This window comes from Lathyrus oleraceus, chromosome 3 (genome assembly GCF_024323335.1).
Source record: "Lathyrus oleraceus cultivar Zhongwan6 chromosome 3, CAAS_Psat_ZW6_1.0, whole genome shotgun sequence".
In the NCBI taxonomy this organism is placed as follows: domain Eukaryota; kingdom Viridiplantae; phylum Streptophyta; class Magnoliopsida; order Fabales; family Fabaceae; genus Lathyrus; species Lathyrus oleraceus.
Window position 1 is genome coordinate 30,985,037 of NC_066581.1, and position 72,089 is coordinate 31,057,125.

The window sequence follows — 72,089 nt, forward strand, 5'->3', positions numbered from 1 at the left end:
TCTGAGCAAAACCATGTCGAAGTTCCTCTTATACAGCACATCGTCTTTGTTCAAGAAGAAACTGCCTGCCAATCTTCTCAAAGTTTTTCTGTCATTGTTGGATGCCCCTGCAGGGTACTCTTGATTCTTCAGAAAGCACTTGATGTCGTGATACCAGGGCTTGTCATCGACTACCAGTTCAGCAGCAAACACATACGCGGCCCTATCAAGGCGCATAACATCGATCCTAGGAGCATGGTTCCACCGAACCACCTTGATCATGGAGGATAGAGTAGCAAGAGCATCAGCCATCTGGTTCTCATCACGAGGTACATGATACAGCTTTACTGTTGTGAAGAAAGTCAACAGTCTTCTCGTGTAATCTCTGTAGGGGACCAGAGTAGGCTGGAGAGTGTTCCAATCACCATTTACTTGATTGATCACTAGAGTTGAATCTCCGAAGATGTCCAGAGTCTTGATTCTCAAATCAATGGCTTGCTCAATACCCAAGATACAAGCCTCGTACTCAGCTTCATTATTGGTGCACTCGAAAGTCAGACGAGCGGTGAAAGGCATGTGGGCACCTTTCGGAGTAGTAATGACAGCGCCAATTCCACTTCCTTTGGCATTGACGGCCCCATCAAACAACAAAGTCCACTTTTCGTCTGGATCAGATCCCTCCCCAACAACTGGCTCTTCGCAGTCTTTCATCTTGAGGAACATGATGTCTTCATCTGGAAAATCAAACTTCATCGGCTCATAGTCTTCAATCGGTTGTTGAGCAAGATAGTCTGACAGAATACTCCCCTTGATGGCTTTCTGGGATGTATACTGGATATCATACTCTGTCAGTACCATTTGCCAACGAGCAACCCTTCCGGTGAGAGTTGGCTTCTCGAATATATACTTGACTGGATCCACCTTGGAGATCAGTAAGGTTGTGTGAGTTAGCATGTATTGTCTCAATCACTTAGCAGCCCATGCAAGTGCACAACATGTCTTCTCAAGCATTGAGTATCTCGACTCGCAATCTGTGAACTTCTTACTCAAGTAGTAGATGGCATGTTCTTTCCTACCTGTCTCGTCGTGTTGACCGAGAACACAACCCATAGAATTGTCAAGTACTGTCAAGTACATAATCAGCGGTCTCCCTGAGACTGGAGGCATAAGGATAGGAGGATTCTGCAAATACTCTTTTATCTTCTCGAAAGCCCTTTGACAATCATCGTTCCACCTGATAGCCTGATCTTTCCTCAGCAACTTGAAAATTGGCTCACACGTGGTTGAATGACCCTTTCCTCTTGCTTTAACAGCCTGGCAAGTTCTTCAGGGAGTTCACAGTCTCCATCACCCTCTTCTTCAGCTTGGAAGATCGGATTTTCGAAGTCGAAGCGAGCCATAGCAGAACTGTTATCAATAGGATCCGGTGATGTGCATCTGCATGAGTGATGGTATGTGCTTATGTGTGTGAACAGTGAGTGAAAACTAAACAAAACATTGCCAAATATTTTTATTCTTTTGAAATTTTGAAAACTGTAAAAATAGAGAAACAGTGAACAAGATTTTGAATGCAAAAGACGTCCTTCATTTATGATAAACAATGCAGGTATTCACATAGATGAGCCCTACGATGAGTCATTGCGCCCTGGGCGGAACGCAAGACTTGGACATGCATGAATATACAAAGAAAAATTACTCCTCTAGAAGAGTGACTTGGACAATTTCCTCGGAATACCAATTGTTGATGACTTCACCAGGGATCCTCGGACGCACCCAGTTGTCGATGTCGCAATCACTATCCCCATCTTCTTCGTTGACCGCAGAGACCTCACTGGGAATCACAAAATTAACAGGAATAACATCTGCGAATTCATCAGTAGCATCTTCAAACCCTTCTTCCTCAACCCCTTCCACAAACTCTTGGACAGACAAATCTTCAACCTGGAGGATACCTTTGTCGAGCAAGGCCTGGATACCCTGTTGTAGCTTCAAACAACCTCCACTCTGAGTGGCACAATCCAAATAACCCTTCCCACAACCGGGGAAAACATCGGCCTTCAGCAAGCATCCTTTGATATCCAACAATGGAGTCTTCAACTTCAACACATCCTTAATGGACTTGGCTTTTCCCTCTATCATATTAACATTCGCACCACCATGTTGGGGCATGGGATTGTTAACGACATTCGGAGCCGGTGCAAGGTCGATGGCCTTTGAATCTGTGAGGTCTTGAACTACGTGCTTAAAAGCTTTGCAGTTCTCAATATTGTGGCCAGGTGCCCCGGAGTGGAAACTACACCTAGCATTGGCATCGTAACCCACCGGAAGTCTACCAACAGGAGGAGCCAGAGTGCGTAACTGCACAAGTTGTAGCTGTTGAAGACTAGCAAGCAGTTGAGCGCACGACATTGGAAGAGTGTCGAAACGCCGGTCCATCATCCTCTGCCTATGTTGATAGGCTGGTCTGTTACCTGGTTGTTGTTGTTGTTGATACTGAGTTTGCTGACATTGTGGTTGTTGTTGTTGGTATTGATTCTGTTGATGCTGTGGTTGTTGTTGTTGTAGTGGTGCTGCAGCTGGAATGGTCACAGCCGCAACATACGGTCGCTGATGATAGTTTTGAAAATTATTCCTCCTGTTTTGATATGAAGACACAGAATTCACACCCCCTTCCCTCTGCTTCGGTCCTCCCATAAATGGCTTCTTTACTCCTGATGAAGATCCACCTCCATTGTGGCTCTTGTAGGTCTTCAGGTAATTCTCTACCCTCTTCTCCAATAGAGACCACATCCGCAAAGTTGGAGGCATTGCACGCCACCAGACGCTCTAGGTAAGGTCCAGGCAACGTATTCATGAACATGTTGGCCATTTCCTTTTCCAACATGGGAGGTTGAACACGGGAAGCTGTCTCCCTCCAGCGTTGAGCGTATTCCCTGAAGCACTCATTGCTTTTAAGAGACAGGTTCTGGAGTTGAGTTCTGTCCGGGGCCATGTTTGCATTATACTGGTATTGCTTCACAAAAGCTTCCGCCAAATCCCTCCAGCAACGGATATGGGCTCTATCCAACCTCATGTACCATTCCAGGGATGCCCCAGCTAGGCTGTCCTGGAAGAAGTACATGAGTAGCTTCTCGTCATCAGAGTATGCAACCATCTTTCGGAAGTATGCTTGCACATGGGTCTTCGGGCAAGAGCTACCGTTGTACTTGTCAAAGATTGGGACTTTGAACTTTGGTGGGACCCTCACGCCTGGGACCAATCCCAAGTCAGAAACATCTACCCCCAGAGGGTTTTGTCCTTCTACCGCCTTCAGCCTCTCCTCTAATCTCCTGAACATGGGATCCATACCATGGCCCAAACCAAAGTCTTCTGGCAGCAAGAACTGATCATCTTGATCATCGTGAATGGGTTGTTGATCAAGGTTGTTATGTGGGATCGGGACAGGCCCCGGTCCATTAACCTCTGCAATTGGAGGATCAGTCACGACCTCTGGTTGAGTAGTTGCGGGATTCCTCTGTATCATTTGCCTAATCTCCTGCTGTCCCTGAGCTACTCCCTGAACCACATCCATGAATTGGTTCATGCGGACCCTCATCTCGGCAAGTTCTGCTTGTAGACCCTCCATTGCTTTCTGCTGGTTTCTGCGGGTACCGTACCGGTGAATTCCTGAATCAGCTATCCTGCTAATGGAACACCCCACAAAATGAGAACACCGCGACAGTACCTGTTATACAAGACATGCTATGGATATGCAAATGTAATGACATGTTTATCAATTCCAAAAGGTATTCTAACCCTTTGATTCCAGTCTCTCGTCAGATAAAAAGTGTAAGAAAAACCCCGACCAGAATCAAGAAGAAGATGTAAACCCCTTAGAAATGGATAAACATGTGTTAAATGATATGAATGCAGAATGATGTGATGCAATGCAGTGACATGGAAATCAGGACTGCTGTATCTGCTTGAACATCTGTCGGGTTGCACTGTCTGAGGAGAAAACCCACTGAAGAATATAATATAAGATCAAAACTCTGCTCCAGAAAACCGGGTTGGTTGGAGGTTAAGGTTCCCTGAATTTAGCCCGCCCCTCACTGGTAGGTTCTAAGAACAGAAGTTTGTCAGCTTCATCCCTTCAGTCGAGAATAATACGTTTACCACTGAAGGTTTGGCATTATTACGGGATAAAAGACCTCCACTGACTCCCCTCAACAGGATATCCTGAAGCAAGTTCCCAGTCTCGGGGTCCTCGGATTGAGCAGCGAGAATGCGCCCACCAGAGCTAACATAAACGCGTCTCGGAGGAGAGGCCTCGACTGAGTTCTCGGGAAATGGTCACCAGAGTCGACGATTTCTAAAGGAATATCTGTCGTTATGGAACACCCATAGGACAAAATATATCCAATAGAAACCTCGTCTGGAATGTGGGTCTCATGAACAACTTAACGTAGCAACATACCACGCAAGCCTCATGACTATCCACTCTAAAACCTATGTGTACACTCAAGCCTGGGTAGTGGGCTTATCTCTTATAGAACAGTCCCAACCCAACAAACAAACAACCCACAGATACAACAAACCTATGTACATGAATGCAATAAGATAAAGCAGGTAAATACGGAAAGTAAACGACTGTACAAAAGCATAAACACCCAACAAACAAGAAATCTACAAAAGCTAGGAGGGACTCGCTTAGGGAAACCAGGTCCCCAGCAGAGTCGCCAGCTGTCGCAACCCGAAAAAATACAGTGGTGCGAAAAAAACAACCGGCGAGAAAGAGATGACAGAAGAGTCGCCATCGTGCGTTATTTATCCCAAAGGAGGGAAAGGAAACGCTCGAAGTAAACCTGGAGAAAGGAAAGGAAAAGACAAGGTCTCGCAACCAAATCTTGGGTTCGGGAGTCGATTATGCAAAGGGAAGGTATTAGCACCCCTACGCATCCGTAGTACTCTACGGGATCCACTCTTGTTGTTTCTTGTCTAAAGGGTGTGTGTTTATCTAATGTACTATTTACTAAAAAGAAAAGGGTCAAAGAAAATGACTCGCACGGATGTCGCATCCACTGCATACGTATTTCATCTGAATATGAGAATCAGAGTCTTCGTAGCTCGGTTACCTATGGGTTAAGGATAAGTGTGCTCGCTAAGACGTCGCGTCTTATGCCTACGTATCTCATCGGGAATGAGAATCAGAGCAAAACGTAGTTCATCTAACTACGGGAGTAGGGGTCTCGATTGCAACTAGGGCAAGAGAAAGGGAATGTCCCGATCGCAACGAGGGCGAGAGAAAGGATCGCAACGAGGGCGAAAGCAAACAAGGATTAGTTGTTAGTCGTTAGTCAAACTCGGCAAGACATCGCATCTTGTGCCTACGTATCTCATCTGAACATGAGAATCAGAGTTGCCGTAGTTCGGCTCACGCACGCCAAAACACACGTACAAAAAGGCAAACATGGAACCCGAACGCCAATCGCTGGACTTACATCAGCTTCCGAACCAAACATACTCACACTGGAAACCAGATGCCACTTGATGGACTTATACCGGACTCCAAGCACACAACAAGAGGATACAGAATGCCAATGGCTGGGCTTACATCCGTCTCCTACACACGCAAGAACAAACAAGCAACAAGTTACTAAGGAGTCGGGAACTCGAGCCTAGCAACTGTCAAGCAAACACACACAAAAAGAAAAAAGGGTGAAAAACAAAAAGGGTGAAAAACAAAAAGGGTGCCCGGAGAGATCTCGTGCGACCTCCTGCCTACGTACCTCATCTGGTATGAGGATCAGGGCAACGTAGTTCCCCTACATAGGGGTTGCCATCTGAACATGGACTTGCAAAGGAGGACACCAGTTGTGTCAAAGGAGAGTGGGGGATGTGTTCACGTCCTAGCAGTAGGTGTCGCAGCTCGCTGAATCGAGTCTTAGGCAGTTACCTCTTTGCAATAGAACGGACTACATGCCACAAGATCGGAGACGCTCGGAAAGGTCTAGAAGTGGGGAAGCTCTGCCCTAGAGTTGTCATGCAATATGTACTTAGGTGTTTAGGATTTACAAATGGGAATATCTACCTAATGTTATCATACAAAAGGATATGGGAATCCTACCTATGTTGTCATACAAAAGGATATGGGAATCCTACCTATGTTATCATACAAAGGGTTCTATCTAATGGGTGCTACCTAATCGGAACAGGAATCGACGAGTGGAGCAAGGAGAAGTGTTAGGGATAAGGGTAGATGGCGATGCATGAAGCAATCGACTTACAAGGTTGATGGCGATGCATAAAGCAATCGACTTACAGAAGGGTGGATGAATACGTGCTGGTTCTGTTAGGTTTTGAAAAATGATTACTCGACGTTGGAACGAGGTTTTGATCTTGTTTTGAAATGGTTATCGAATGTTCATTTTAATTCTTGTATTAACAGATGAATAAGGAATGAAGGAATAAATATTATACATTTCATGGGAGAGGGATACATTTGTTATGAATGAGGATTCAAAGTATTGGAATAATTAAATCAGGTCCAAACAATAAATAATGCAATGTATGAGTGTAAGTGCAAAGGAACCGGCTCATTGTAAGAAAGTCCAAGAGTAAGCTATGTGAGGTTGATGGCGATGCTTAAAAAGCAATCGACTTACAAGGGTGTGGAAAAATGGGCTCGACATTGAATCGAGAAAATATGATTTTTATGATTTTAAAAATGGTTTTGGATGAATGATGAAATTAAAAGAAAATAAATTTGCATTATTAACAAATGAAACTATGAGTATAATAAAGGCATAAACATAAAAAGAAATGAAAATGCTAAAAGAAAATAGCTAAAAGAAAATAAAATAGCTAAAAGAAAATAAAATAGCTAAAAGAAAATAAAATAGCTAAAAGAAATGCTACACATGAGTATTGAACCCTCTCCACTAAAGATTATGAAACTACCTTCTCTCCACTAGGCCATTTATCATTAGTTATTATCTTAATGCTATTTTAGATATGTAAACCAAGATATATTAGACATTAGAATAAAAACTAAGATAAAAATAAAAGTATGTTGGACTACCAAAAAAGAAAATGAAAAATCAAACCCAGCCGCCTGGCTGTTGGGTTATCAATGGGGAATAAGTTGGAAATAGAAAAAACAATTATTACCTAATATCCTAGGAATTCTAAGCAACACCTTTAATGTTTTTTAAAAAACCTATTCTGTTTGAAATGAAATAAAAAAAGAAAAATTGGAACAGTAGCAGACTCGTTCTCTCCCTCACTCTCTCCTCAATCTCACAAACTCTCTCAAGCTCAAAGAAATCTCTCCCTCATCGCTCTCTCAATCACGTTCCCAATCTCACAATGCTCTCTCAATCTCTCCATCATTCGCTCGTCCTCAACCTTTCTCAATCACTCCGTCCTCAATCGCTCTCGCGTACCACACAATCTCTCTCATCTAAAATGCAAGGATCCATGGTTTTAAGGAGAAACAAAAAAGAAAGAGGCTCACCTTCGGCGAAAACGACGGAGACGATGAAGTTTAAAACTCACTCCTCCGCTTCTTCAATCCAGGTTTGATTTTGGGATTTAGAGTTTTTTGAGATTCTTTTCCGCCTCAATTTTTCGTTTTCGAATCGTAGTCCCCTCTTACTGATTCACCCTTTTTATTTATGCCTCCTGATTTAGGGTTTCAAAGGTGCATTTGGTGTTTCACTGGAGCATCCTGCAAAATACCTTTTTGATTGTTCAGACTCGGATGGGCTTGTTTAATGCTAAAACCGGAAACGGTATTCTGAACCCACTCTTTCTTCTTCATTTTTGTCTCTATGCCAAATTGGGATATTCTTGAATTACTGCCTTTGCTAATTACCTTATTCTTTTTACTGCAGTGACTTTTTTGTGAAAACTCAAGAGCAGTTTCGGTTGAGGTTCAATGGCTTTGGAGGTTTGGCTTGGCTTCAATTTGCTTCTGCAACAGGGTTTCAAAACAGGTTCAACAACATGATTTCCACTGATGATGGATTGCATTTGCCAATTTATTTCATGTTTCTTTGGACTGAACAACTTGACTGCTTTCATTAAGAACCTCATTGTAGCTATTATGCCTTGGCTTGATGATGAACATGGATGCTGCAGGATGCAAGACTGATGTGGTTTTGCAGTCAGGTGGAATTGGGTTGGTAACATGTTGCAGGTTGTACTTTTAATATGCTCATTATAGCAATTGCAATTTGGATTGATGATTGGCTTGTTGTTCAACTGGATCATGGAAAGGTAACAAGAAAACTTATATACAACCTGTCTAAATCAAACTTTATTAAAGTCCCTCTGCATTGTTTGCTTGTGATGTCAATTGCTATTAACGTTTAGGTCAAGTAGCAGATGGTCAAAGCATAACAGGGACTTGTAAACTACAAATGGTTGGCCTATTTATGTTGAGCCAAAACCCTGCTTCCAATTGCCCCATTGGTTTGTAGTTCATATCTCTGTTGCAGCTTGGAATGGTTTTTCTTTTTCTTGGTCTTATGTAGCATATGCATTTTTCTGACCTTGCATTACATTGTCTTGCTAGGTTCACAAAGTATTCTAATTGACTGCAGTAAGTGAATGGTCTTATTGGTCCTGCAGTACATTACATCTCTGGCATGGTCTGCTTCATGAAGTAGCAGGATATGGTCTTGATTTGGCACAGTTGGCATGTGATGCTGAATCCTGGTAGTGAGCAGCAAGTATGTTGTAGCAGACCTTGCAAAGCGCAGGTTGCAGCAGATGGATGTACACACCATGGTAAGTTTTTGAATGCCAGTTGATGTACGATGCTTTGTTTGTCACTTATATATCGTGTGGTGTTGGATTTGTAGACCAATTAATGGTATGCTGCTCAAGGCTCCAACTTGGCCAATGTTTCTACACTAATTTCTGCAACATGTATGATATTTGTGAGTTGTTAGATTCGATCTTGGCTTTGTGTTGTTCTTACCTTAGTTTTGCTTCATGTTATGCATAACTGAATTTGTCATATATGTTGCATGACAGAAGTTTGTATTCAGTAGCTTGCATCAATGTGGTTCATGGTTTGGTAGGGGTTTCCCTTGGTTCTGAATCCTCTTGCTTGCAGGTTTATAACAAGGCCTGAGGTACATGGTTGTAGCTAGTCATTGCATGCTGTAGGATTGTTGAGTGGGCTGCTGCATTGACAGAGCAAGAACTGCTGCACAATAAGTTACCATGTAGTGCATTCATGCTCCCAATTGTAGCTTGCCGTGTTGCATTGCTTCTTGCAAGTTGTCTTGGTCTTGGAACTGGTTAGAAGGTGAGTATAATTGGTATTTCAATTCAAGCTTCAGGTTGTCATGCAACCAGTGGTTTCAAGCTATTATCCTGCTGTGTCCTTCCATGGTGATGCAATTGTGTGCTTTTGCAGATAAGTTCTGGCTTCCTGATGTTTGCCTTGTGACTGGATGTGTTGCAACAGGACATTTAGTCTGGTTTAGAGAGACATTAGTGCCTTGGTCATTTGGTGAAGGTTGGCCCTTTAGCAAACCCTTGAGCAATGTTATCTTAATCGAATGGATCCTTGCACAACAACCTGTTGATTTATGGTGCACTGGTTTTGCAGGCGGCAGCTACCACTTGGAGGCATAAACGTGGCTTTGCAGGAATTCATTGACAGAATGTTGTAGCAGTAGGGCAGGCAAATCCTATATTTCCATTGACTTGATCTTGCACTTTCATGGTTTGATGTACTGTTTTAGGTTAAAGCCAAGAGTGATAAGTAACGAACAAATGTTGGGCTGTTAGAGGACCCCTTGGAAATGGATTAGGGACAGACCAAGGCAAACGGTCATTTGTTCCAAAATGCCAAAATGACAAGGTGTGCAAAGTCACTTACTTGTAATGGAAGTAATCAAGAAAATGGCATCACCAAGTGAAGCTTGGACGGAGAATCAAGGCAGATTGGGTTAGGTTAGGTTCTTGATGGTCAACAATGGGGAGGTTGACTTTGGTCAAAGTTGACCAAAAAGACAACTGTTGACCAAAGTCAACAATAGGTCAAAACTTCATTTTTTGGTATTTTCTTTGTAAATGGACAATGTATTGATGATCATGGTGAAATTTAGGGTTTAATGGATTTGGGTTGACTTTGGTCAAAGTTGACCAAAAAGTCAACTGTTGACCAAAGTCAACAATTGGTCAAAAGTGTCAATTTTTGTATTTTTCTTGTATGGAATCATATGTACTGGTTTAAACATGGATGAAATAGATTGAAATGGATTAACAAATGGTTTGAAGTTGGTTTCCAAATTGTTTTGTCTTATGACTTGAATGTTTGACTTTTGAAAAATAACTTGACTGATAATGTACATGAACAAGGCCATGAAATGAGACCATAAGGTTAGGGTTTTGACATAGTATCCATGAACCAATAACATGACTAGCAAGTGGCTTGAAACACAAGAAGCTTGGTTGTTTGGATGACCAAGACCATATGAGTATTAACAATCACATGAACCACACCATGACTTTGGACCAAGACCAATCCTCATATAAAACCAAAGTAAGGTTAGGCCAAGCATGCTAAACAAAAATAAAAACATAAAAAATTCAGGACCAAAATCGGGGTATGACAGTTGTGACATATGATGTGACATCTCTGGTTTGCTACCAGTGTGAATGCACTCAAGTTTGGATTCATTGAACCCAATGCCAGACTTGTCTCCTACTATTTGTCAAGTCTGGAGAATTTTGTCTAAGGTATCACATCCATTGTTTAGCATTCTATTTAGAATTCAAGAACACTGCTTCAGTCTTTAACTTAGAGATGGTTTCCAAATGTTTTTCCTTCTCATTCTCCAGTTGTGCTATTACTTTCTTCTGACATTCAACTTGTTGACCCACTTCTTCACTTCTGTGACACAACTTTCTGTAGGTAGTGGCTAACTCATCAAAGGTCACTTCATCATCACTTGAGTCTTCATCAGAACCCCATCTTCCAGTCAAGGCAGTCACAAGATTTGCAGATTCTTCTATTTCACTTTCATCAGACCAAGTAGCAGCAAGACTCTTCTTCTGTTTCTTGAGGTAGGTTCCACGTTCAGTTCTAATGTGTCCATACCCATCACATTCATGGCACTGAACTCCTTTTCCTTCTTTGGACTTTTCATCTGATCTTGTTCTTCTTCCAGCATTATTGGATTTACTAATGTTAGATGAGATGTTCTTTACATTAGCCTTAGACCTTACATCCATCTTTTTCAGAAGTCTGTTGAATTGTCTTCCCAGTAATGCTACATCATTTGCCAGATCTTCATCAATATCTTGACCACTTTCTTCCTCTTTCTCCTCAGTGTTTGACATGAAGGCTATGCTTTTGACTTTCTTTTCAGATCCATCACACATTCCCATCTCAAATGTTTAGAGGGATCTAATTAGCTCATCAACTCTCATATTGTAAATGTCTTGAGACTCTTCTATGGCTGTCTTTTTCATGGCAAATCTCTTAGGAAGTGACCCGAGTATTTTCCTCACTAGTTTTTCATCTGACATCTTCTCACCCAGGGCTCCTGAGGCATTCACAATTTCAAGGATATTCATATGAAATTCATGAATGTTTTCATCTTCTTTCATCCTTAAATTTTCAAACTTGGTAGTGAGCAGCTGCAGTCTAGACATCTTCCTCTAGAGGTGCCTTCATGAGTGGTTTTGAGAATGTTCCAAGCATCTTTAGCCACCTCACAGTTGTTTACCAATCTGAAGATGTTCTTATCTACTCCATTGGATATAGCATTCAATGCTTTAGAGTTCCCAAGGGCTAGATCATGCTCTTCCTTGGTCCATTGTTCCTCAGCCTTCTTATCAGTTGTAGCTTCTCCATCCTTAGTAATAATTAGATGTTCCCAGCCTCTTAAAACAGCCTTTCAAGCCTTATTATTCAATATTTTAGAAAGGCTACCATTCGAGGTTTCCAGTAGTCATACTTGGATCCATCCAAAATAGGTGGTATGTGAATAGATCCTCCGTCTCTATCCATATTACCAGAAAGTAACGTCCCTTGATCTCACCCAGAACCAGAGCAGGATGCCTGCTCTAATACCAATTGAAATTCTGGTATCAGATATGAGATGTCGAAGGTAATGTCACGACACTAATATCTGAACAATACAAATAGGATAAAAGATAAAGAACAGTAATGCAAGAGACACAAGCAATTATTAACCCAGTTCGGTGCAAACTCACCTATGTCTGGGGGCTATCAAGCCAGGAAGGAAATCCACTAAACAAAATCAGTTCAAAGACTCTCAGTAAACAACTTCAAGTTACAGTATTTTCACCTAATCTCTACCCGTATGACTTCTACCTAAGAACTCTTAGATATGAGATCCTACTCACTCCCCCTCAATTACAGTAGTGATATAAAACAAGAATTACAATGAAAAGAAGACACTCTTCAAAGACACATACTTGATCTTGCTTAATAGCTTCAATCAAGTAAACACACACTCATGCTTAAAAGCTTAGAAAGGACAAATTACAACTCAAAAATCAGTCCAATTCAATCATCTTTGGATGAATGAATGGCTTACAATACACACGACCACACAAGACTCAAACCCTTATTCTCTCTCAATATTTCGTTCGTTATTTCTTGTGTATAAAACCAGGTTTTCCATGTCCTTTATATAGAAGCATTTGGCTGGGCTTGGACATCATAAAACCCTAAAACTATTTTCCATTCATATCTTCTCATGACAGCTATTTATATCTCGTTGGAAAATAAGTAAATCTGGTTGTAATTACTGATTGATAGCGCGTCTAATCATCTCTTCAATCATACATAGATTAGCATTAAAAACGCAATACATAATACATAACATTCAGACTGAATGTTCTGTATACAGATGTCATGACATCGGATCTGACATCTCAATAAAATCCTACATAATCATATTTTAAACATCCTACAGGTACATGTTATCTTATGTCAAGACAACACTTGTGACAACTTGTGAACATTCTAGGTTTTACCAAAATTACTGCCAACACATAGAACCAACACATACAATATGGTCCAAATGGACAAAGTGAAAATTGCATTAATATAAACAATTAAAATGGTATGAATAATGGCAAATGAATAAAGACTAAAATTAAATGACATTAAAGTAAATGGCTTGAAATTAAAAGTTAGTTGTTAATGAGTTAGAAGTTAGTATTGTTTTGCTTTTGCTTTTCATTTTTTAAGTCATTATTTGGAGAACACTCAACCCGCTTATCACAAGCATGGATCCTTGAGCCAAGACATCTTCCAAAGGAAGGAAAAAAGGCCACGTTTCCACACAATACCATGAAAGAGGGGAGACTTACAATCTCACTAACTAGAATGCTATTCCTTTTGTATCACAAATTTAGCGCTATGTTAAGCAATCGTAATTGGACTTATGTAGAAGTCACAACTATTTGAGGTCGGGCAATAGAATTTTGGTGTTAATGCATGTTAGAGACATACTATAATGGACTATGCTCATGAAACATACCACACACAAAGAATATGCAAAAGAGATGGCCTAATCTCATCCATACTTATGTTGATTTTTCAATCAACTAGCCTTAGGACTTTGAGATATCATAGGCCAAATGAGATGAATGCATAAATAATGGGAATGAGATGAAGAGGGAGGGGAATGGATCAAAACTCAAATTGGTCAAAGGAGGACTTTTACCAAATTAATATCATTCATTCATTTTGAGAGATGGAATGTATATTCCATCAATCCCCTAAATCCAATGATATTAACTTGACAAAGTCAAATCAACTTTGACCAAGGCCTAACAACAAGAGTCAAACTCAAATAAGTCATCACAAAAGGTCAACACAATTAATTGGCATTTATTTAAATTAAAAAGACTAAAATAATACATTTAAATTAAATATGGTTTGTCAAATTCCTAAAACCTCATCAAAATACCAAAGAAATAGCCATGAGATTTATCATAGGTCAAACAAGGTCAAAGGACCTTGGAGAAAAAAATTCAGAATTTTTAAAGACTTAAAAGTATTTTTAAATAATTAAAAACAAACACAAAATCAATTAAATCATGAAAAATATTAATAATGATCCAAAAAATAATTTTAATTCAGAATATGAAAGAGGACATTATTTTAAATTTTTTGGTGAAACTCTAATATTTTTTGGATCAATATTAAAATTAATATGAATTAATGAAAATAAAACAATTTAAATGAAATTCAAATAATCAGAAAAAACGTGGACCACTTGATCTCCCTCATTAATTGAGGTGGCAGATCAAGTGGCCATCAACGCGCTTTCCACCATAGTAACGAGTCAATGCGTAACACAAATGGTAATTACAAGCAACGCGTGAGATTAAAACATTTCAAGTGAGATCAATGGCTCAGAACCTGTCCAGCACAGCACCGGCGCTGGACCTCCGGTCACCTTCTCAGGTGAGGTCCACCGGACTGGTTCACTCATCACCATCAAGAAAATGAAAAAAGAGGACATGTTCTGAAAGATAAAATGGTGTAAATCACGAATATCACCTCAATTTTAACTAACTCCACATATATAGAAAGATATGAGGAGTTGAATTTTGAGGTGTATCAACTGAGTTGCTTCGATTTGACCTCTAAGCAACTCAATCTTCTTGCCTACATTGGTAGGACTTCAAACAACCAAAGATCCAAGAGAATTGAGTAGAATTGAGTGAGAATCGAAGAGATGAAGTTTTCTGAAAATTACCTTCAATGCTATGCAATTCTTGATGTTGCTTGCTCCAAACACGATCTGATCACACTTGAGAAGCTAGCAGGAAGTGATTAGAGAGGTTGCAAGGCTTTGGATCCTGGAGTTTTTGAATCTCCAACAGTTGAGATTCAAACTCAAATTTCAAATTGAAATTTCTCAGGTTTTCCTTTAGAATGAGAGGGTTTCAATGGGGGGCAAAGCTGGCACGTAAAGTCTTCTTTAAATGAGCTTAGAAGCCTTCTATTTATAGCCAAAGAGAATGATATTTGCACACTTCACAATCTGTCCAAAATTGGCAATATGGATGGCACAAGTGCATGGGTATGTACAGGCCCATGATGCAATGCATAAAGGTCCAAAAAAGATTCCAATTGAAGTATGAATGAAGCTTGAATGGCAAGGCATTGTGAACTGAAGTTTGTGCAATTGATTCTTTCCAATGATGAAGCCATGTTAAAGCCATGCACAAACCTAACAATCTTTGTCCAAAATGCATGAACTTGGGTTCTTTGGAAAGCTTGGATCAAGTGGAAAAAGTTTGATGTTCAACACTTTTTCATTTGGAGCTTGGAACATGGAGAATTTTAAGGTGGAAGTTTGGAAATTTCAACATGTTGAAAATTTTTCTAAGTGTCAAGCCATATACCTCAATATTCCACCTTACTTAACTTTTTATGTGAGCTTCAAATGAGAAACGTGTCTTCATCAAAGTTGTAGCTCTTTCAAAGGCCTTCAAAATGGTCACCAATTTAATGTCATTTGGATTTAGAATGATAGAGTTATGCATTTTTGAAGCTTGGAAAAATCACTTGTTCAATGGTATAGGTGAAAAATGACCTATAATGTAACCTCATATCACATGCTCATAAAAGTTGAATCAGCTCCCACTCCAAACATGAAATTTGAAGTAGACATCTTTAATTTAATTTTGAAACTTGTAAATATTTCATATCATAAAAAATGAGCAAGTTATGGCCTTTGGAAGTTGACTTTCAAATTAGGGTTTATACAAAATGGCCTATAATGTTTCATCATAGAAAATGATTTTCCAAGCAAAACTAGCTCTAGGTATCAACATGAAAGTAGTTTGTAATATCATTTAGAGTAACTTTTCTCTTGGAATCATTTTCATATGGTGAAAATCGTAGGAGATAGGGTCTAGGGAGACCCAGTTTTGATCAGATGAACTCATCTGGCCAACCACCATCAACCAACTTGCTAACCTTCAATTCTTTTGACTTTTTTGGCTCATGGTAGATCATATATGCATAAGATGATGAATTTTGAAGTGTCCCTTTAGAAATTTGATCAATTGGTGAGATAGCTTGTTGGAGAAGTTACTCAAGATACCCAATCAAACTAGGGTTTCCAAGGAAAATCAACCTCAAACTCTTGAAGAAAACTTGATCAATATAACATGGAGGAATCAATGGAACTCATATATGATGCTCATAACCATTCTTGGATCAATTCATGGTTGTAATCTTTGTCATGAGGGTCTCAAACCCTAGATATGAACTTGATAGATCAATGGAGACCATGCCCTACCTACAAAGAGTTAGGCAAATGCAAAGACATATTTTTGTATTTTGGTTAGTAAAATGATGAAATACAAGTATGATACAATCACATAGTGCTTGGTGATCTCTCCCAAAACAAACCCAATGAAAGAGGGGTGAGGAGGATGCCAAGGTATGATCCCAATGCTAATGCTTATGATGAAATTGCATGAGGGATCTTAGGGTCAAAATTGGGGTCTTACGAGATGCAATGGCTATGATGAATGTGTTGAATCGGTGAATTAGGGTCAAAATCGGGGTGTGACACTAAGGAACTAAACTTCAAGGTTAAGTTATCGTTGTTAAATGTGATAGTCAAAGTTCTATACACCTATCGAAGAATTCATCCTATCATGAGCGAACCAAACACATCGATGTGAGGATGTATTTCGTCAGAGGGGTAATAGAGCATGGAGAAGTCCAAGTGCTGAAGACATTACCAAGTTGTGAGTTTTTCCACTATATGGAGTTGATAAAGCTGAATGAAGAAAGCTAGTTTGTTAACGTGATATTATAGAGTTTGTTCCAAGGTGGAGATTTGTGAGATATTAGATCGAACTCTAGTATGGTCAGAGGGTATCTTCTTGGTTCAATAATTTGACAAAACCTTAGCATGTTGTCGAAGTCTGTTCACATGTTGTTGTCAAAGTATGCTAGTATATTATAGTAAAGAAAATGGGAAAATCAATAAGCAACAGAAAACCACACATATAGACTCAATAACACATGCAATGACTCTACTAATAGTACTAAAAAACTAAAAACAGATAAAATCCTAAAGTCGTGAAAGAAACTAAGAATAATGAATCTAACTAGAAAGCAATAAAGTTCCTCTCCCACACTTAAACCAAACATTGTCCTCAATGTTTTGATAAAAGTGAGAAAAGGAAAGAGAAAACCCGTGCGTAGTGCTCAGTAACGACCATGACCTCAAGCTTCCTGATCAGAGCGAGAGATGTCAATAAATACCTCTTCAGAGTAGGATTCTCTTTCGGATGAACTTCTAGATGCGGTAGCCATGAATGCAACATTTTCCTGTTCCTCTTCAGAGTCTGATTCTGAGGCGTCAGGTTCAGAGTCATCCCAGGTTTCCATGAGTCCCTTCTTAGTTTTGAAGGAGTTTTTCTTGAATCCTTATTTTCTGGAACTATATTTCTTAAGCTTTGGACATTCATTTATGTAGTGTCATGGTTCTTTACATTCATAGCAGGTTACTTCTTTATTTGGTTTGCTTTTGGAAGTTGACTCTGAACGATCTCCCTTCTGTCTGGGTCTTCTGAAGTTGTTGTTCCTTTTTCTCCAAAGTTGTTTAACTCTTCTGGTTAGAAGAGATAACTCTTCTTCATCATCAGAATCATCCTTTTCAGAATCGTCGTTGTCTTCTTCTTCTTCAGCTTGAAAGGCTTTGTTTCTTTTTGGCTTTTGTCTTTCTGATTTGGACTTCAGAGCCACTGATTTACTTTTCTTTTGAGGTTCATCTTCCTCTAGCTCTATCTCGTGACTCCCGAGGGAGCTTATTAGTTCTTCCAAGCTTATGTTATTTAGATCCTTGGATAGTTTTAAGGCAGTAACCATAGGTTTCCATTTTTTTTGGCAAACTTCTAATAATCTTTTTGACGTGATCTGCAGTTGTGTATCCTTTGTCCAGAACCTTGAGTCCTCCAACTAAAATTTGGAATCTAGAAAACATTACCTCTACAGCTTCATCATCCTCCATTCTGAAGGCTTCATATTTTTGGATTATGTCCAGAGCCTTAGTCTCTTTGACTTGATTATTGCCATCGTGAGTCATCTTCAGGGAATCAAATATTTCTTTAGTTGTTTCCTTGTTGGTGATCTTTTCATATTCATTGTAGGATATTGCATTCAACAGAATCGTTTTGGCTTTGTGGTGATTTTTGAAGTCACGCTTCTGATCATCACTCATTTTGTTTCTTGCAATAACAATACCAAAAGCAGATACAGGTGGTTCATAACCATTTGTGACAATGTCCCATAAGTCAGCGTCATAGCCTAAGAATAAGCTTTTGATTCTGTCCTTCCAAAAATCAAATTTCTCTCCATCGAATACTGGAGGTTTAGCCTTGTAGCTATCTCTTTCATTGGTGTTGGCCATGATGTTTTTCTCACGCTGAATATCTCTACACTGTTAAGTGTTTGATTTGAAAATCAATAGCAAAGTCGAAGCTCTAATACCAATTGAAGGTAGAGAAATACAAGAAAGTGGGAGGGGGTGTTGAATTGTTTTCATTGACAATAAAAACTTATGGAAACACCACACAAATCAAAGTCAAAACAAACAACACATAAGTTTATCCTAGTTCGCTTGAAATTCAAAGCTACTCCAGTCCACCCGACCAAGGTGATTTTGCCTTCAATAAGGACTTAATCTAATAATCTAGAAAGATCACAACAAACGTATAAGAGTACACTGATCTCTTAGTCCTCTCAAGTCTACAAACTTCACAAGTCACTTGAAGAAATTTACAACAACTATTTTAGAATTACAAGAAGGTGTTTAGTGCTTCTAGATAAGCAATATGAGCACAGTAAGAACAAAGATCAAGATCACACTTAGAGCAACAACCCGTGTGATAACGTGTGACAAGAATTTTGTGTATGACTTGATTTTGATGTGCAGAATTCTTGTGTTATAGCTTCGTATTTTGGTATAATGATAGTTGGGCCTTTTTATAGTGCTTGGAGATGATACCGTTAAATGGAGCATTGATGCTGATATCTTTCCAATGGTGGGACTTAAATGACATTTATTTTATTGTCCTTTCCATAGCAATTTAGGAGAATATTCAATTTTCTCTATATAGAGATTCATACCATATTTGGAATACTTTGTTGTTAAATCTTGATCTTATATGTTGGGCGTGAATCAGAGTGTGCGAAATTCAGATACTTCTCTTAGATCTTGTATTCTTCAGATAGTTTCCTGATGTGTTTTCTTCAGATGTAAGGATCATCAGAGTATTCATGTGTGGGATCCTTCAGATGCAGAATTTCAAAGTCTGTAGATGTCAGATGTCGTGGACATCGTTGTCTTCAGTGTCAGAGCGAGTACCTTTGACTCTAAGTCAGCTGTTATGGACTTTTGTGACGTTAGATGTTGTTTCATCATATTCATTTATTGTTAGAGTCCTGCACACTTAGAGAATTTTATTAGGGTACCAAAATGTTTCATCCTTTGTTATCATCAAAACTTAGAGATAAATTGCAGAACCAAAATCTTGTTCTAACAATTTGCTATTCTGTAACACTTGTAATCTTGTTTCAAAATGAAGGTAAAAAATATAAGTTTATAACCAATTTCATTGTTCTCTTCTTGTTTTCTTATTTTCTACCCTTGTGGGTTTCTTACCGGTCAAGAAACCAATTATACTTTGTAATTTCGGCATAGTTTTTACAACAAAACCGATTATTTGTCTTCCTCCAAAAACAATTAATCAAATCGGATAAAAAAAATGAAAATTGAGTGCACACTATTTTTATCCCCGAGTAGTCGAAAACAAGGTGTACATTTTGTCTAAATCGGTTACTCGTCTTCCACAAATATGATTTTAATAAATAAATGGATTAAAAAAGAATATTGGATGCACACTCTTTTTATCCTCGAATAATCGAAAACTTGGCGTACACATTATTTAAATCGATTATTCATCTTCCAAAAACAACTTCCACCAATCAAACATACTTTTCCGCCTTAGCACTGTGTAAAAATATTTTCTTAAATAAATAATGTTTTTCCATTCCGACGCGACAAATAAATACCGCTTCATTTCGCCCATGCGCGACGTACAAACAACGTTTAAGCGCTCGAATGTGACTTAAACATCTTTCGCTTAAAACTACCAACCCACAAATATTTGCTACCTTGAACTACATAGATTTGAGTTCTCCATCGCATCTAGGGATACTTATGAGCCAGATTCAACGTCTCGTTAAGCACCCTAATAAAACAATATTTTTTAGTCCTTTTTTCATTTTTTGTAAATATCTCGCAATAATTAGAAAGAAATTCAAAAATAAATTATGCTAACACTCATATTCAAAAACTATTAAACGGTTCATGTTGGTTACAATGAATGTGCGGAGTGTTAATACCTTCCCCGCGCATAATTGACTTTCGAACTTGAATTTGATTGCGATGAACATATTTTTATTCTCCAAGGGTTTTATCGACGTTTCTCTTAAAAAAATAAACTTTGGTGGCAACTTCATTGAATTTCGAGCATTTACTCGCTCCGGTATATTTCACGTCGCGACAGATCCCGATGGATACCAACATCCACTAAAAAAGTATATATACAAAACGATCTTTCACTCAAAGCACTTCACCATTACGGTCCTTGTGCTTTAGGACTATGAAAAATATGTTCTCTCACCTAAAGAATATCATCCTTAGAGGTTTCGTAGTCGAGGGACTATGTACATTCTGGTGACTTAGGTCGAATTCAAACTCTGACTTAACATAGCCTAACGCGATTTAAGCCATCCATGTGGCAGGACCAAGCTAGGTCAACTTAAATGGACAAAGACGAGCAGGTTGTCCCAAGATTAATATATCTAACTTCTTGCTTATACTTTTCAACACTCGAACAAAACATTCAAAGGACTCAGAGCATACATGGTCATATATATAAACTAGCAACCATGACATTAGAAAGACATATACTTTCCATATGATTTATATTCATACAAATGTTTGTGACTCTGATTAGCTCCGTACTAAAAAAAGTTATTTAATTAGTGTATACAACGAATACATTTAAATTAGTATTTAGTTCTTCCTATAGATCTTATGATAGAATCGTCTCTGATAATTTAGAGGCCCGATTCAAATTTAAAAAATAAAACCTAATAAAATAGAACATAAAATTAAGATTGTAAATAACATTAAAAACTATAAAAAAAATTATGTATAATATTTTATATAGAATTGAGTATATTCAAATTGATAAAAAAAAAGTTCATTGAATGGTTAATGCAAGGTTACCAATCAAGTGTTTAATTTAATGAACAACACACAATTCATATTGAAAAATATGAGAAAAACTCTAAACATCTCACAATTACTACTAGATCAATTATAACTGTGTCAACTCATATTAATAAAAATAAATAAATTTAAAATTTAAAAATATTCTTAAAATTTTGATACATGTGTTAAGAATCTCAATATTATATAACTTTATAAATAATATCTCATGCTAGACTAACCCAAACTAGGTTTCTCAAAATTATTTTAAATCTAATAATTTAACTAACTAACTACTTTAGTGTTTGTTTAAATTGTAATGATTTAACTAAAAATAATACTAAATTTATTGACTTTTTAATATATTATTTTAAAATAAAATTTAATAATATATCTTTCTATAAATAAAAACAATATTACATAAAATAATAGATTATAGTTCATAATAAATTTAAAATTTCTTTAAAAAATTAAAACATAAAATAACATATTGTATTCCATAATAAAAGTTTTATAATGAATCGAAGCTTTCTTTAAAAAAAAAATGAAAGAATAAGTAAGGGCTGATAGTAGAAGCCTCCCATTGTCGGTAGAAGATAAGGTGCAGTTATATCGCATGCTTCTTAGATTTTCTATTTTTTAAAATAAAAAATATATATGATTGATGAAAAAATATTAAAAAAATATTTTATAACATAAAATATTTTATATACTGTAAATCACTTATTTTATTTGTAATTAATTAATCACTTTCACAAATTCATTAATCAATAAAATATATATATTAAAATAAATAATAATATATTAATCAATCTTCTAAACTCTATTAACAAATTTTATTTTACTTTTTAGAGAACTTTTTATATTTAAAAACTTATTAATTAAATTATAAAATTCATTAATCAATTTTACGTGCCATTAATCAAAATTAATTTACCACATCAAGATACTCAATAATCAAATTAGGAATAATATTGACAAATTTATTATATTAAATTAATCAACTTTATTTTCAACTTAAAATTACTTTTTAATGTCAAAACATATTATTCAAACTATAAATTGAATTAACCAAGTTTTAAACACTATTAATCAAAATTATTTTAAAAAGAGAAAAATATATTTAAAAAATTAAAATTAAATGTTATCCTTATTATATTTGTGAATAATGAAATGAAGAAATTGATGTCAAAATAGTTTTTTTTTATAATATTAATGTGAAACAATTTATATATAGATAAACACAACCAATGTGTAAGTGACACAGACAAAACACAAACACTGATTTTTTCTTTCCAATAGCATGACATGTCTTCATCACCACTATTATTCACTGTGCGGAGGTTCCAACCAGAGTTGGTGCTTCCGGCTACACCCACTCCTCGTGAAATTAAACTACTATCAGACATAGATGATCAACAAGGCTTACGTTTTAATATTCCTGCCATATTTATCTATAGCCACGAATCATCAATGGCTGGAAAAGAACCGGTTGAAGTTCTTAGAAATTCACTGTCACAAACACTTGTTTATTACTATCCACTTGCGGGAAGGATTAAAGAGGGTGATGGACGCAAGTTGATGGTTGATTGTACTGGCGAAGGTGTCATGTTCATTGGAGCTGAAGCTGATGTAACACTAGATCAATTGGGTGACTCTCTCCACCCACCATTCCCTTGCTTCCAAGAACTTCTCTACGATGTTCCAGGCTCTGAACTAGTTATTGACCGTCCCATTCGACTCATACAGGTTTAATTATCAAGTTATTATGCAGCATAAAATTGCCAAATATTTTTTTTTTTTTGGAATCAACCCGCTCACTCATCCGATAGGATGTCTCTGCACATCTATTAATTAATTATTAACTGAACAAGACTTAATAAAATTAAAATTACCATTTATTTAACTTTTCCTATTTCACCACTTATTTTACATAAATTTGTGAACCCCTGTCCTTTTGTTACTTTTGTTACTCTATAAAATAAATGATTAATGACTAGCATCATTTAATGAGATTTTCTAACTAATTATAAAAATATATTGAAATAAGAGATTAATAATATATATATTGTGACTAATAAAATAATTAAAGCGGATAATGATATAATTATATATTTATTTAAATCATATATATAATATATATATATATATATATATATATATATATATATATATATATATATAATAATAATAATAATAATAATAATTACAGGTGACACGTCTCAATTGTGGTGGTTTTATAGTGGCAATGAATTGGAACCATACCAGTGGTGATGGAATTGGTCTGAAACAATTCATGAATGCATGGGCAGAAATTGCTCGAGGAGCACATCAACCTTCCATTCAACCTGTGTGGCATAGGGAGCTTCTCATGGCAAGAGCCCCACCACGAATTACATGCAACCACCGTGAATACGAACAAATACTTCCACCGAATACGATCAAGGAAGAAGACATTACTACCATAGTCCATCAATCTTTCTTCTTTAAACTTTCAGACATAGCTAGAATTCGTCTCATGATTCCATTTCACCTTAGTCAATGTACCGCATTCGATCTTATCACTGCATGTTTTTGGTACTGTCGCACAAAAGCCTTACGGTTAGAGCCAGAAGAAGAAGTAAGAATGATGGTCATTGTCAATGCACGTTCGAGGCTTATTGCTAAACATTCTTCATTTGTCGGGTATTACGGTAATTGTTTTGCATTCCCTGCGGCTGTCACCACGGCAGGGAAACTTTGTGGAAACTCACTAGGTTATGCATTAGAGTTGATAAGAAAATCAAAAGATGAAGTTACAGAGGAATACATGCAGTCTGTAGCAGATTTTATGGTTATTAAAGAAAGGTGTTTATTTACAACTGTAAATTCTTGTATTATTTCAGATTTGACTCGAGCTAAATTTAGAGAAGTGAATTTTGGATGGGGTGAAGGGGTGTATGGTGGAGTTGCACAAGGTGGGGCCGGACCTTTTCCAGGCGTAACTTTTATTGTTCCACATAAGAATGCAAAAGGAGAAGAATGTTTGATGTTACCAATTTGTTTGTCCTATGAAGTTATGAAGAGGTTTGAAAAAGAGTTAGATGACATACTTGGTAGCCAAAATCACCCTACCACTAGTGTTTCTAATTTTGTCAAATCTACCTTATAATGGGTGTTTTTCTTTTAAAGGTGGTTTCTTGAGGGTGGAGCTCAACGGTATTTTATTGCTTTGAATTTTTTTTTGCATTGCTTGATTTTTGGTTGGTTTTATATGTTTTTTTTCTAGCGTTTTATTTTTGTGCTTTTTTCTGTGTTATTTATTAGTTTTTGTGGTATTCGCTTGATAATTTTTATTTTTAATAAAAAATAATATATTAATATCAAAGTGAAAAATATTGAAATATAAATAAAAATAACGTGCCTACAAGACTAGGAAGGATAAAAATAAAAAAAAAATCAACAAAAAGAAAACTCCACAATTAGTTGAATAATAAAGGAAAACAAAAAAAACAAAAAAAAGGGTTCCATAAGCTAAAGAACGACCCCTTATGATTCAAGTTAGAGAGTTGTTACCATCACCACCATCAATAAATCAAAATTCATCTTGAGAACAACAAAAAACACAAACCAAAAACATGCCTCAGGAGCAAGGCAAACACTAGATCCACTATTGGTTAATAGAGAAGATATTGTTCTGAAGCCAGTATGAAAACGTGCATGAGTTCACTACTGGTCTACTTAAATATCATTTTTAGGCCAAAAAATACCCTTCTCTTTCACCTCTTTCACAGTTTTTATAACACCACTAAAGATTATATCATTACGGGCTCTCCATATGGTCTAGACTACATCATGCTTGATCATAACAAAATGACTCTTATACTTGGCTACCACATAAAGAAAGGAAATACTAAAAAATAAGTATGTGGTCACAAGGAAGAACCACCTACCAACCCAACCATTAGAAGATTGTATACCATAAAAATACTGCTAACTCATAAGTAACAAAAATATGAGAAGTCGACTCAATTGAATCCCCACAAAAAGGGAAAGATAGTTAATCACCCTTTTAATCCAATTTCTCTCTATAGGAAAATCTATCTTGAAGAGGCTTCTAGGAGAATACTATTACTTTAGGGGAACCACGTTGTTTCATTTTAGGGGAAAAATCAAGTTCTCGGTTATAGGAGATGGAGAAGAATCAACAAACTGAACATGATAGATAGAGATAATGGAGAAAAAACCATCTCTTGCATGCTTCCAACTCCACTTATCTCTATCCTGAGAGAGAATAACACCTTTGAGCAGAGAGAATATTTTCAAACACATGTACCTCTCTAAGAAAGAAAGGTCTCCTCCACATATGATCGCAAATCAGATCCCCATTTTCCACCTGATCGATCTCTTTTACAACCCCATTAAGTTTTTAGTTTTTTATGAATGTGACAAGAATATTTTACTAATTACTTATTGAAGAAGAAATATTATAAAGATTTATTTATAATCCATAAATATGTTGACGCAGAAATTTTCGAAAAGGTTAGTGATGTTGAATCAACGAAAGAAGCATGAGAAATTCTGGAAAAATCATTTGGAGGCGCAAAAAGGTGAAACAAATTAGGTTACAAACTCACAAAAGAACGTATGAATTTATTTAGATGGAAGACAATGAAAGCATAACCGATTTTTTCACTAGGGTTACGAAACTGGTGAATCAAATCAAGGTATGTGGAGAAGTGTTGACATCAAGATCAGTTGTTTCAAATATCTTGAGTTTATTGGCTCCAAAGTTCGACCATGGGGTAGTAGCCATAGAAAAGTTGAAAGAATTATCAACATTTACAAAGGAAGAGCTTCAAGGGATGCTTGAATCTCATGAACAAAGAATGGCTGAAAGAGCTGCAGACAAGTCGAAGAGTGATGTGGCTTTACAGGAACAATCAGCAAGAGAAACTAAAGGTAAAGGGAAGTGGTTCGACAATAGAGGTATATGAGCCTACAACACTTCGACTGGTCAAAATCAGCAAGAAAGAGGTTGGTATAATTAGAGAAAGCTCTCATACCAAAGACACCAAAGAGGTGGTGTTGCAGGTAGAGGAAGAGGCAGTGGTTGAAAACCTGACAAAAGTCGTTTTCAATGTTTCAATTGTCATAAGTATGGTTACTACTCTAGTGATTGTCCTAAAAAACAAAATAATCAAGATAATGATGCAAAATATATGTTTCTCTCTCCTAAAAAGTAAAACCCTAAAACCTCTCAATTCCTCTCTTCATCATCTTCTTCGATTCTTCCTACAGGTTACTTTCTTTGTTCGTCCCCGTCTCAATATTGTAGTACTATGTGTCGCCGCCACCGTACTCCGTCCTAAAGTCTCCATACTATGTCTTGTAGCCGCCTTACTTCATATCCATAAGTAATTTTTCATGTGATCAATTTTATTTTCTAATACTTATTTTAGTGGATGAATTTAGGTTTACTTATTTGAAAAAAGAATTTATGTTGTGACATATTTGAATGGATTCCTTCCTTAGAGCTATGTTTCATGTTTTGACCAATATTTGTCTATTCTATGTAGCAAAACTAAAAAATTTGAGGGAGAAAAACTTAATATAGAGGTGTAACAAGGTGTGTTTTAGTTATACTTTAGTCTTAGTCTGTTTGATGTAGTGATTTTGTTTGGTATTGAAAGGTAGTGGTAATATGCAGTGTTAGCGGCTTTTTCTGTGTCATGTTTTGTGTCAGTAAAGAGATGTTTGATGAAAACTTATGCTTCACATACAAGGAACTAATTTTCTTAACCTTTTTTTATTGAAATTTATTACAATATTATTTAAAGTATATTATTTTTATAATTCATGTTTTGCGTGTTTTATTGTTTTAGTCCTGTTACATTATATTATCCTACAAAAGCATGCAACACAATTCTAAATAAGAAAAATTTCACATCATAAAAATTTTCACTGAAATAACTGGTCAATTACTTACACAGTTTGAAGATTTGGTAAGGAACATATACTGAATGAGGATCCATCAAAGAGTTCTTCATTATCATAAAAAACTCATCTGAAAATACATGCATCGTGTAAGCCCATTTTAATCAGAAATTTGAATTATGTGGTTAAAGAAGAGTCAAAAACATAAATTTGTTCTTCTAACAAACATCAAACCATAGTTAAAGAAAAGTGTTGGGGGACAATAATATATACTGTAATATATACCATAGTTTTGAACAAAAAAAACCTACATATTTATACTAGCCCTCAGTGTGTCTCCTGTTCCAATGAAGTCCATTTCATATTTTTCCTTCTTGGTCCGTCTATCTTGCGGTGAGATCTCTAATGAATTATCCCACTGCAAAAGAGAAGGAAATGAAGAGTCAAGAACTAATACAGGACTCGGTTGTTGTAACTCAGTTATTTATCAGACATCTGCAGTAGCTCTTACCCTTCCCTAGATTGGTCGTTCACCTTATTTAACCTAATTAAACAAATCTCATTAATTAATTAATTCACATCCAATACAATTAATTAAATTAATAAAAATTAATAAATTTCCAATTTAACAAACCTTTGTGTTAGTGTTTGTGAAGAGACTACAAAAAAAACTTAAACTAGTGAGGTAATTTAGCTGGGTGAAATTCACCTCACAAAAAAAATGAGTGTTGCTGAGTGTCAATCATCTCAGAATGTTGTTTTCAAAATTCAAAATTTGAACGATATCACCCGTCAATTCAATACAGCTTTTGATAGAGTAGTGTCAGAATGGTTGCGAAGTGAAAAACACTCATCAAAAGAAATGCATGAATAACTATATTGCAGCAGGGGTTTCTTGGCTCTCAAAAGCTTGGAAATGAATGCAGTAGCTTCCTCTATTTATAGGGAATGTGTTTGGATCCAAATACGTTTGGAATCGAGCTGAATTCGTGCAAAACAAATTTGATCTGAATGTGAGAAAAGTGTGACTTATAATCCTTTAAAACTCAGCCAAATGATGCGTTTTAAGGATCAATTAACTTCTGGAGACTTGGTTAAATATGTTTAGGTCCAAAACACATGCTAATTTGGCTTGGAATTGAGATTAGTGAGTTTCAAAATTCTGGCAAATGGTGATTTTATTAGTTCCAAGACATCATGTTCAACTCGATGGGGCATCTTCCTAAGGAGGCTTTTTGGTCCCATTCTTTTTCCAATGTGTTAACATCATAACAAATATTAAAATATGCCAACAAAGGTTGCATTTGGATGCTTGAGCACAAAGTTATGGAATGTTGATGTTGACACAAAAAACTTATCATGTAACTTCGAAAAATTCAAGTGTTCAATGGCTGAAAAGGACTTGTAATGTCTTAGTGAATTCCATGGCCTTCCAAGCACAATTTGACCTTGATCATTGAATAAACCTTGTAGAGGGCATCACAAATGATATTGCACAAAAAGAATTAGCCTCCAATGTTAAAAATTGAAGAAGTCGTAATCCTTGGAAGTTGAGAAAAAGTCACTTGAAAATAGGTCAAATTTCACTAAGTCCACAAATGACCTATAATGTCTTCAAACTTTTGATGATTCTCCAAGCATAATTGGCTATTTTCATGTAAATATAAGTTGTAGAGGATGTTTAGAAGAGTCATATGCAAAAATAAGAATTCAAAATTGTTGAGAATTGAAGGAGTTGTGGTCCTTGGGACTTTGACTTTCAAATGTTGACTTTTTTGGTCAAACCATTTGGAACAAACTTGTGCACTTGGACTTTTCTTGCACTCCAAATCACTACATGATCATACAAACTCAAAATAAGGTTTCATTTAATGTATCTTGATTAGAATGCGCAAAGCTTGAGGTAACTTGTTGAAGAAGGCATGAAAATAAACACATGAACTTTTGACTTTTCTTGAGAAGTAAGCAACAAAACTATGATGTATTCTTGACCAAAAATGAGATTGAAACGTACTTTAGAACCTTAGAGATCATGCTTTGAGAGATAGTCCCTTGAGAATAAATGGTTGACCATACTTTGACTTGGGGAATCAATACAAAGCCTAACTGAGGAGCCATTCTTAATACTCTTGCTGAGAAGCCTTACCTTGCACAATAAACTTAAAGGAAACACGACACATTTTTGATATTTTTATTAGTAGTTAGATAAGCAATGAAAATATAAACACAAAGGTAAAACACTAACCAAAGAGGTGCTTGATGACCTCTGCACAAGGCAAACCCCAAGATGAAAATGGGGAGGACAAAGATGTGATCTTGTTTGTATGCAAGGATACAAATGACATGTGGGATCTAATGATTACAAATTAGGGTATGACAATAGCTTTCACGTACCATTTATTTTGAAAACCAAATTCCTTAAAGGTTCTTTCATGTTTTGATGCGGATACTAACATCAAGTAAGTTGAATTCCAACGCGTCTCAACATCTAGAGAAACAAAACCTTTATAATCCATGCTCTCCTCATCAATACATGCCTTCAATTTAGAAAGCCTCACGGGAGAAGATTTATCATACTAAACAACATAACGAACTCTATAAACAGAACTATCAATGTCTTTCAAAACTTCTTTCACAATTAAATTAAATACGTGTGTGCAACACCTCATATGAAAATGGTTTCCACTCATAACTAAACTATTCTTAGACAAAATACTTCTCTTGAGACGTTCAACTCAAACATCATTAGATGAAGCATTATCAACCGTCAAACTAAGCACGCGATTTAAATCCTAATTGTTCAAACACATCTCCATTGTTTCCCAAATAGCATCCCCTGTATGACTTGTGACTTGACAAAAATTTAAAATCTCATTCTATGAGGGCCATTTATTGTCAATGAAATGGACCGTCATACACATATAGCTCAACTTTTGCCATTCTTGATACTCTTGTTGAGAAGCCTTACCTTGCGCAATAAACTTAAAGGAAACAAGACACATTTTTTCTATTTTTATTAGTGGTTAGATAAGCAATGAAAATATAAAGACAAAGGTAAAACACTAATCAAATAGATGCTTGATGATCTCTGTACAAGGCAAACCCCAAGATGAAAAGGGGGAGAACAAAGATGTGATCTTGTTTGTATGCAAGGATACAAATGATATGTGGGATCTTAGGATTACAAATTAGGGTATGAAAATAGCTTTCACATACCATTTATTTTGAAAACCGAATTCTTCAAAGGTTCTTTCAAGTTTTGATGCGGATACTAACATCAAGTAAGTTAAATTCCAACGAGTCACAACACTAGAGAAACTAAACCTTTATAGTCCATGCTCTCCTCATCAATGCATGCCTTGAATTTAGCAAGCCTTGCGGGAGAAGATCTAGCATACCAAACAGCATGACGAACTCTATAAACAGAATTATCAATGTCTTTCAAATCTTCTTTCACAATTAAATTCAATACATATGTGCAACACCTCATATGAAAATAGTTTCCACTCACAACTAAACTATTCTTAGACAAAAGACTTCTCTTGAGATGTTCAACTCAAACATCATTAGATGAATCATTATCAACCGTCAAACAAAGCACGCAATTTAAATCCTAATTGTTCAAACACATTTTCATTGTTTTCCAAATAGCATCCCCTGTATGACTTGTGACTTGACAAAAAGTTAAAATCTTATTCTATAAGGGCCAATTATTGTCAATGAAATGGACCGTCACACACATATAGCTCAACTTTTGAAAAGAAGTCCACATATCAGTGGTGAGACAAACTCTTCGACAATTCAGAGAGAGAAAGTTTTTGAAAATCATTCTTTTTGTGTCCCATAGTTTCAAGACATCACGTGTCAATGTTGTACGCGAACATATTAGAAATCTTGGTGAAACGTGACTCATAAATTTATGAAAAGACTCATGTTCGACCTTCCGAAAAGGAAACTCCATGTTTATGAACATCTTAACCATTTCTCTTCGAATAGCTTATTGGTCAAACTTGGAAATCAAGGGAGAGTCAACATGTTCTTCAGCATTTGTCATAAAAGATGATGTCTTGTGCCTCTTGTAAACGAGACATCTCAATAAATGAATGCATGGAACTAGTTCCATTATCATACTTAATTTTTGTGCCACAATATTTACACGAAGCTTTTTTTTTCTTCTGACGATACAATGAAAAGATTCCAAGCCTCTGAATGATTCTTCCGCTTCTTAGTGTGAGGAGGTGACATTTCATTAAAGACGGTAGGTGGAGGTGTTGAAACCGTATTATTGAATGTTGCATACGTTGGCAAGTAATTAACATTAGTCATCTCAATTATGTTAGATGTAGGAAAACAAATTAGAAAAATATCAAAAAAATACAATTTTAATAAAACCAAAATTCAAAAAAGAAGTAAAGAAGACATCCAATCATAGATATCAACATACGGTGAATGTTCATATCACTCCATAACTTTGGTATTTGAAAACTAAAAACAAATTTCTGAAAACGTAAATTATATAAAAATGGAAATTATCATGAATCAAAACACTTTAATAAATTACCATTTAAATAAAGATACAATTAATAACATTATATATGACATGAAAATTATCATGAATCATAACTTTGTATTACTATTGATTTCTTTGTTTAGCCAAGTATCATATTTTTTATAACGACTCCCTTTGTTCATTCTTATCCATTAATAATAACATTATATATGACATGAAAATTATCAAAATTTCCAATATCATTAATAAAAAGGGTTAAAATCTCTAAATTTGTATTATTAATTTCTCTGCTATTAACAGTTCTATTTGTAGTGCAGTTCAAGGAAACTGAAAGCACAATACCAATTTTATTCGTTCTTGAAAATTATATATAATATTGTGATATGAAGCTATTGTGACATTTGAATGAAGAATAACAAAAAGAAAGAGAAGAAGAAGACTTCAAGAAAGAAGAAAGATAGCTTCATTGATGTTACACGTGTTATGATACAGGCTATATATAGGAAAAGCTTATCACATAACAACCAATCAATGTGTAACTAACTAGTAACAACCTTACTTCTAATATCCATATCAACAATATTGATTAACTAATTTAATCTAAAGACTAAAATTAGCTAATCATAATAGCCCCTCTCAAGCGAAGCATGGTGAATGTTGATCATGCCAAGCTTGGAAATAAACTTGTTGAAGGTTGAAGTAGATAATGCTTTGGTCAGGAAATCCGCGAGTTGCTTATGAATGGAGATTGGCAGCAGCCGAAGTAAACCTTGTTGCAGTTTTTCACGAACCAAATGGCAATCGATCTCAAGGTGTTTGGTTCGTTCATGGAACACCGGATTGAGTGCAATGTGCATTGCACTTTGGCTGTCACAGTAGAGTACAGGAAGCTTGGTACATGTGATGTGCAACTCTTTCATAAGAGCTATCAACCAAATCAATTCACATGTGGCAAACGATAATGCCCGATACTCAGCCTCGGATGACGATCTGGAAATAGTATCCTATTTCTTTGCACGCCATGATATGAGAGAAGTACCCAGAAAAAAACAATAACCTGAGATGGATTTCCTTGAATCGAGGCACCCTGCCCAATCAGAATCTGAGAAGCCAAGGAGTTGTGGTTCAGCATTCCTGCGAAACAAAATTCCTCTACCAGGACTATTCTTCAAGTAGCGTATCACTCTACAAGCAGCATGGTAGTGTGCCATTGTTGGATTGTGAAGAAACTGACTGAGTTGTTGGGTTGCATAGGTGATATCTGGACGTGTGGTGTTAAGATACAGCAGACGGCCTATTAAGCATCTATAAGCTCCAATGTCTTCAAAGGCTTTGCCATTATCAGCGTGTAGCTTGACTGAAGGATCAAGAGGTGTGGGTGCTGGTTTTGATCCAAGCATACCGGATTCCTGTAAGAGATCTAAACAGTATTTTCGTTGTGATAATGAGATCCCTGCTTTTGAATGAGCTACCTCGAGGCCAAGAAAATACTTGAGTATTCCCAGATCTTTGATGCTAAAGTTTTCATCCAGAATGATTTTGATACGATCAAATTCAGGCATAGATGTTCCAGCCAGAATTATATCATCAACATATACTAAAACAGCTGTAAAATGTGCATCAGTTTTCAAAGTGAAGAGGGAATAATCAGAAGTAGATTGAGAATACCCTTGTTGAAGTAAAAGAGTTGTTAACTTTTCATACCATTTGCGACTGGCTTGTTTTAGACCATATAAACTCTTTTGGAGTTTACATACTTGATTGGGCCTGTGACATGAAACGCCTTCAGGAATGGTCATGTACACATCTTCCTGCAATTCCCCATGTAAAAACGCATTCTTAACATCAAGTTGATGTAAAAACCAGTTGTTGATGGCTGCAGCTGCAAGAAGAGTTCTGACAGTAGTAAGCTTTGCTACTGGTGAAAATGTATCAAAGAAGTCAAGCCCTTCGATTTGGTTATAGCCCTTTGCAACAAGCCTAGATTTGTACCTCTCTATTGTGCCATCTGCTCTATGTTTTACTTTGAACACCCATCTGTTGCCAATTGGTTTGACATGTGGTGGCAAATCAACCAAAATCCAAGTTCTATTCTTGTCTAATGCATCTAATTCAAACTTCATGGCCTTGGTCCAATCCTCAGATAAACAAGCTTCTTTGTAGTTCTTTGGCTCATGTGTAGGTGTGATATTAGATGCAAAAGCACGATGAGATGCAGAAAGAAAATGTAATGAATCATAATTAGAAATAGGATAGATAGATTTAGATGTACCTAATGATGACTTGACTGCTGAAGCATCGGATGTATTGCAAACATAATCTGAGAGATAGTTACGTGTATGTTTGACTCTGACAGGTCTGGGCTGAATGTGATCATTTTCAGTATCGGGTGTATCAGGCACATATTGAACATCATGGTTCTCATCAGGATTTGCTAAAGTTTCAGGATTAGTGTTGGGATGGTGGTCATGTTCCTCAATAGTGGGTTCAAGACTTTGTGAAGGACCAATGTTAGGCTGGTGTTCATGTTCCTCAATAATAGGTTCTAGACTATGTGGTGAAACAGGGTTGATAGAATTATGTTGTGATGAGTCAGAGGGTTCTGTGTGAGGGTGATAATCCCAATTAATAGAGTTGGAATTGGAATAGGGGAAAATGTGCTCATGGTGTATGACATTTCTAGAAACAAAAATAGTATGACTGTTTATATCATATAGCACCACACCCTTCATACCATTCTTGTATCCTAAGAAAATGCATTTACGACCTCTTGGCTCAAGTTTAGTTCTATGCACGTTCAATGTTGATACAAAGGCTAGAGACCCAAACACTTTGAGACTGTGCATATCAGGATGTTTATTATGCAGGATGAAATGGGGAGAAAAATTGTTTAAAACATGTGTGGGAATCTTATTGATAATGAATGTGGCGTGTAAAATGGCATATGACCAGAATTTCTTTGGGAGTTTTGACTGAAAAAGGAAAGCTCTTCCAACATTTAATAAATGTTGATGTTTCCTCTCCACTCTACCATTTTGTTGTGGAGATTCAACACAACTTGTTTGATGTATGATTCCCTTAGATGCATAAAAATCAGGAATGGAAAATTCAGGACCATTATCGGTTCTGATAATTTTGACATGACACTTATGTTGATTTTCTATGAGACTGACAAAATTCATGACATGCTGTCTAGCTTCAGATTTAGCTTTCATTAAAGTTATCCATGTGTATCTGCTACAGTCATCAACAGCAGTTAAGAAGTATGAATGACCATGTAAAGAATGAACAACAAGGGGTCCCCAAATGTCAAAATGGATCAATTCATAAGGGTGATTAGCTATACTAGTACTAACTGTATAGGAAAGCTTTCTTTGTCTAGCATAACAACATACATCACAAACATCTCTATGATTAACTGTGATAAAGGGAAATTGAGAATGTAAGTACAAAAGTCTATTTTGGGATAAATGTCCGAGTCTAAAATGCCATAGGGCTCTGTCTGGTAAAGTGACATTGGCTGCTAGAGCAGGGGTTAAGGCTGGTGAATTATTATCTCTCAGTATTAAGAAGTACAATCCATCTTTCTGCTCAGCAGAACCAGTCATCTTCAAGGTGAGTTTGTCCTGTATAACACATTGTGAATTGAGAAAATTGACATTGCAATTAGAGAATTCACACAATTTTGAAACTGACAGGAGATTTAAAGAAAACTCAGGAATAAGAAGAACATTGTGCACTATGAATTCAGGGGAAAATGAATTGTGCCAGAATAGTTTGCAACAAGGCATTGTCCATTTGGCAATTTAACATTAATAGGAGTGATTTTCGTATATGAGTGAAACCATTTTGCAGAACTGCATATGTGATCAGAAGCTCCTGAATCAATGATCCAAGAACCACTGCTACTACTATGCATGCAATGATATGTGTTACTTGTTGATGAATGACCAACAACAACTTGATTTGAAGAAGCATGTCCTGAAGATTGGCCAATGCTGGATTTATGAATTAGCTCCATTAGAGCACTGAATTGACCTTGAGTTATAGGTGAATTGTCACTTTTGATGTCAGCACCACTAGAAGAAGATGCATCATCATTGCCTTCTGATGCCACATTGTGAGCTGAATTTGGAAACTGCTTCTGCATATGGGGAGGTACACCATGTTTCTTGAAGCAATTTTCAACAGTGTGATTGGTCGTGCCACAGAAAGTGCAGACACGAGCTCCATGTTTTGAAGTACTGGGTCTGGCACCAAACCTCTTGGAATCAGCAGCATTAATCAGTGCTTGAGACTCATCATTGATAATAGGAAGATGAATTTGTCGTTCATGTTGAATCACCATGGAAAAGATCTTATTCATGTTTGGCAAAGGATCCATTAACAAGATTTGAGACTTAACTACAGCAAATTGTTCATTCAAACCAGTTAAGAACCTGATTATGTGCATCAATTGGTGGTTAGATCTTGCACTACATATAGCTTCACAAGAGCATTTGATGCGACATGTACAAGTTGGTAAAGGTAAATACAAATCTAATTCTTCCCAAAGAATTTTAAGATCAGAGAAAGAATCAGTTACCAATTTGTTTTCTTGTTTGAGACTATAGATTTCTTGCTACAGCTCAGAAATACGAATAAGATCACCCTAAGAAAACCTTTCTTTCAAATCATTCCATACGTCAAGCGCATTTTCCATGAAAACCATAGACTGAGAAATTGAGTCTGAAACTGAGTTCATGATCCAAGAATGCACCAACATGTTGCAACGATTCCAAGCACGCAAAGATGGATCGAAAGATTCAGTGGGAACGGAAAGAGAACCATCAATGAATTCGATTTTCATTTTTCCACCAAGAGCTCTTTTCATGCTTCGAGCCCATGAATGATAGTTGGAACCTGTGAGTTTTGGAAGAACGGTAACAGAACCGGGACCATCACTAGGATGAATAAAGTATGGAGAAGTTTGATCCAAAGCCGGATCAAGCGGTGAGGTTCGAGAAGGAGCCATGGATACAGAGAAACGAAGAACTGATGGAGAAGATCAATTCAGTTAGATAACAGCGGAATAGGGATCGATATGGCGATTGATACCATATTATGATATGAAGCTATTGTGACATTTGAATGAAGAATAACAAAAAGAAAGAGAAGAAGAAGACTTCAAGAAAGAAGAAAGATAGTTTCATTGATGTTACACGTGTTATGATACAGGCTATATATAGGAAAAGCTTATCACATAACAACCAATCAATGTGTAACTAACTAGTAACAACCTTACTTCTAATATCCATATCAACAATATTGATTAACTAATTTAATCTAAAGACTAAAATTAGCTAATCATAATATATAACAAAATAATTAACAACACACTTTACTGTTTTCTCTTTTTGTATTTAAAAGTTAAACAAAAATCTAATTTCTAGGATAAGAACAAATACAAAAACACAGACAAAACATAATTTTTTCAGGATACCATTTGTTGTTGGAGTTTTTTATTAGGGAGTATTTAATATTGTGAGATTTCTTTTTAGAGCAATCCTTTTATGAGAGACACCACATATTCACCTAAAACTTTAAGATGATAGGTGAGCAACCCCTTTATGAGTTCTTTTATTTATAAATGTTAAAGTCTCACATTTTCAACTAATGTGAGACTATTATCCATACTATTCATATTTGATAAATTCTTAACCGATATATATATATATATATATATATATATATATATATATATATATATATATATATATATATATATATATATATATATATATATATATATATATAGAGAGAGAGAGAGAGAGAGAGAGAGAGAGAGAGAGAGAGAGAGAGAGAGAGAGAGAGAGAGAGAGAGAGAGAGAGAGAGAGAGAGAGAGAGAGAGAGAGAGAGAGAGAGAGAGAGAGAAATTAATTGTTATGCACTGTCAATGTAAAAAGTTTTACACTTTCAATACATCACCATCATCCGTTTGTATTACTTATTAAATGATTAAAATAAAAGTCAAACATTTTAAATAAATCAATGATTGTGATTAACTGACAGTGTAAAAAATCTTTACACTGTCAGTGTATATCAATTAAATTTATATATATATATATATATATATATATATATATATATATATATATATATATATTATATATATATATATATATATATATATATATATATATATATATATATATATATATATATATATATATATATATATATATATATATATTATTATTTTTTTGAATTTTGTTTAAACTTACAAAATTTCAAACTTAACGTTTAGATGACTTTAAACTTATTTTAAATTATAGTTTTTAAATTTGTTTGAGTTCTCAGCTCTTGTTCTCTCCTTACATGTTTTTCCCATAAAAGAAACTTTAGGTTGCTTGAAAACTATCACTACGAGTGAGCTTGCTTGAAAACTATCGTTACCGATAGAAGATAAGGTGCAATTCTATGACATGGTTCTTAGATTTTCAATTTTTTATATTTATTTTTGTGGCCACCACAAACACTCCATTTATATGTAAACTCAATCAATGTATAACTCCCTCATTCCAAACACAAAGCTCTAACATGTCTTCATCACCATTAATATTCATAGTGAGGAGGTTCCAACAAGAGTTGGTGCCTCCAGCTTCTTCAACTCCTCGAGAAGTTAAATTAGTATCTGACATTGATGATCAACAAGGTTTACGTTTCAATATTCCATTCATATTTATCTATCGCCATGAACCATCAATGGAAGAGAAAGACCCTGTTAAAGTTCTGAGAAATGCACTCTCACAAACACTTGTTCATTACTATCCATTTGCGGGAAGGATTAAAGAAGGTGTTGGACGCAAGCTGATGTAACACTTGACCAATTTGGTGACTCACTCCATCCACCATTCCCTTGCTTCCAAGAACTTCTGTACGATGTTACTGGCTCAGAACTAATTATTGATCGTCCCATTCGACTCATTCAAGTTAGTTTTAATAATTCCTGAATCACTAAAATTTAAATAAGCAAATCTAAACATGTTTACCACTATAAGAAATTTGAAATATACAGACAGAAACCAAACACCATTAACCCTCAGTAGTGATGGATATATAATTTTTTAAAGTTGATTTGCTTAAATTTATTTTTTATAATATTTTAAAATTGGTAAGTTTTATTATTTTTTATTTAAGTTATTATTAAATAGATTGTAAATTAAATTATTAAATTTTTAAAAAAAAATTATTTTAGCCTAACTTTTTTACAAGTTTTTTTCCCTATTTAGGATTTTCATTTTACTATTTAAATCTATATTTATACATATGAGTAAGTATTATGGTTTATTTCACATCGTTAATTGTTTATTAATTAAACCACTTCGTTATTAACATTATCAAAATTGTTCAAAAGATTATTTCCTTATGAACTTTTTTATAAATTTGATGAGTCAAGTTTCTACACAATATTTTTTTATATATTTAATTTTATTCACAATTTAAATGAAATGTGATTTTTTTAAAATTTGTTGTGTTTTCATCTATTAAGAGTATAATTTTAAAATAGAACATGTCCCCCAAATTGTTATGGACGTCCCTGTATGTATAGGGAAAACAAAGTAGAACAAACATCCATTGATATAGATTTTACGACTTATGTGTTGTTGTTTAAAATCAAATTTCTTGTAGTGTATATATTTTTGTTATTTTATAACTAAAATAAATAAATCTTTAATAAAATGGGTTTTGTTGGTTTGTAAAATATTTTAAAACATGACAGCTGACACGTCTCAAGTGTGGTGGCTTGATATTGACAATAAGTTTTAACCATACAATGAGTGATGGAGTTGGTATTAAACAGTTCATGGATACATGGGCAGAAATGGCTCGAGGAGCACATCAACCTTCCATTCAACCAGTCTGGCGTAGAGAGATTCTCATGGCAAGAGATCCCCCATGCATTACATGTAACCATCGTGAATATGAACAAGTACTTCCACCAAATAATACCATCAAGGAAGAAGATACTACAACCATACTCCATCAATCTTTCTTCTTTAAACCTTCAGACATAGCTGCACTTCGTCTCTTGGTTCCATTTCAATGTACCACATTCGATCTTATCACTGCATGTTTTTGGTATTGTCGCACAAAAGCATTGCAGTTAGAGCCACAAGATGAAGTACGAATGATGGTCATCGTCAATGCACGTTCGAGGTTTAACAATAATCATTCCCCCCCACTTATTGGATATTACGGTAACTTTTTTGCTTATCTATCAACTGTCACCACTGCAGGGAAACTTTGTGAAAACTCACTAGGATATGCAGTTGAGTTAATAAGAAAAGTAAAAACCGAAGTTACAGAGGAATACATACAGTCTGTAGCAGATCTTATGGTTATTAAGGATCGATGCTTATTTACAACCGTGAGATCATGTATTATTTCAGATTTGACTCGAGCTAAATTTAGAGAAGTGAATTTTGGATGGGGAGAAGGGGTGTATGGTGGAGTCGTAAAAGGTGGGGCTGGACCTTTTCCAGGTGCAACTTATATTTTTCCTCAAAAGAACGCAAAAGGAGAAGATTGTTTCATGTTGCCTATTTGTTTGCCCTCTCAAGTAATGAAGAGGTTTGCTGAAGAGTTAGATCACATCCTTGGTAATCAGAATTAACCTCCAACATCACAATAGAATTACCAAAACATATGTTAATTATTATTTTAATTTTTAAGGTACTTACGTTGTTCCTCCACATAAGAATGTAAAAGGTAAAGAATGTTTGATATTACTTATTTGTTACGAGATGCTTCGTAGCTAAAATTATCCTACCACAAGTGGTCATAATTAACTAATTTTATTTTATGTGAAAATATATTCATTTATATATTTGTAAGTTACAATATATATATATATATATATATATATATATATATATATATATATATATATATATATATATATATATATATATATATATATATATATATATATATATATATATATATATATATATATATATATATATATATATTAAAAAACTAACTATTATGGCAGTTAAATGGATGTTAAAACTATCAATTTGTACAAAGTAATCCAAAGGGGTCTAGCTAAACACACCCAAAACTATATGCTCACAAACCACCTATCTCAAAAGCAATTGAGCAATATGCTTTCGAAGGCTAGATTTCGTCCAAATTCTATGAACACTATTATCTATAGTATTTTCCTTTATACTAGTATTGTTATTACTAATGTTGTAAACACTTTCATTCATATGTTTCCAACACTCATAAATTGTTTCCACCAACGACATTCTAAGAATCTTGGCTCTCTAATGTTTGCTCTTATTAGCATTAATCACCCATTACAATTCTTGATCCCGACCCTGTGGTTCATGATCCACATTTATCCAATTCAGCACCACTTTTCATATGTTCCTCGTGATCCTGCATTCGAACAAAAGGTGCTTCAAGTTTTCCACATTATCACAGAGTACGCACATGTTGTCGTTCAACATACCAAACTTTATCATCCTAACTTTTATTGCAAGTAGATCATGGCACGCAAGCCACAACGTAAACTGTGCTCTTGGTCGAGCTGCATTATCATAGAAAATTTTCCTCCATGGTATTGATTGGTGTTTCTCCAGCAGACTATAATAAACATTCTTCATGGTATTGATTTGTGTTTTTCTAGTTAAAGATGTTTAAATAGGGGCAGCTGTCATACCCTAAATTTTACCCTGGGTTTTTTCGCTTGCACCAGCATAGCATGAACCGATCCATTTTAGTCGTGCATTTCATTAGTTAAAAAGCATTTATCAGAGTTTATATAAAAAGTTAGGAGTTCTGGCATTTTATCTGATCTTGATGATATTCATTCAGTCATATGTTGATTGAGAAGTCGAAAGACTTGATTTCTCAATCTCAGTGCATAATTTATTTTGTTGCATCTTGTTTCAAAGGTTTAGAGGGTGATAATCAAGAGTGTTTTCATTGTCTGAATATGTATAGGGTTTTGTTTGTGTTTGAGAAAGAGAAGCAAATGGTTCAAGGGTGATTCATTTGCATCCATTGTCTGTTTAGATTTATTTAATCATTGAATCAGTACATTCACCAGACATTTGTATTTTATTACTTGTCACAACATGCATTTTGTTTCGCATAGTGCTTGAAATTTCAGCCAGGTTAATTTTTCGGATCTACAGGCAGATCGGTCTCATCGTTTCTCAACTGTACGTCGCAATAGAGGGCGAAAATTTTCAAAATTGAGCTCGAAGACATCAGTTTTCTTAATCTATGGTTCGCGTAGTTTAACTTGGTGTGCTCATTTTAATTTTTCGACTACTTTTTCTATTGCATTTTTATCTGCCTGAGCCTTTCAACCGGTTATTTTTAATTTCAAAATTTAATCAAAACATGTATGTTTTCGAAAAGTTTATTTCGCATTGATAATTTTGGTGCATTCAATTTTATTTTTCGAATATTTATTTGCCCGAGTTTTGTTCATTTTTTATTCAATTTTTTTAATCAATTTAAATAGTAGATTTATTTATAATTAATCATGTCCTTAAATATAATTTTATTTGAATCTTTTAATTATATTATATTTATATGTTTTTTTTAAGTTTTAATTTTTTTTAAGAGTTAAGTGTTACTTAAGAAAAAAAGAGTAAACAAATATCTTCTTTTCCCTCCACAAACCAATTGCCACGTGGCCATTTTTCTCACCATAAAAGTCAGCCCACTTGGACACCTCTCTCTCCATATGTATTGTTTTACCTTTTCTCACATACACACACAGTGAAACATCAAAAAACACAACAACAACATGAAGAACATGGTCACCATCATCATCTTTTCCAAACCATTCCTCCACCTCCAAATATAACATTTCCAATTTCTTACAAATAATCACCTCCATTTTGAATTTATTTCATCCATGTTCATAAAAAATTACATCAACAAACAACACACAATATCCATAAGCTCATGAACATAACTCACATAAGCACTCCATAAACTCATCCTTCATCTTTTCCGATGCTCTTTCTCATAACCGAACACACATATTCAACCGAAATAAAAAAACCATTTTCGATCAACATCGCATCAGCTTCGAGGTCACAATCGGACCGTCGGTTGCATCCAAACGAACAACCATCACAGTCGGAACGCAACACCCAACAAAGGTATATATATTAGTTCCTATTTGTTGAACCTTACATGTTTGACTAAAGTGGTGTTCATGAGCAAGTTTGTCGTTTGAATGAAATAGTGCTTACGTTCATATTTCTTCCGATTTTGCAACCTGGTTTTCAACGTTGATACTGTTACTGATGGATTTTTTTTCTTCCATTTTATTGAGTTTTATTTTATTAAAAAAAACTAACTTTGATACTATTAGTGCTAGAGTTTCTTTCCATTTTTATTGTGTTTTTAAAAACTAACTTTGATACTGTTAGTGGTGGATTTGATTTCATTTTTATTAAAACTTTTTGAAAGAAAATAACTAAACTTAATAGTGTTGGCGGTGGATATGCTTTTCCTGCATTTTACATTCTTATTTCGTTACTGTTTCTCTAAAAATTTCAAGCTTGTCTTAGTTCTTTCTTTTCTTTATGTTACTTTTTTATATATATATATTTTTTTTTTTACTATTTTTTTAGTTACTTTATATTTAGTGGAAAATGTAGATCAAAATGTCTTAGTGCTTATGGGTTTGTATCTCACATGAGACCTAAGGCCCATTTAATTTTTTTACTAGTTATATCCCATGTTTTTTATTATGATTGGGATTAAGTTGAATTTCTTTGTTTTTCTTTCTTTCTTCTTCGATTACGATAGTTGTGATGTGAAAATTTGTAATACTATTGTAATAATAATATGCTTGATTGCTACTTGGTTTCATTGCTTTGTGATTTCGAAGTTAAAAATTCAATTTAATTCTCGAAATCGCTTAAACGCATAAAATTTTGTTAACCGGCCTCAGATAGGATGTTTCCTACATGAATCGCTTTACGATTGCTTAAACATTACGCTAAATTTCTTTTAATTTAATTTCTGATTTTATTTCGAGTCCCTTGGCTTTCTCTTGGGCCTTCTTACAACGAGACTCTTTTATTTTTTACAACTGTCTTTCAAAGCTTATATCATTTAATTATTATGTTGTATCCTCATTCGATAAATTGTACCCCCATTCCCGTAAGTATGTAATAAATTTATCGCTTTCATTTACTTTACTGTATCAGTTGATTGTTAATTCCAAGATTAAAATCAACCTTTTTCAGAAAAGAACAAAAAAACAAACACTCGATCCAACGTCGAGTCTTTTTTTCCTAAATCAAATCCAAATTGATTACAAAGTCAAATATACCCCTGCCACATCCAAATTATTTTCATAAGTCAACTTCTAACACTTGATCCAACGTCAAGTCGTCCCCCTGTTTTTAAAAGCTTTTCACAATAAAAATGGAAGAAACTGATTAAGTTTAGACTTTCTCTGTTTTGAATGTTAGGATACTGCTGTAGAGCTCAATGTCCAAACATTCGTCTTCCATATTAACAAACAGTAATTACTAGAATTAGGTCATTTCTCTTATAGAAGAAAAAGATTGATTGGGTATCGACCTTCTCTTTCCCGATTATTTGGACACTGCTGTAGAGCTCTCTGTCTGATTAATCGTCTTCCGTTAATAAACTTTGACCTAATTTACCACACATTTTCATAAACAAACTTTTGGATGAAAAGAGAGTGATTAGGCTTAGGCCTCTTCCTTTTCGGGCATTCGGGTACTGTAGTAGAGCTCCCTGCTTGGATGCTTGTCTCCGCTTAAAATCAACTCAAACTCATCAAACTTGTTTTCCGCCCTTGTGCGACTCCGAAAACATTTTTAGAAAAGAGTATGCAACATCCATTTTGATGTGAAACAAACAAAGACTTCAGCCTCCAAGAGCGAGAAGCAAGTAAAGGTTTAATCGCTCAAATGTGATCCTAGCATCACTCTCTTTAAAAGCAATCCATCTAGTAGTTCTCTTTGGGTAAAACTACGTATGCCTTGAGTTCTTCATAGCACCTGGAGATACGTAGGAGCAGGATTGCAAAATCTTGTCGGGCACATTAATATTAAAAACCCTAAGTCTTTCCTTTCTTTCTTTCTCTTTCCTCACCCGATAAGTAGAAGATCGCAAACTATATCACGCTAACACTTTAACACGAAACTAACTAAATGGGTCCCATCGAGTACGATGGATGTGAGGGGTGCTAATACCTTCCCCTCGTATAACCGACTCTCGAACCCGATTTGGTTGCGATGACCATTTCTTTTTGCTTTTCGTGGTTTTATCAATATTTTCCTTTTCCCTTTTTGGGAATAAATAAAGTTCGGTAGAGACTTTGTTTTGTTTATATTTCGAGTGTTCCTTATGCTCGGGTATTTTTCGTGTCGCGACAGCTGGCGACTCTGCTGGGGACTATAAGTTCTCCTATTCGAGTCAACCCTAATTTAGTTTGTTTTATGTTTGAGTTTTTGCTTTTATCTGTTTATTTAATTCTTGTTTGTTTTATCTATATATGCCTTTATTATCTGTATTTCCAATTGTTGTGTTATTGGTATATGGTATCATTGGAACTTTCTGGACTATTGACATTTGTGTGAGGAAAAGCTTTATACCTGAGCTATGAGAAAAACTTAAGTTAGGATGGTGGTTGTGTAGTATTGACCTGCGAGACATCGGACTCGTTAGGTTGATGCGAGAACCCCACTCAGATGAGATCCCTTGAAAGTATTACTGTCTTACGATTAGTCGTATTGGTGGTGATACTTTTAACCTCGATCTATGATTCTGAGGACCTTTTGTAGAACCCTGAACCTATGGCTTTTAGGACCGATGGTTGTGTAGTGTTGACCTATGAGACTTAGGACTCATTGGGTTAATGTGAAAACCTCACTCAGAATAGATCATTATTTGAGGATATTATTGTCTTACGAGTAGTCGTTCTGACGATAATATTGTCAGGTGTGATCCATGACTCTGGGAACCGTGTCTAGAACCATGGAGTCAATGGTTGTGTAGTATTGGCCTACGAGACTTAGGACTCGTTGGGTTAATATAAAGACCTCACCTAGAATAGATCTTTTTTAAGATATTATTGTCTTACGATTAGTCATTCTGGCGATAATATTCTTGAATTGGGTCCATGACTCTAGGAACCTTTTAAACCCTAGAGCCTACCTGTGTTTGGTTTTCCTATTCCTGGAACCTTTCCTCCATAAAGTAATTAATCAGAAAGTTCCAATGATCACCTACCCAACTGTACATACATAAACGTAAAACATTTCATAATCATAACACATATGACATGTGCATATTTTCAAGGGACCTGAAGACCCTGTTGATTTCAGGCATTCAGGAGACATGGGTAGCAATCAGAAAAGTACTTATTCATTCAAGTTCAGGAATCCAAAGCTAGGATTGATTAAGGGATTGATCTCAGATGTGAAAAAAATTAGAAGGAACAACTTTTGTGTTGAGTATGGTGACATGTTAACTATCATGAACACCGAGGTGGATGCTTGGGCCATTTTTACTTTGGCACAATTCTATGATCCTCCCTTGCGGTATTTCACATTCCAGGACTTCCAATTGGCGCCAACACTGGAAGAGTTCTCACATATAGTAGACATTGGTATTAAGGATGAAATCCCTTACACCGGTCTAGGGGAACTTCCTACACATCAACAAATAGGTTCATCTATACATCTAGATAAAGCGGAAAAGAAAGCTAATCTTTGACCAAAAGGAGACACTTTGGGCTTCACTTTGAAGTTCTTAGTGGGAAAAGCTTCATATTTCAAAAGTAAAGAGGACTGGGTCGCTTTCAATGTTGTGTTAGCCTTGATACTCTATGGGATTATCTTGTTCCCGAACATTGATGACTTCATGGACATGACTGCTATACGCATTTTCTTGCTCAAGAATCCCATTCCCACCCTACTTGCAGATGTTTATCACTCTATCCATTGGAGAAATGAGAAGAAGGGGGGATGGTCCAGTGTTGCGCTCCTTTACTGTATAAATGGTTCTTATCTCACTTACCAAGCGAAGGACCTTTTGTTCAGAACAAGGATAACCTCAAGTGGTCTAAAAAAATCATGTCTCTCACTGCCAATGACATCGCCTGGTACTCTCGTGTTTATGATGATGTGGACATAATCGTCAAATGTGGCAACTTCCATAATGTGCCACTCATAGGAACTCGAGGTTGCATCAATTACAACCCTGAGCTTGCTATGCGGCAACTTGGGTTTCCTATGGATGACAAACCAGAAGACAAGTTGTTAGAAGGTTTCTTGTTGGGAGAAGGAGTGAAGGACTTTGATCTGGTGAAGAGGATAGGTCGTGCCTGGACTAAAGTTCGTAGAGAAGGAAAAAGGGAGCGTGAAAAGAAGAATTGTATAGCTAGAGAGCCATATACAAGTTAGGTCCAAGCCAGAGCTTCTCAAGACAAACTACCATACCCTTCTGAGCCTCCAATGCATACAAATCCTCCAGAACCTACTCACGTCACTATGGAGGAAGCTAAAGAGCTCAAAGTTGTCATCCAAAGTTTGGAAAAAGAGAATGAAGAGCTACAGTTGAACCTTTTCTGGATTAATGAAGAAAGGGATAATCATAAGTGGGAGCTTGGGCGGAAGAAAACACAGCTTCGAGCAAATGTGGAAAGGACTGATAAGGATGAATATAAGAGAAAAAGAGTCAAATAGGGGTTAGATCACGCTGGCAACTGCTTGAATACCGTCAAAAGCCAACTGAAAGAGGCTGAGAGGGATTTTCATGAGAAAGAGAAATGGTGGAAGCTCGCCACAAAACAAAAGAAGGAGATAAGAGAGACGCTTGAGGCTGAGATAGCCAACCTCAGTGTTTCACTATGTGAATCAAAATAAAGGGAAGAACGAGAATGCCGCAGTAAAGAGAGTGCTTTGGCTGCTACTCAGGTTACACCTGAAATGTGAAAAGGAAAGTGCCAGGAGGCTGAAAATGCAAATGAGTGAGAACGATACTGGAGAGGCCGACATGACTCTTTGCTACGAGAAGGTGAAGATTGGATGAACGCAAGGGAAAATGTGAATGCTAGTTTGGCAGCCTGCGAGGAAACCATCCAGTTTTTACAAGAACAAAGAAACGAGTATCGAGACAAGTTTTCCAGTTTGATAGACTTCTGTAATGGCATGGCTAAGAATGTGCCTTTGATGCTAAGATGTGCTCTGAAAGACATAGACAATGACAACATCCCTCTTTCAGGGACCGAATTTATTTATCTTTGTGAAGACATGATGAAAAGGTTCAAAGGAGAGTTGGAAGAGCTCAACAAACAGAAGCCTACAGTCTAACCCTGTCGTTTTGTACTTTCCTTTATGTTTGAAAGAATATTTTGTACTAAATCCTTGTACTCTGTTTTGAATTGAATGAATGAAAGATTTTGAGTTTCTTTTGTACAAAAAGTTTGGTTCCATTCTTGTTTTATTCCCCGTGATCTCTTTAAAATGCTTGCTAAATAACAAGGAATCTAACACAGTTCCCTGAAAATAAAATTGAACATAAGCATAAAAGACATTTTTTATAGCCACGTGCATCAAAGTATGCATTGCGCATTTCATTTATCAAAATAAAAATTCATTTCATTTTTTCCTCGTCTCTAGTAGTTCAAGTTGATTCCTCAATATGCACGCTACTGATGCGGTGCTTTTCACAAGTATACGAACGCGTCAGAGTAATATAAAAGATTGTCGAATCCACAGAGACCAAGTGTCAATCTATCATTATCTATTGTTATGGTGTTTATCAAAGGCAATCAAAATAGGTGTTTTTAGAGTGTGCAGTGAAAAGTAAAGTATTGAATGAAGTTTAATTAATAAAGACAGGGTCGAATGTAATTCACATAATCAGTTAATAATCCAAGTACTTGCTAATAGAACTACTTATGGGCAATGTTTTCTACTTTGAAAAGAACTAATTTAACCGGAACTGTTTCTTTGGCGTATTCAGAACCGAGTTGTACTCCCTAATCAAACCCTCTTATTGTCACTTATAAAAAGGCGCGCATTGCGTTAGAGTACTAAACCTATTTTTAAGAAATATAGTATCTTGACTAAGTTGAAAAATATTATAACCTGGATTTCATAACCAAAAGAGGTTCTTACGAACCAGACTCTAAACTTATAAACGCGTCCGAAAATAGTTTTAAAATCTCTTTTCTTCTTAAATTAAAAACTCCTAATGAACTAAACAAAGCGCTTTCGCTGTTTTTGAAATAGTTAAAAACAATAAAGTTTAGATAGACGTTGGACGGCTTTCGATCTTACCCAACAGAATTGAAGTGTGGGAAAACTTAAGTTGAAAGTTAAAATAGCCCTTAAGCGTTTCTACGAACAATTGTACGGATTATTGGTTCAATTACGATCCTTACATTCTAACCTTATAAATTTAGTTAGACATGGTAAAGTAAAAATGCATTAATTTAAATAAAAGTAGTGCGAGTGCGAGAAATAAATAAAGTAAAGCGAGTGCGAGAAATAAATAAAAGTAAAGCGAGTGCGAGAAATAAATAAAGTAAAGCGAGTTCGGGAAATAAAATAATTTAAAGCGAGTGCGAGAAATAAATAAAGTAAAGCGAGTGCGGAAAAATAAATAAAGTAAAGCGAGTGCGAGGAAATAAATAATTTAAAGCGAGTGCGAGGAAAATAAATAAAGTAAAGCGAGTGCGGGAAAATAAATAAGATAAAGACAAGTAATAAAAACCTGCTCCAATCGGAGGGTTGAGTAAATTGCAAAGCAGAAATGAAAATGGAGGCAAGATTAACTTCCTTCCAAAATGCTCTAAACTCGATTACAGACTCTATCACAGACTCGATTACACAATTGTGGTAACACTCCAATGAGAAGCGATTACCACTTTAAATTACTGAATATATGCCTAAGTGAAACAAAGTTGCTCTGAGTTTGCCTCTGCTCTAAGTTTGGATGATTGTAAAAGTGATTTCGAGTTTCTATTTATAAGCAAGTAAAAAGATGGATATGACAAGGATGCCCTTCAACTTGAAAATGGGAGGGAAAACTTTTCCTCTTGTGGCGCCCGCCACAAGGCCATGGCGCCCGCCACTAGACCATTCTGAGGCGCCTTAGTGGAAGTAGTGGGGAACGTGGCAGTTGAGGGAAGTTGAGCTTGGACACGTCATGGCAGGGTCTATGGCGCCAGCCATGGGGGAAGCCACAAGTATAAAATGCTGAATTTTAGGGTTTTTGGCTCTTTCTCGCTCCTTTTCTCGATCGGGGCACCGATTAAAGTAAAAACCTGAAAACAAAGAAAAACATAGTAATAACACAACAAAATAGCAATAAAACAACTAGAATGCATGTGAAATCGGAGTCGAAAATACGGTAAATTTCAGTGTTATCAAACTCTCCCACACTTAAACCTTTGCTTGTCCTTAAGCAAAACATTAAAAAGTTCATAAAAGAAAAACTGGTGTAAACGAGTGCTTCAGGTAAAAATTCTAAGTTAAAGTCGGGATGCAGTGATAGGTACTAACTGAGTGAACTAAGGGTATCATGATGACACTAATCCGCAAATACGGACATAAACTTCATTTCTATATTAACCAACCCATATTATCCCACAATACCTAGGCCTGCCTCTTCATCTCTTTTTGTGTCCTTTTCGTTCAGGCGCAATCACATTAAGCCCATTATCCGTACATGCTTCATAGTAGAGTGGTCTGTTAGTGATTATGATCTGAGCATGGGTTTCTGGCACATAAATATGTGTAAACCCTTTTATTGGACCCAACTGTAGTTGTGGGGGATCGGATCGTAATCCGCCCTACCGAGTTCAGTGCCAGATACCTCTGAACCAACTAACAGTGGGTAAGTTTTTCTTTTCCTTTTTTATTTTTCTTTTTCTTTTTGTAGCAAATTTTTACAATTCTTTGGTTTAAATGACTTTGTGAGGGTCACCTATACCGGAGTTGCCTTTTTTTGCTTTCTTTTATTTTTTGTTTTGCTGGATCATTCACTTATTTGCATCGGTCCCCTACGTAGAGGATGCGTAGGCCGGAGCTGACTGCTGAGATAAACTACTGAGGACTTATACGGAAATGATGATTAAGGCCATGTCATATGGGGTTTCGGGAATGATTCCTATATTTATGAAACTTATGGTTCTAAAACAAATACTGATGTTTCGCAAAGTTCTCCCAAGTCACCACATCCTTACTCAAAACATGTCTTTAAAACCTGAAAACTTTCGGAATAACACTGTTTTCTTTTGCAAAAAAATTTCGGTGGGGCTAAAGGTATGGGGAGGTTAGATTGTACTAAAGATATACTATATTTGGTGACTCGTCAGACTCATGCATTATACTAAAAAGCAAAATTAACAACTAAAAGGAAAATAAAAATAAACAAGCTATCTAAAAACAGCAAAGAAAAGCGATAAAGGAAAGACGAGAAAAACAATAAAGAAAAGACGATAGAGTCTCCTCCCACACTTAAATCAAATATTGTCCCCAATGTTTCGAAATAAGATAAGGGAAGAGTTACCTGACAACCTATTGCTGACCACTGGTGCCTTCGCCATCCTGAGGTGGACGACGGGATCGGGTACGACGACGATCTCTCTGATCCATCATGAGTGGTCTGGAAGCCCAATAGGTCGCCGAACTCTTTCTGGCTGAAAGAGTACTCAACTCCAAAGAGCCTGAAAGCAGCATACCCATCTGGTCCAGAGTATGGGTCATAGTCGAATGAACTCAGGAATTCCAATGTCAGGTTCCTGTAGGTGTTACTCAAGTCGTCGGCAAACTCGTCCCAATGAAGCTGGTGGCTAAGGAATCGGATACTTGGCTCGATACCCAGTGCCTCCATACAGTGCTGATCAGGATAACGTGTGGGTGCCATAGGGTGCCGATACAGAGCGATGTAGCGCTCTCTCTGAGCATTATCTCTATAGGCCACGTGCATATCATCGAAATCCTGCATTCTGTAAAAGTTAAGAAAGTGATCCTGAAAAATGCAAACCATTCAAATTTTTAGTCTCGATGCAAAATATGATGAAATAAAATAAAAGTAAATAAATGCGAAAAAGTAAAATGAAAGAAAAACCATGGGTTGCCTCCCACACAGCGCTTGTTTAACGTCATTAGCTTGACGATTAGAATTTATACACCTGTAGTAGTAGGGATTGGTGGATCAATTAGGGTGTGGCTTGAGTAGTATGCTGGAATGTCTCCTCCTTCGTAGAGCTTCAGTCTTTGTCCATTTACAATGAATGGACTGCAGGTTTCGTTCTTGATTTCTACGGCTCCAGATCTCAGAATCTTGGATACTTCGAAGGGACCAGTCCATCTTGAACGTAGCTTTCCAGGGAAGAGTCGTAACCTAGAGTTGAAAAGGAGAACAAGATCGCCTATATTGAAGTTTTTCTTTACTATTCTTTTGTCGTGATAGGCTTTTGTTCTCTCTTTGTATATTTTTGCATTCTCGTAGGCAGATTGCCTAAGTTCTTCTAGTTTATGAATGTCTAGGGTACGCTTTCTCCAGCGGCTAAGTAGTCTAAATTCAAAGTTTTAATGGCCCAATAGGCCTTATGCTCTAATTCGAATGGTAAGTGACAGGATTTTCCATAGACTAATTGGTAAGGAGTAGTTCCTATAGGGGTTTTGAAAGCGGTTCTATAGGCCCATAATGCTTCTTGAAGCTTCTAAGACCAGTCTCTCCTAGAAACAGAAACAGTTTTCTCTAAGATTTGTTTTATCTCCCTATTGGACACTTCTACTTGGCCACTAGTTTGTGGATGGTATGGTGTTGCTACTCTATGCCTAACTCCATATTTTCTTAAAAGTTTGTCAAATATTCTCGATATAAAGTGTGATCCTCCATCGCTTATGACTAAACGTGGTGTTCCAAATCTAGGGAATATATAGTTTTTAAATAGTTTGATTACTACCCTAGTGTCATTTGTGGGTGCAGCTATAGTTCAATCCACTTAGACACATAGTCTACAGCTACTAAGATATACCTGTTTCCTAAGGATGGTGGGAAAGGTCCCATGAAATCTATACCCCATACGTCAAAGAGTTCTACTTCCTTAATGTTTCTTAGAGGCATTTCATCACGCCTTGAAATGTTTCCAGTACGTTGGCATCTATCACATTTGACAATGCAAGCATAGACATCACGCCACATGGTAGGCCAGAATATGCCAGCTTGAAGAATCTTGGCGTATGTCTTAGAGGTGCTCGCATGTCCACCATAAGGTGCAGAATGACAATGCTTGATAATATTATTTACCTCTTCTTCCGGAACGCAACGGCGAAAAATGCCATCTTTACCCCTTTTGAAAAGGAGCGGTTCGTCCCAATAGAAGTTTCTCACATCATGGAAGAATTTCTACTTGCGGTGGTAGTCAAGATCAGGGGGTACTATATCAGCAGCTAGGTAATTAACGAAGTCTGCATACCAGGGTACGTTACTTATTGCGAAGGAATTTTGGGGATGCTCATGAGGATCTAGGTTATTTTCTTCAATGGTTTCTACTCTAGCTATCAGTCTATCATAGGCGAAATCATCATTTATGGGTACTAGTTCAGGTTTTAGATGTTCTAGCCTAGAAAGGTGACCGACTACTACATTTTCAGTGCCTTTTTTTATCTCTTATATCTAAATCAAACTCTTGTAGTAATAGAATCCATCGGAGTAACCTGGGCTTGGCATCTTTTTTACTTAATAGGTAACGAATGGCAGCATGATCGGTGTAAACTATAATTTTTCCTCCTACTAGATAAGATCTAAATTTGTCTATAGCGAAAACTACAGCAAGTAATTCTTTTTCAGTTGTTGCATAGTTAAGTTGGGCAGCATCCAGGGTTCTACTGGCATAATAAATGGCATGTAATTTTTTATCTTTCCTTTGTCCTAGAACGGCTCCAACTGCATAATCACTAGCATTGCACATTATCTCAAAAGGTTCCGACCAATCAGGCAGTTTCATAATAGGTGCTGAGATTAATGCTTGCTTTAAAAGATTAAATGCGTCATTACATTTTTCATCAAAAATGAATTCAGCATCTTTCATTAAAAGTCCAGTTAAAGGTTTGGTTATTTTGGATAAGTCCTTAATAAAATGCCGGTAGAATCCAGCGTGTCCAAGAAAGCTTCGGACTTCTCTGATGGTTTTTGGTGGTTTTAGGTTTTCTATAACTTCTATTTTAGCTTTATCTACCTCTATACCTTTTTCAGAAACTATATGTCCTAAAACTATTCCTTCGGTCACCATGAAATGACACTTTTCCCAGTTTAGCAGGAGGTTCACCTCCACGCATCTCTCCTGGATTTTCTCAAGGTTAACAAGACAATTGTGGAAATCAAATCCGCAAACCGAGAAATCATCCATAAACACTTCCATGATACCATCAAGGTAATCTGCAAAGATTGACATCATGCAGCGTTGGAAAGTAGCTGGGGCATTACAGAGGCCGAATGACATTCGTCTGTAGGCAAAAGTTCCATAAGGGCATGTAAAGGTAGTTTTTTCTTGATCTTCGGGGTGGATAGGTATTTGGAAGAATCCAGAATATCCATCTAGATAGCAGAAGTAAGAGTGTCTGGCTAGACGCTCCAACATCTGGTCTATAAATGGTAAAGGGAAATGATCCTTCCTAGTTGCTTTATTTAATTTTCTATAATCTATACACATCCGCCATCCTCCTTCTAAACGTTTTGCTACATGTTCGCCTTTATCGTTTTGCACGACTGTGATGCCTCCCTTTTTAGGTACTACATGCACAGGGCTCACCCACTTACTATCCGAGATCTGATAGATTATATCTGCCTCAAGTAACTTAAGAACTTCCTTTTTAACAACATCACTCATTATAGGGTTTATTCTTCTCTGATGTTCCCTGGAGGGATTTGAATCTTCTTCGAGTGAAATCCAATCATGCATACGGATGGGCTTATACCTTTCAGGTCAGAGATATTATATCCTAAGGCTGAGGAATATCTTAGTAAAACGTCTAAAAGTTGGTTCGTTTCCACTTGGCTCAAGGTAGCACTGACTATAACTGGACGATTCATCTTTTCATCGAGGAACTCATATCTCAGGTTCTTAGGAAGTTCCTTAAGTTATAAGGTTGGTTTCTTAGGGCATGGCATATGATCTGGAGTAAGGGATAAACATTCGTAAAGGTTATCATTGATGTAGGGTTTCTCAAAGTCATCATCTTCTCTTATGAGAGTTGATGGTAACTTAATTGTTTTTATAATTTCTTTTTGTTCTAATTCTCTAACACATTCACATATGATATCTAAGAAATTTCGAAAGTATAAATTCTATTTTCTCGTTACCTACCTCAAATGTCAACTTTCCTTTCTTGACATCTATTATGGCTCCTGCAGTCGATAAGAATGGTCTACCTAGAAGGATTGGTATATCATTATCCTCTTTGATGTCCATGACAACAAAATCAGTAGGGATAAACAACTGACCTATCCTAACAGGGACATCTTCTAAAATGCCTATCGGATACTTAACAGATTTATCACCCAACTGAAGTGACATCTTAGTGGGCTGTAATTCTCCTAAGTTTAACCTCTCACAAACTGCTAAAGGCATTAGGCTCACACTAGCTCCTAAGTCTAGAAAATCTTTTTCGATGACATGATTACCCAAAAGGCAAGGAATGGAGAAATTTCCAGGATCTTTATCTTTTTTTTCTAATTTGTCCTCGGAGATAGCATTACATTCCAAAGGCTTCGGATCGTCAAGTCTACGTTTGTTGGTAATGATGTCTTTGAGAAACTTTGCATAAGAAGGTATTTGGGTGATGGCTTCTGTGAAAGGGATTTCTATATGAATTTTTTCGATAACTTTAATAAATTTTTGATATTGTTTATTGATCTGGGTTTGTTTGAGTCTTTGCGGATATGGTATAGGTGGTTTATATGGCGGGGGTGGTAAATAAGTTTTATCTTTAGGTTCCTCTCCTTTTTCTCGACCTTCCTGGTTTTCAGGTTCCTCTGATTCCTTTACTTCGTCCGTGGGTTTGGTACATTCCTTAGAAGTTCGGGTTCACTCAATCTTGGGTTTGGTGGCTCATCATAAGCGTTCCCACTTCGTAGGGTAATGGAATTGGCTTGTCCTCTCGGATTTTGTTGAGGTTGTCCAGGGAACTATCCTCCAGGTATAGTCTGAGGGGCTTGGTTTAAAGCTACCTGGGAGATCTGGGTTTTAAGCATCTTGGTATGAGTAACTATTTGGTCAACCTTGGTTCCTAACTGAGTAATCAATTCATTAACATGAATGTTCTGGTTCATGAACTCCTTGTTTTGTTGGGTTTGAGCGGTGATAAAATTTTCCATAATTTTCTCAAGGCTCGGCTTTGGTGGCACAGGTTGCATAGGTTGATTTGATCTTGGGGCTTGATAACTAGGTCTCGGAGGTGCATTATTTTGGATTGGGTTATTGTTTTTATAGGAGAAGTTCAGATGATTCCTCCATCCAGGGTTATAGGTATTCAAGTATGGGTTCCCTTGGGTGTAGTTCACTTGCTCAGAGTGGGTTTCGTTTAATAGACTGCATTCTGCAGATTGGTGTCCTTTGGTTCCACATATCTCACAACCCGTCGAAACTGCGGCTACAGTATTCGAGTTTATGCACATATGCTCGACCTTAAGGGCTAATGCGTCCATTTTAGCTTGCATCATGTCTATAGAGCTCAGTTCATGCACTCCTCCTTGGGCTTCCTTCTTCTCAACTGTCGCTCGTTCGACTCCCCATGATTGGTGGTTTTGAGCCATATCTTCGATGAGGGCACTAGCTTCAGGATAAGGTTTGTTCATCAGAGCACCGCCTGCCGCAGCGTCGATGGTCATCTTTGTGTTGTAATGAAGTCCATTATAGAAGGTTTGAATGATTAACCAATTTTCTAAGCCATGATGTGGGCATGCTCGTAACAACTCTTTATATCTCTCCCAAGCTTCGAACAGCGATTCTCCTTGGTTTTAGGTAAATCTAGTTATATGGTTTCGAAGAATGGCGGTTTTACTCGGGGGAAAATATCTTGCAAGAAAAACTCTTCTAAGGTTATCCCAAGTCGTAATGGAATTGGGTGAAAGGGAATCTAACCATGATAGGGCTTTATTTCTGAGGGAAAAAGGGAATAATCTTAAACGTATTGCCTCAGGAGAAGCTCCATTGGTTTTAAATGTGTCTGTTAATTGAAGAAATATTTTTAAATTTTGGTTTGGGTTCTCAGTAGCGAGACCTGCGAATTGTCTCTGTTGCACTAGTTGCAACAGGGATGGTTTAAGTTCGAAATTATTAGCTGGGATGGTTGGGTTTACTATACTAGAACTAGGTTCTTCATTTGATGGTTGAGCGAAATCCTTAAGAGGTCTTTGGTTTTGATCTCCGGCCATAGCTCTCTTAATTCTATGAAAGAAAAAATGTGCGCGAGCGTAACGTTCAGGTTCCGCCAGAGGGTATACTAAGCTTAAACTTCCGGTGCTACGAGTTCTTCGCATTGACCGGCGGGAAATAGCCTAAGTCTAAACGATATAACAACAGGAAAATCAAATTTGACGAAATTGGTCCCCGGCAACGGCGCCAAAAACTTGATGCGGTGCTTTTCGCAAGTATACGAACGCGTCAGAGTAATATAAAAGATTATCGAATCCACAGAGACCAAGTGTCAATCTATCGTTATCTATTGTTATGGTGTTTATCAAAGGCAATCAAAATAGGTGTTTTTAGAGTGTGCAGTGAAAAGTAAAGTATTGAATGAAGTTTAATTAATAAAGACAGGGTCGAATGTAATTCACATAATCAATTAATAATCCAAGTACTTGCTAATAGAACTACTTATGGGAAATGTTTTCTACTTTGAAAAGAACTAATTTAACAGGAACTGTCGCTTTCGCGTATTCAGAACCGAGTTGTACTCCCTAATCAAACCCTCTTATTGTCACTTATAAAAAGTCGCGCATTGCGTTAGAGTAGTAAACCTATTTTTAAGAAATATAGTATCTTGACTAAGTTGAAAAGTATTATAACCTGGATTTCTTAACCAAAAGAGGTTCTTACGAACCAGACTCTAAACTTATAAATGCGTCCGAAAATAGTTTTAAAATATCTTTTCTTCTTAAATTAAAAACTCCTAATGAACTAAACAAAGCGCTTTCGCTGTTTTTGAAATAGTTAAAAACAATTAAGTTTAGATAGACGTTGGACGGCTTTCGATCTTACCCAACGGAATTGAAGTGCGGGAAAACTTAAGTTGAAAGTTAAAATAGCCCTTAAGCGTTTCTATGAACAATTGCACGGATTATTGGTTCAATTACGATCCTTACATTCTAACCTTATAAATTTAATTAGACATGGTAAAGTAAAAGTGCAATAATTTAAATAAAAGTAGTGCGAGTGCGAGAAATAAATAAAGTAAAGCGAGTGCGAGAAATAAATAAAAGTAAAGCGAGTGCAAGAAATAAATAAAGTAAAGCGAGTGCGGGAAATAAAATAATTTAAAGCGAGTGCGAGAAATAAATAAAGTAAAGCGAGTGCGGGAAAATAAATAAAGCAAAGCGAGTGCGAGGAAATAAATAATTTAAAGAGAGTGCGAGGAAAATAAATAAAGTAAAGCGAGTGCGGGAAAATAAATAAGATAAAGACAAGTAATAAAAACCTGCTCCAATCGGAGGGTTGAGTAAATTGCAAAGCGGAAATGAAAATGGCGGCAGGATTAACTTCCTTCCAAAGTGCTCCAAACTCGATTACAGACTCTATCACAGACTCGATTACACAATTGTGGTAACACTCCAATGCGAAGCGATTACCACTTTAAAATAATGAATATATGCCTAAGTGAAACAAAGTTGCTCTGAGTTTGCCTCTGCTTTAAGTTTGGATGATTGTAAAAGTGATTTCGAGTTTCTATTTATAAGCAAGTAAAAAGATATAAATGACAAGGATGCCCTTCAACTTGAAAATGGGAGGGAAAACTTTTCCTCTTGTGGCACCCGCCTTAGTGGAAGTAGTGGGGAACGTGGTAGTTGAGGAAAGTTGAGCTTGGACACATCATGGCAGGGTCTATGGCGCCAACCATGGGGGAAGCCACAAGTACAAAATGCTGAATTTTAGGGTTTTTGGCTCTTTTTCGCTCCTTTTCTCGATCCGGGCTCCGATTAAAGTAAAAACTTGAAAAAAAAGAAAAACATAGTAATAACACAACAAAATAGCAATAAAACAACTAGAATGCATGTGAAATCGGAGTAAAAAATATGATAAATTTCAGTGTTATCAGCTACCCGCTCCAACACAAGAAGAATCATGGATGTAGTTCGAGAAGAACAAGCTGCCTTCAGAGAGGAGATGGTCTCTATCAAAAGCAAGATTGAGCAGATCTTTGAGGCTATACAAGCTCTGGCTAGAAGGGAAGAAGAGGCTCGTGTTGCCGCTGCTGCAAGGAATGATGCTCTAGTTCAAGGGGTTGCTCTTCAGTCAGGACCTTCAATTCCTATCCCAAATCCCGTTATCTATGGTCTTCCTCCAGGTTTTGTTCCAACGCCTGAAAGAACTCATGTGCCTCCACCTGCGCATACTTCTGGAGTAGCTGATGGAGTCGCTGCGCAAGGACCTCCGATAGTCAATCAAGTGGTCATTCCCCGCATTGATGAGGAGCTCCAGGATGAGTTTGAAATGCAGAATTACAATGGAGCTACTCCAATGGTCATCCCTACTGCCGCCCAAGATTTTGAGGCTATCTTGATGTGCCATGCTCTGGCCGAAAAGCTAAGAATCTTGTCAGGACATAACTCAACCCGATTGAGTGCCTTGGAGATGTGTCTGGTCCCAAACGTGGTGATTCCTCCAAAATTCAAAGCGCCGGAATTTTAAAAATATAAAGGCCTCACATGTCCTAACATACACTTGAAAATGTATTGCAGAAAAATGGTTGCCTATGCCAGAGATGATAAGCTCATGATCCATTGCTTTCAGGACAGTCTAACTGGGGAATCTTTGGATTGGTACATGCAGTTGGAGTGTAGCAACATTCACACTTGGGATGAGTTGGCTGAAGCATTTACAAAGCAATACAAATATAATACTGACATGGCACCAAACCGTACTCAGCTTCAGAGTATGGCCCATAAAGACAGTGAGTCTTTCAAAGAATATGCGCAATGCTGGAGAGAATTGGCTGCAAGGGTGCACCCACCATTGGTTTATCGTGAATTGATTGACATTTTCATGGGTACCTTGCAGGGCCAATATTATGAAAGATTGATCAGTAGTGTGTCCACAGGATTTTCTGACATGGTGGTCGTGGGAGAAAGAGTAGAAGAAGGACTGAAAAGTGGTAAAATCCAGGGAGGTTCCAGTAGTCAACCAATCTTGAAGAAGCCTTTCAACAGATTCAAGAGGAAGGAGGGTGAGACTAGTGCCATTTATTCTCAGAGGGGGAGGGCACCATACAAGGCTCCTGCTTCTGTGCCTTATTATCAGTACCCTTACGTAGCAGCTGCTCAGTATCCAACCATGCCTTACCATCCAATTGCTCCTGTTCCTATTCCAGCTCCGGTACCTCACTATCAAGTTCATGTTCCTCAATATCAAGCTCCACAACCTCAGTTCCAGGCTCCTCCACCTCAACATCAACAGAGAAATCAACAGAATAATCAACCACGTCCAGTTCAGCAGCAACGATGAAATCAATAGAGGCCATATCAACAGTAGAATAATGTGAATACCACTCCTATCCCAATGACTTACACTCAATTGCTACCGTATCTGATTCAGAATGGGACTGTCGTGTCAAGGGCATTACCTCCAATGTCGAAGCTGCATAAGCCTTGGTATGATGAGAATGCTATATGTGCCTTTCATGATAATTCAGAGGGCCATACAATAGAGAATTGCAAGGTGTTCAAGCTTCGGGTCCAAGAGTTGATAGATAGGAAAATATTGTCTTTTGCTGATGTTCCAAATGTGGGGAACAAACCTTTGCCTAAACATGATAGTTCAGGTGTCAATGCTATAGAAAGTTCAACTGATGATGGATTGATAAAGGATGTGTTCAAGTTGAAGACTCTTTTAACAGTGGTCCATGCTAGATTGATGGAATAAGAATTGATGAATGGAGTACATGATAATTGTGTGGTGTGTTCGTCCAACCCTGATCAGTGTGGTGAACTCAAAATTTATCTTCAACGTTTGATGGATCAACGGGTTATTCAGTTCACTAGAGCAAAGATTGAGGAGGAAGTTGTTGTGATTGTGCCTGTGTTTGATCAAGAGAGGCTTCCCAAGCCTTTTGTGGTCCCTTATCAGAGAAATGTTGACCTAGAGCCAGTGAAGAAGATTGAGCCCATGGTTATTTATGTTCCCGCTCCATTCTCATTTGACAATACCAAAGCAGTGCCTTGGAACTATGAGCCTGTAGTTTATGTGGGTAACAAACCAGTAATCTTGAAAGAGCCAGATGTGACTAACATTGTTGGAGCTAGTGGTGTGACTCGAAGTGGAAGGGTTTTCGCTCCTGAAGTGATCCCAAACAAAGAAAGTGCACCAACAGTTGAACCAACGAAGGGGAAAGAGGTGAATCCTTTAGAAGCAGGAGAAGGCTCATCTAAGAAAGCAGTGACTGCTGAAGAGGATAGAGAATTCTTGAAGATCATCAAGAAGAGTGATTACAAGGTCGTAGATTAGCTCAACCAAACTCCTTCAAAAATCTCCATTCTTTCTCTACTTATGAGTTCTGAGGCTCATAAGACTGCTCTATTGAAGTTCTTGAACGAAGCTTATTTGGCAGAAGACATCAGTGTTATTCAGTTTGGTAATGTGATTGCTAATCTCAATGCTAGTAGTTGTTTGATGTTCACTGATGATGATTTACCCCCTAATGGGCGAGAACATAATATGGCGCTTCATATCTCCATTCAGTGCACAGATGTCACTTTGGCTCGAGTACTGGTAGATATAGGTTCATCCTTGAACGTGTTACCTAAGACTACCCTGGCACAATTGAATATTGAAGGGGTGAGGATGAGACCCAGTGCTTTGATAGTGAAAGCTTTTGATGGGTCTAAGCGAATAGTTATTGGGGAGATTGACCTCCCAATCCTGATTGGCCCTCAAACTTTCCGTATTACCTTCCAGGTAATGGATATTAGGCCTGCCTATAGATGTCTGTTAGGTAGACCTTAGATCCATGCTGCTGGAGCTGTCACCTCGACACTTCACCAGAAGCTGAAGTTTGTTACTTCTGGTAAGCTAGTATCAGTATCCGGAGAGGAAGATATTTTCGTCAACCATTTGACTTCTTTCAGATACATTGAAGTAGGTGAAGACATTGTTGAAACTCCTCTCCAAGCCCTTGAAGTGGTCAATATGGTCCAGACTAAGCCAAAACTTGTTGAAGAACCCAAGGGGGTCATGACCTCGGGGAAGTGTGTGAAAGCTGCAATTGAAGCTGGTTGCTCTGGAAGTTGGGGCACAATGATTGAATTGCCAAAGAAGAAAGACAAGTATGGATTAGGATATCAACCGTCTATTGAACTTTTCAAATATCAGAAGATACATCAGGGGAAGGTTCCTAGCATCCAGAAAATATTCTCCAAAGCTGGTTTTCGAAGTGATGATCAAGTGAATGCTCTTGAAGATGAAGATCCAGATTTTTCCAAGATGGTGTTTCGTGGACCTCCGGATGCCGCTCTCACTAACTGGAAGGCAACAGATGTTCCGGATATAGTTTATTTTTCAAAGTAATTTACTGTTTTCTAAAAACATCCAATGCCACGCCCAAGGCATATGGATAGCTTTTTAGGGTACATTTTGTGTTAATATTTAAGCCTTATCATCAATACAAAGCACATTTTTTGAGATCCCTGTCTTTCATCTTTTTAATTTTTTTACAAACAAATAAACAACCAAATTAAAAAAATGGCAATTTTGATTTCACATCACTTTCATTTTTCAAAATCTTCTGCTAAAAAGAAAAAATCATTTCCATGCAGATCATTAATAACTGGATCCATTGAACACGACAATGCTATAATTCCCTATGACTTCGACCTCCCGATTAACCAAGTTGAAGAGGATGGTAAGGAAGACTGTGAACTCCCAGAAGAGTTGACCAGACTTTTGAAACAAGAGGAAAAGATGATCCAACCTCATCAGGAACCAATGGATGTGATCAATCTAGGGATTGAGGAGGATAGAAAAGAAGTCAAGGTCAGAACTGCTTTGAAAAAAAATGTGAAGGAGGAACTAGTCAAGCTACTACATGAATATGTGGATTTGTTTGCTTGGTCATATCAGGATATGCCAGGACTCGACACCGACATAATTGTGCACAAGCTACCGTTGAAGCTGGAATGCCCTCCCATCAAGCAGAAGTTGAGAAGAACTCGACCAGACATGGCTGTCAAGATCAGAGAAGAGGTCAAGAAGCAGTTTGATGCAGGTTTTCTAGCTGTTGCAACTTACCCGCAGTGGATTGCTAATATTGTGCCAGTTCCGAAGAAAGATGGAAAAGTTCAAATGTGTGTAGACTACAGAGACCTGAATAGAGCTAGTCCCAAAGATGATTTTCCGTTACCTCACATTGATGTATTGGTAGATAACACAACTCAGTTCTCTGTATTCTCCTTCATGGACGGATTCTCAGGATATAATCAGATTAAAATGTCTGCCGAAGATATGGAGAAAACAACTTTCATTACACCATGGGGCACTTTCTATTATAAGGTAATGCCTTTCGGCCTGAAAAATGCTGGGGCAACCTATCAAAGGGCCATGGTGACTCTTTTCCATGATATGATACATAAGGAGATTGAAGTCTATGTGGATGACATGATTGCCAAGTCTCAGACAGAATATGAGCATGTTATTCATCTGAAGAAGTTGTTTGTAAGATTGAGGAAATACAGACTGCGCTTAAACCCTGCTGTAGCACCTCAAATTTGCCCTCCTCATTCATGCATGCATTTTAGGACATTTAACATTTCATATTGCATTTCATCATGTCAATCAGAATTAGCTCCAAGAGTTTGTCTTCCAAGAAGCTTGGATATCATCCAAGTCACTTTGTGGGTTCTATCTGAATGATCAATCAACACAAGGGAAATTTTGCATCAACTAGGGTTTTTCTCAACACTCGAGGAAGTTTGTATTCATCTGGGTATCAAGGGGTTTGACCTCTGGTCAACTTTGGTCTACTGAAGCAGTCAAAGTAGGGTTCCTCAAGGATTGAGACGCATTCTTGGTTTGAAGGTCTTATGAATGTTGTGTAGAGCTCTTGAAAGCTAGGGTTTCATTTTCAGAGGTTTTTTTTAAAGGATCAAGCTTAATGGGCTCAGTACAGTTCAAAATTCAACTGTGAAGTCAAAAGTCAATTGTTGGTCAACTGAGGGTCAAATGGATAGGGAATGACTTGAGATACTTCCAACGTGTTCAAATGGGGTATATTCATCATTCAAAACATTAATCTTGAAGGAACAAAGGTCCAGTGCACAGGTTACCAAATTTGGAAAGATGTTCCTGAGCTGTCATGCTCGCTAGGCGAGCAGAATGGTTCGCCTAGCGAGCCCCAAGATAAACCACCAGATTCACCTGCGCCCAGAAGAAACTTCCTGAACTGTCATGCTCGCTAGGCGAGCAATCCTTCGCTAGGCGAAGCCCACACTTCCCCCTTCGCTCCAACGAGCCTTGATGATGTTGCTACTGGAATTGCTCGCTACCTGCTCGCTGGATGCTCGCCTAGCGAGTAAGTTCTAGCTATGATTTTATCCAAGTCTGGGAGTGTTCGCTGGAACCTCGTTGAATGTTCGCCTAGCGAGCCCTTCGCTACCTCACTCGCCTAGCGAGCTTGACTGATGTACCAATCAAATCATCACCAAGGAAGCTCCAAATGAACTTTTTTCAGACATGACAGTTGTAGATCTTTGTCTCCCCTTTCCAAAAAGTCCTATTTCAAGGCCATATGATGAATGGTTGAAGAGTTATGGTTCTTGAATGATGAAGTGTGCATGAAGGCTTTAAAAAGCATAACTTGAGATTGACAAGTCCAATTGGTGTGGCTCTTTTTGCTATGGCTTTGCTTTGAGAAATACTTCAAAATGGCATGCAAAATGACCTATAATTTTGCATGGTTCATCAATGGTGCAAGTCATTTTTCAGGCTTTCTTGCATGAAAAGTCAAAAGGACACAAGTTGACATCATGGAATATCCTCACATGCAAATCATTGGGAATTTATTCAGCATTGTTTTTTGGGCCAAATCCACCTTGGGATTTGAGCCCATGCATTCCCACATGTGTGGAAAAGCCATACATGCACAAAAATAACAAAAAATCATGGACTTGAAATTCCTTCATTTTTGAGCCCACCAAGCAAAAAAAATCAGAGTATAAACTCTAAAAAATTTTTGGAGCAAAACCCTAATTCGTGCAGCCTCCATACACTCTGAAAAACTCACTTTCCAAAAATTATCTCATACTTGATTCTCATCAAATATCTCCATACATCCATGGAAAATGAAAACCAGTAGCATATTCTTGTTCTACACACTCTAAGGATCACAAACCACCCTTCATTTGAGCCATTCCAAGCAGTTCCTAAACAGAGCTTTAATGGAGGTTGCTTCTTGAACCTCAAGATCTAGACCGTTTCAAGCACAGTCAAGGTAGCAAACATTCATAGGAGTTCAAAGGAGGTATTCTGGAGCGTATCTCATCACCATACTTAAGTTTTGGAAGGCGCCATTTCCAGTAACTCAAATTTTGACTCTCTTATTTCGCTCATTTCTTATGCCTAAATGAAACTACATGCTATGGTGATGATGTAGATGTGTTTACTTTTTAAAATGATGCAATATTGAGTGAGAAATCTTGATTTAAAGTTTTGATGTTCAAACTTTTTGTTTATCATTAGAGAGATTGGTGAGGATTCATGAAAAACTAATAGGATTTTTGAGTTCCTAGCATAGGGTTTAGGGGGGGTAGCCCCATTTTCGTAGAATTCTGGGCCGCGCGTGGAGGAGGCCGCCGCCGGCGGTGGCCGGAATCCCACCGGCGCTACTGTTCATGGCCGGAATGTCTTGAGGAAGAAGACGACCCCGTGGCCGTTAGATCTTGTTGACTTGTCTTTTGATCCAAAGGCTCACATCTTTTCTGATTTTTGTTTTTGATTTATTTTATTTAGCCACTTAAGTGACTTATGGACCAATTGATTTTGTTGCATATATGTCACATGCCATGTACATATTTCATCCCGTTTTATTTTATTTTTTAAAAATAGCAAAAATATTCAAAAAAATCTGAAATATTTTGTGAGTGATCTCTGATGAGTCCTTGATTTTATGGTACCATTGCTCAATTATTTCATGACATGTGGAATTTAATATGAATTTCTGATTCATTTATGTGCATTTTCGACCAATTGCATTAAAACCTTCATGAAATCCCATATTTTAACCATTCTGACCCAAGCTTTTGCACACACCATCCTCATACATGATACTAAGATGTGGTAACTGGTTTGATTATTTTCTATGTCATTATGCTAGGGTTTTACACATGAATTTAAATGTTGCGTTTTTGGACGTGTTTTTGCACTCTCAATTTCTCGATTTTTGTTTTCAAATCAAATGAATCTAGATGCTCCTGATTTTTCGCATGATGTTTATATATGCTTAGTGGAACCTTGTGTTAAATTGTCATGAATTTAGAATGCATTTTCAGTTTGATATGGATTTTTGAAGTTGATGTTTGCATTTTAGTCCCTATTTTGACGCTTGCTTAGCATGAGGCACTTGTGCCATTTCCTTTGAGTTTTGAAACCAATCCTCTTGCACATGTTTTAGAATATATGTCATGTCTTGATGTGTGGAGCCTTGCCCATTGAATTTGAGTTTTGATACCCTTTTGATGCATTTGTTTGACAAGAGGTTTAGGCCTCCTATCCTTGGTTGTTTTTGCGAACTTTTGTGAACTTTAATAGAATGATTAATGTGGTTACACTTTGATTCTGGTTTGGTGCTTTTGCACATGTGTTCTCCCCTATTCTATGATGCTTATATCAAATTTTTGTGCAGTTATTCATAATGAGCTCCATTTGGCATTCATTTGAGCATGAAAGACGCATTAGAGTTTCATGATACACTTTGTTTGGTTTTGGTCCAAAAATGCTTCTATGCTTATGATATGAACTTGGAGGTTTGCATATTGATTACATAGCTCATTTGACATGCTTATGATGTGCATACCTTGTTTCCATGTTCATTTCATCTTGACACATAATTGCATGAACTTGTCTATGATGCTTTTGTTGCATTTTGAGGTGCTTTGGACATGATTGACTTCCACTTTGCTAAGTTGGGTTTAAATGAATTTTGTTTGATATTTTAGGAGTCATTTGGTTCTGTTTGTATGCTTGATTGTATAATCCTTGACCCTTGCCTCTTGCCTTTACCTTTTATGACTCATTGTTGAAGTTGAAGCACTTTGAACTTGTATGTTGACTTAATTGACTTTGATGCATCTTTGGATGTTTAATGCTTTTGCTTTGATCTTGTTGAGTTGAGTTCTTGAGACACTTATTGAATTGATGTCACTTCTGACTTGGTGCTATTGTATCCTCCTTTCATCATTCATGCTTTGTTATGACATGCTTTCTATTGCATCTGTGCACTGTCTGTCTGACACTGTTGTTGCTATGATTCTCTTGTTTGGTGCAATTCTTGATTGCACCCCATCTTGTTATTCTAACTTGTTTGTTGAGTTTTTGTGAGGGCTCACATGACTCTTGAAGAGATATCTTGCTTGGTATTCCACTTTATTTGTGGGATACCATTTGGAGATTTATTCTGATTGCTTTGCTGACTTGTTTTCTTTGATGGTGCTAGCTTGAGAGATCTCTGGGTTTCTTGTTTCTTTAGTTGTTGTTACTTCGGATCTTTATCCGTGTGGTAGATCTCTTGATCCCTTTTACATCTTTCCTGCATTTTACCGCTTTCTTAGCTGGAAGACCTCGATAGGAGGCAATGTTTTTGTGTGTTTACTTTTATGCCCAAAGACCTCCAAGAGGAGGCACCAGTGCTAAAGACCTCCATGAAGAGGCAATTGACGAATAAAAGGGATTAGTAGTCAATCCCCTGTTATTCAGTGTGTCGTTCTTTATGCTCGCACTACGTGTCGATGCTTCAGAACAAAAGCCCAAGATCTTTTGTCCGGTCAGTCAGTGGAGAGGGTTCCATCTTTCTGAACCCCCACGCTTTGTCATGAGCTCACCCTGTCCAGGGTTAAGAGCTATGAGGTCTCATCCTCATTACCCTTTTGATCTGCTCACCCTGACATTCAATGTCAGTGGTTAAGAGCCCATTTGATTACCTATTCCATGGCTTGTTTGTCGAGGTTGATATGACCCCTCTTGAGTAAAGCCTTACCCATGTATGTTTGAGCCCCTCTTGTTGGTGTGTTTACTTTATGCTATATGTTTTTTTGTGTGGTGTGATTGTCTCCCCATAGGACTGCTAGGCTTTGTATAGTCTCTCGTTTGCATGTCAATTAAGGTAGCACGGTTCCTTCGTCTAGGACTTCCTTTTTGCATGAGCATTCCTAAAACACAAAAAAACTATTTGATTTTCTTTTCTTAAGAACACGTTAACTCCTTCTACTACAGGTGAGTAAGTCTCCAAAGGTCGAGCATCCGGTACATTGCGTAGTAACGTCGTTCACCTAAAAATCACAAAACAAACAAAAATAGGCTAGCCGAGCTACGGTGCTCTGATTCTCAATCCTTCTTGAGATACGTATGCAGTAGGGTAGGGCCTGTGCGAGCAATAACTCTTTCTTTTCCCTACTTTGATTTTCTCTCTTTCGCATTGCATATAAGACTTTTTATACACACGCTTTAGACATAAATAGCAAGCGTGGATCCTCTGGAGTACCACATACGTGAAGGGGTGCGATAACCTTCCCTTCACGTAACCGGCCCCCTTACTCAGTTTTCTTTGGTTCGAGACTTTGTTTTATCCGTTCCCTCTTGGTTATGCCGTACTACCTTTCCCTCCTCTTGGGATAAAAGTACATAGTTGGCGACTCTACTCTTCTTTCAGCGCCACCTCCTTTTCGCGTTTGTACTTGGATTCGGGAAATCCAGGGAGCGACAGCTGCTAAATGCACTTTTGGAGTCATATCTGGAAAGCTTCTAGGATTCATTGTGAGCCAGAGAGGCATAAAAGTTAATCCTAACAAAGTCAAAGCTATTCAAGAGATGTTAGCACCTCGGACAGAGAAGCAAGTTCGTGGTTTCTTGGGCAGATTGAACTATATTTCCATATTCATCTTGCATTTGACAGCCACTTGCGAGCCAATATTCAAGTTATTAAGAAAAGATCAAGTCGTTAGGTGGAACGATGATTGCCAGAGTGCATTCGATAAAATCAAACAGTATCTGCAAGAACCGTCAATCTTAGTGCCACCAGTTCCAGGAAGGCCTCTCATTATGTATTTGACAGTACTCGATGAATGCATGGGATGTGTACTGGGGCAACATGATGAGACGGGTAGAAAAGAGCATGATATCTACTACTTGAGCAAGAAGTTTACAGAGTGTGAAATCAGGTACTCCATGCTAAAAAAGACTTGTTGTGCATTAGCATGGGTTGCTCGTCGTCTGAGACAATATATGATTTTTCATACAACAATGTTAATATCCAAGATGGATCCCATCAAGTACATCTTCGAGAAACCTGGATTAACTGGAAGAATCGCTCGCTGGCAAATGTTGTTATAAGAATATGACATTCAGTATGTAACTCAGAAGGCCATTAAGGGTAGTGTGTTATCAGAGTACCTTGCGCACCAGCCAGTGGAGGACTATCAATCGATGAGACTCGACTTCCCAGATGAAGACGTCATGTACACAAGAGACTATGAGATTCTAAGCCCGGAAGAAGGACCCGAACCAGGATCGCGCTGGACGCTCGTGTTCGATGGTGCCTCAAATGCATTGGGTAACGGAATTGGGGCTGTTATAACTTCTCCAACGGACTTTCATCTTCCCGTCACAACAAGGTTATGTTTCAAATGCACCAATAACATGGCGGAGTATGAAGCATGTATCTTGGGAATTGAAGCAACTATTGACCTAAGTGTCAAGATTCTTGAGGTGTATGGAGACTCAGCACTTGTCATCTATCAAATCAAAGGAGATTGGGAGACCCTCCATCCCAATTTGATCCCATACCGAGAGCATGTCATGAAGCTAATCCCCTACTTTAATGAGATTAATTTCCATCATATTCCTAGGGAGGAGAATCAGCTAGCCGATGCCTTGGCTACTCTGTCATCTATGTTCAAGGTCAAGTGGGCTAACGAATCACCTGCTATTACAATTCAACGTCTAGACGAGCCAGCACATTGCTTGGCAGTCGAAGCAGAAACAGATGGCAAGCCTTGGTTTTATGACATCAAACGATATCTTGAGAAGCATGACTATCCAAATGATGCAACAATTGGACTGCCGTTGATATTTCTGTTATTTTGCATCGATCTAAGTAATTGCTTTTATATTTTCAAAATCTTCTCCTATGCCTAAGGGAGAAGTGAACATTGTTTGGGCATTTTAAATTGATAAATTATAAAATTAATTCTATTCATCCACATCTTTGATGTTTATTTTTACTTTTTGCTTTATTCTGAAAATGGTAATCACAAAAAACTTAAATAAACAATATAATGGTCCATCTGCATAATATTTGGTCACAAATTCACTTCTCTAAAATCAAAATATCAAATCATTATGCAGGTTGGTTCCTAACCCTATTGAATACAATGATCCATCTCCTTCTCCAAATTTTGAATTCCCTGTGTTTGGAGCCGAGGAGGAAAGTGATGTAGAAGTGAGTGATGAATTGTCTCGTCTTCTTGAGCAAAATGAGAAGATTATTCAGCCATTTGAAGAACAGATTGAGCTTGTCAACTTGGGTTCCGAGGATGATGTGAAGGAAGTCAACATTGGGTCTTGACTGTGTCCAGATGCTAAGAAGGGGTTGATTGATCTTCTTCGAGAGTATTCAGATGTGTTTGCTTGGTCCTATCAAGACATGCTTGGGTTGGATTCTGATATTGTGGAGCATAGATTGCCGTTAAAGCCAGAATGCCCGTCAGTCAAGCCGAAGTTGAGAAGAACGCATCCTGATATGGCTGTGAAGATCAAAGAGGAAGTTCAGAAGCAGATTGATATCGGTTTCCTTGTGATCGTTGAGTATCTGCAATGGGTGGCCAATATTGTGCCTGTGCCGAAGAAAGATGGAAAAGTCTGCATGTGTGTCAATTATAGAGATTTGAATAAAGCCAGTCCGAAAGATGATTTCCCTCTGCCACACATTGATATGTTAGTAGACAATACTGCTAAATTCAAAGTCTTTTCGTTTATGGATAGATTTTCCAGATATAATCAGATTAAAATGGAACCCGAGGATATGGACAAGACCACATTCGTTACACCCTGGGGAACTTAATGTTATTTTGTGATGTATCCAAATGATGGTTTTATGACAGACAAAAAGACCTTAAGAAAGTTATCAACCAATTTCTTCCTAAGTGGTGGTGTTCTATACAAAAGAAACTTTGATTTAGCTCTACTCAGATGCTTGGGTAGACACGAAGCTGACCTACTCATCAAAGAAATCCACGAAGGTTCTTTCGGAATTCATGCAAACGGACATGCAATGACGAAGAAAATCCTTAGATCTGGTTACTATTGGTTGACAATGGAAACAGATTGTTACCACTATGTTAGGAAATGCCACAAGTGCCAAATTTATGCTGACAAGGTGCACGTGCCACCTACTCCTCTGAATGTTTTATCAGCTCCATGGCCATTCTCAATGTGGGGCATATACATGATTTGTATGATTGAGCCTAAAGCTGCAAATGGACATCAGTTCATTCTGGTTGCCATTGACTACTTCACTAAATGGGTTGAAGCAGCTTCTTATGCCAATGTGACAAAGCAAGTCGTCACTCGGTTTATAAAGAAAGAGATAATTTGTCGCTACGGAACTCCTAGAAAAATTATCACTGACAATGGATCAAATCTGAATAATAAGATGATGAAGGAGTTGTGAGAGAATTTCAAGATTGAACATCATAACTCGTCACCTTAAAGGCCAAAGATGAACGAAGCTGTAGAGGCAGCTAACAAGAATATCAAGAAGATCATTCAGAAGATGGTGAAAACTTATAAAGATTGGCACGAGATGCTACCCTTTGCTTTGCACGGATATCGAACAGCTGTTCGCACTTCAACAGGGGCAACCCCTTTCTCACTAGTCTATGG

General features: G+C 37.0%; 2 protein-coding genes and 1 non-coding gene across 3 annotated transcripts; all 3 read left to right on the top strand.

Annotated features, from left to right (window-relative positions):
- Positions 1 to 22,444: 22,444 nt before the first annotated feature.
- On the top strand, positions 22,445 to 24,553 carry LOC127132292 (benzyl alcohol O-benzoyltransferase). The gene is made up of 2 exons (XM_051061204.1): positions 22,445 to 23,027; positions 23,491 to 24,553. The coding sequence occupies exons 1-2, from the start codon at positions 22,587 to 22,589 to the stop codon at positions 24,427 to 24,429; spliced, it is 1,380 nt and encodes a 459-aa protein (XP_050917161.1). The 5' UTR covers positions 22,445 to 22,586; the 3' UTR covers positions 24,430 to 24,553.
- A 14,891-nt stretch (positions 24,554 to 39,444) lies between these two features.
- LOC127129496 (benzyl alcohol O-benzoyltransferase-like) lies at positions 39,445 to 40,361 on the top strand. The gene has a single exon (XM_051058665.1). The coding sequence runs from the start codon at positions 39,522 to 39,524 to the stop codon at positions 40,359 to 40,361; it is 840 nt and encodes a 279-aa protein (XP_050914622.1). The 5' UTR covers positions 39,445 to 39,521.
- Positions 40,362 to 56,675: 16,314 nt separating this feature from the next.
- Positions 56,676 to 56,782, top strand: LOC127133434 (small nucleolar RNA R71). Its single transcript, XR_007807411.1, has one exon. It is a non-coding gene; the product is annotated as a small nucleolar RNA R71 (small nucleolar RNA).
- The last annotated feature ends 15,307 nt before the right edge of the window (positions 56,783 to 72,089 follow it).

Excerpts from the sequence above, each read along its gene's own strand:
- LOC127132292 (XM_051061204.1), top strand. The coding sequence starts at position 22,587 with ATGTCTTCATCACCACTATTATTCACTGTGCGGAGGTTCCAACCAGAG. Across the intron at positions 23,028-23,490 it reads GTCCCATTCGACTCATACAG|GTGACACGTCTCAATTGTGG; the intron begins GTTTAATTATCA and ends TAATAATTACAG.
- LOC127129496 (XM_051058665.1), top strand. The coding sequence starts at position 39,522 with ATGAGTGATGGAGTTGGTATTAAACAGTTCATGGATACATGGGCAGAA.